The following is a 72,089-nucleotide window of genomic DNA, read 5'->3' on the forward strand; positions in this document are numbered from 1 at the left end:
CCACAAATGCCCCCTTCCCATCAGACCCCCTCCTCTGTCGTACCAAGCCCCTCCTCCTCTGCCCTCGATTCCCACCCTACCGCTTCCGCCTCACCCCCACCACCCCCTCCTCCCCCACCTCCCTCTCCTCGGCCTACTCATGCTTTGTCCACCCGTGCAATGAACGGGATTTTTAAACCCAAAGCTCTTACCATTTCTGCCAGCCTATCCCCACTTCCCAAAACTCCCAAACAAGCCCTTGATGACCCAAACTGACGTCGTGCTATGATCGACGAATTTACCGCCTTAAAAGACAATCACACTTGGGATTTGGTTCCGAGACCTCATGATGCATCTATTATTCGTTGTCTATGGTTGTTTCGACACAAATTCCATGCATATGGCACGCTTCAACGATATAAAGCACGGCTCGTTGTTAATGGTAAAACTCAACAGGTTGGTATTGACTGTGATGAAACTTTTAGTCCTGTAGTGAAACCAACGACTATTCGTACCGTTCTCAGCTTAGCCGTCTCCAAATCATGGCCACTTCACTAATTGGATGTCAAAAATGCATTTTTACACGGTGATTTAGAGGAAACTATCTATATGGATCAACCTCCTGGGTTCGTTGATCCATCCGCCCCGACTCATGTGTGCAAATTACGTAAGTCTTTATATGGTCTCAAACAGGCACCTCGGGCATGGTATCATCGTTTTGCGACCTTCATCTTATCTAAAGGGTTTGTCAGTAGTGTTTGTGATCCGTCTTTATTTATTTTTAAGACACCTACTGCAACCGCATATTTATTGCTTTATGTCGACGATATTGTGCTCACCGCGTCCACTCCTGCCTTGCTCACGTCTATTATTGGTCTCTTATCTTGTGAATTTGCTATGACTGATCTTGGTAGTCTCCATCATTTTCTCGGCATTAAAGTCACCCGGTCCAACGATGGTTTATTTCTCTCCCAGGAAGGTTATGCCCTTGACATTCTTAAACGGGCCAATATGAGCTCCTGCAAACCGAGTACTACTCCCGTGGACCCAGGCGCGAAATTGAGTACGGCCTCCGGCCCACCTGTTGATGATCCGTCTTTGTACCGTAGCTTAGCAGGTGCTCTTCAGTATCTTACATTTACTCGACCCGATATATCTTATGCTGTTCAACAGGTTTGCCTTTTTATGCATGATCCCCGAGCCCCGCATTTGCATTTTTTGAAGCGTATTTTACGTTACATACAAGGCACGGCTGCTCATGGCATTACCATTCGTCCCTCTCGGTCCTTAAATTTAACATCCTACTCTGATGCCGACTGGGGCGGGTGCCCTGATTCGCGGAGGTCTACCTCAGGATATTGTGTGTTTCTAGGTGACAATCTTGTATCCTGGTCCTCCAAAAGGCAGGCCACTATCTCCCGCTCAAGTGCTGAAGCCGAATACCGAGGCGTTGCCAACACTGTTGCCGAGACTTGCTGGATTCGTAATTTGCTCCTTGAACTCGGTGTCACACTCCAACGATCCACTATTGTTTTCTGTGATAACATTTCTGCAGTGTACTTGTCTGGCAACTCGGTTCAGCATCAACGAACTTGATATTCATTTTGTTCGGGAGAAAGTCAAGATAGGGGAAGTCCGTGTGTTATATGTCCCATCTGAATACCAATACGCTGATATTTTTACCAAGGGTCTTCCCCGACATCTTTTCACTCGGTTCCGTACCAGTTTGAGCGTTCGCTCTCCTACCGCTCCAACTGCGGGGGCGTGTTAGTCAATATTGTATATTGTAAATATTATAGTAGATAATATCTCTATATTCCTTTGTAATCTTGTAACCATAATTAGGTAGACATATCCTACTTCTTAGGAATGTAATTAGCTAAGTTAGGTTGGATACTAACTACTCCCTCCTATTCACAATAAACCTCCCATTTCATTTTGGCACAAAAATTAAGGAAACACACTACCCCCACCATATAATTAAATTTGTACCATACAAATACACTACCCCACCATACAATTAAATTTGCACCATACAAACACTTACCAAAAAAGGAAATAGGGAGGTTATTGTGAATAACCGAAAAAGAAAATAGGGAGGTTTATTGTGAATTGGAGGGAGTATATATTTCTAATGGAATGCAAACCCTAGCAAGGGATTTACATCGAGACTAACATAATTTGTATTACACAAGTACATCGTGCCCCTTTTCCACAAATATAAATCATGTTTTCTTTTTAAGTTGATTAGTTTTAGAATATATTTATGTAAAATCATTTTATAAAAGACTAACTATTTATATGATTTTTAACATTACTACTAAAGTGATTTTTCTTGACGTAAAATTCCAATCATTGATTGAGTTTTTCATAATTTATGCATTTTTTCTAAAAGGAAAACCCCAACTAATAAATAGTCATATTTCTTTGCACTTTAAAAATTTGTCGCAGAATTACATCAGCGCATAATTATATTACTTTACATGTGAACTCCCTACCTATTGCACTTATTTTCAAAACACAAATTTTGTCACAATAATTTTAAAAATTAACAGATGAATTCTCACCTTCAAAATCATTGAGATATGGGAAGACATGATGGCTTTATGACTTATGAATACGAGTCCATTTCCTCTCCATTTCCTAAAAAGAAATGGAGAGGTCATTTTCTTTCAACGGCCAAGATCGTATTCCAGTGTAATCTAATGGCACTATATTTATGCATAAAAATAAAAGAATAAAGAAGGGTAAAGTACATTGCATTATTTTATGATCGTTAGAGAGGTAATGACCTCTCCATTTCCTAAAAGAAAGGGAGAGGATCCTATCTCTATGAATACATGTATCAAAGATGGGAGCCATAAGTGAAAACATGACATGAGACATAGGCATAAATATATTATTACAAGACATGGGTATATTTAGAGCATCTACAATGGTAAGCTAGTTGCTACTAACTTACCTTTGCCACATCAACTTTTTAAGCCACAACAATTTCAAGCTACAATTTGCTCCAATGGTTAAGCTAATTTACTAGTAGCTTAATTGAACCCACTTAACACACCCACTATTTTTCTATAGGTTACATTCTTCTTGTAGGACCATTTGAGCTACTAGCTCAATTTAAGCTAGTTTATGTAGAGTGCTCCAATGGGTAAGCAAGTAGCTTGAAATTTTTTTTATTTGCAAGCAAGTCATTTTAGGTAACCATTGGAGATGCTCTTATATGTCCGTGCAACTTAGTACGAGTTTAAACTATTAATTAACATTGCACGTCAGATTATATCTGAAACTTCTTACTAGAAGAAATAAAATTGCATGCAATTGTACTTATTTTTGTTTAAATTAAGAGATTTGTTGGTCGTATCCCCTAATCTAGTAGACACATCTAACGTATGATTGAACGAGTACGTCTGATTATCGAATAATTTAATCCAAAAATCTCAATTACTCTATTATTATAGGAAAATGAGATGGCGTCACCCGGTGACGCTCAATTTGAGCGCCACCGAAGGTATTATCGTAAATTTGTTACTTATTTGGTTTTCCCACCATCTAAATTTGAAATTTAAATTAAATAATAAAGGGTAATATAGGAAATTAACATTATTATTTAGTTGTAACAATAATGATAATTATAAATATTAAAAAAAAATCTGCAAAATCACGTTTTTTTGAGGAATCAGTTTAGCACCGTTTGTTGTACCAAAGAGTAGCGACAATTAATAAATAATACCGAATCCACTATAGAAATCATTAAAAGGCTTTGGCAGAATGGTTTGTTAGTGCAACAGGGGTAAGGACCAGGGGCGGATCGAGGGGTGCGCACAGCACGACATGTGCGCGCACCCTTAGCTGACGGAATTTTTTTGTTGAAAAAAAAAAATAGTGAAGTCAAGAATATATATAATACGCGTTCTATAATAATCACTATCAGTCAGATAGCTCAGTGGAAAATATTTTGGTTTTGAACTTGGAGGTCGTGTGTTCGAATCCCATTATACATGTAACACCCCGTATTTTATTAAGTTGGATAAAATTCTTTTAATTGCTATTTTGAATTTAATTACATCATTTAACGATTTAAATATATATGCTTAGCTAATTAATTAATTTCATCATAATTCGATACGTTAATTTTAATAATCATTAATAAGTTTATTTAAAATTAGTCCGAGTTTATTTATTTAATAATTTCCGTTTCTTTACGATTCCTTATGAAAGTTGTTTTAAGTAAACCCGAGATGGATTTTGGGAACAAAACCGTCCAATTAGCTATTTTGAGCTTATTTCACTAAATTAGCAATTTTTATTAATATCCGTTAGTTTTGTAAAAATCGCTAATAATTCCGATTCAAGCTGATATCGTATTATTTCCGTTAACTAGCTGAGTTTATTTTATTTTCACTCATTAAATTTATTTATTATTAATTTCGTTTTATTACTGAAACTTTTACTAAAAACCGATTTTATTAACTCGAAACGGTTTTAATAACGATCGAAGTTTTTTAACGACGAAGAAACGTACGTATAATTAGTAGCTAGCAAGCTAGCTGGTGAATCATTATTATTATTATTATTATTAATTATTATTATTACTCCCTCACCCGTTTCCCCTGACTCTTTCTTTTCCCCTTTCATTTTTTTTCCTTTCTTTTTCGTTCTATCAGCAAACAACAGACAACAACAACAATTTTACAACAGCTCCTCCGTATGCCATTTCCCATCGTTCAAACCTCAGATCCCGGCCCATTTCTCAACCAAATTCCGTAATTTTTGTACCATTCTCTTCCCCTTTCCTTCCTCCTCCTTTTAAGGTAAGAAAGTCTCCTTTTTGTAGTGGTTTCGTCTTTCGCCGTCTTATAAAAGTGTCGTCTTTTAGCTTCTTTATTCCGTTTTCTTGCCCTTTTATGAAGGATTCGAAGACCCGGGGTGAGGCTCGTGCCTTGTGGTACCGTTTTTGTCTCGAAATTCGTTGGTTATTGAATTATTTCGGGTTTTGAGGAGTATTGCTAGGATTTCGAAGGTGTGCAGCTGTAGGACGCTTGGTCGCCATTTTCGAGCACAAAGGTAAATGATTAATTCAAGACCTAAATCCCACTTGGGCCCATGTATGATGGGAATTGCTTTTGGTCAGAAACGAAAAGGAAGGAGCTCCACATTCTTTTGTTGTTGTTTTTTGCGAGAGTAGTAATAAAGAGGCACACACACACATTAAAAAGCCTTCATTTTGGGGGCACAAGTGGGAGTCTTGGGAGAGAGCCACGCATTTGGTTTTAGTATTTGGGTGTAAGTTTTTGGACTGTTTTTGGGGCGTAAGAGTGATCGGTATAACACGATTTTACGGGTGGGAAATTCGATTGTTTTGAACTCGGCTTTTTGGAGCCGTTAAAGGACCGAATCGGTCTCTGTTTTGATGGGTCCGATAAGTATTAACAATTATTTAAGTGTCGACGTCTCACGCTCCCAACTCTTCCAGGTTTGAGAATAGTGAACAAATTACTCCATGTCGCATTTAATATTAGAAATTCTTGAATTACTACTATCGCTCGGAAAGATATCGCTTTGTATTATTGAATTTGGCTTAAACAGCTATCCCTTTGTATACGATTGATCTTTCCCATTTGTTTACATGTTTTCTTTTCAATGGGTGAGTTGTGTTTGAAGTTATAAACCCGTCCTATGGATTTGGTTGGTCTGGTGATTTTGGGTTATAATGGTGGTTGTTTGGGATCGGGCAAAGGTGCTGGCCTAGGCGTGGCTTGGGTGAGTGCGACCTTAGCCATAGGTGGTGTTGAGGCGGAAATAGGGCTGCCCAAACGGTCCTTGAGTCGTGGTTATGGATTTCTTTAGGCGCCTAGTTTAGTTCACTTGAAATAATTATATTTCCAATTCATATTTTATATAATGATAATTCGTTAATATCGTCCTTTCACATAATTATTTTAGGTGACTCATATGTGGTTGAAGATGAAGAGTAATTTTGGGTTTTAGAAGCTTTCTCAAGTTTTTACTTGTCTCTTTGCTAGCGTAAGGTAACTATTCCGAGTTACTCGACGAATTAATGTCACATTAGTAGTTAATGTGTGCCTGTTGTTTGATAAGTGTTTAGGTGAATGAATAATGTTAGTAGTAAAGATAATAAGGATGGTAAAATTGTGCTCATATTAATAGTTATCACATGTTAGGATAGTTTACAAAATGAAATTGTAATTAATAGGCTCAAATGAATTTTATGGTGATAATTGTAATGTTTTGTTGATTGTGCGAAAATCGAGCCTTAGTCCCTTTGATCGATGCGATGTCGATTAATTGAGTGATTGGTCACCGCAATTTGACCCGTACCTGTCGCAGGGCTGGGGTTGCGGGTAAAAATTCAGTTGAATGAATTAGATAATCGGCCTTTTTCTTGTTTTAGGCCATTTATTATATCTCTGTTTCACATGTGTAGTTAATTGAATTTAAATAGCTTCTTATTTAGTTAGTTGAATTTAAATAGCTTCTTATTTTGTAGAAATGGCCCTAGTTTCCCCTAAAGCCTTAAATATTGTTAGAATTGCTAGGATTGGAAATTAGTATTGAGTACTTATTGAGGAACTGTTGGTTTATCTCTTTGAATAGACAATATTATATAGCCTTTCACATGATAGAATGTTAGAATTCATGTTGGTAAGTGGGACTTTTTGCCCTCTTATGGTTAAGTGGATGACTTAATTGACTTGTGTGGTGAGTCGTGTGTGGTGTGGGCTAAAGAATTCAAGTTGGGACTAGCTGGGACTAGGTCCTGGGTGAGTATTTCGGCCTTCATCATAGATAGGTCTTTATAGTCTCTGACGAGTATATGTTCACTGCTTGATAGCCTTTGTGTTCCTGACTAGTGGATGTTTATCCAAGTTGGGGCATGACCTCAGGTACTTATTTTGATAGTATGGGGTCAGCTTAAGTACTAGCCAACCCTTCGGTGGTGTCCTTAGGGTACTCACTTCACTTTGTTTTAAAAAAAGTTGTGAGTCTTGGGTGCGGTGGTGTGTATCCGCATGTCTAGGTCTGCGCAGATTTTAGGCTAGGGTTGTGTTGTCTCTTGGCCATGTTTTCTTAATAGTAACATTTGAGCCAAGATACCGGTTCGATTACCTTCCCTACCTCGTGGTATAGACTCGAGTTACAAAGTGACTATTGACCGTACTAAGAACTTATGCCTGTCTTTGATATATTGCCCTTTCTTGTTTGATGATTCTATGAATCATAGAAGGTGAGATGCAAGCCGGCTATGGTTGATAGAGTTTGGATTCCTAGATGTTATGTGACTCACATGATAGTGTAGCTTGAGTCGGTCTAGTATTCACATGATAGGACTATGTGTTGTTATATTGTTGTTCACATGATAAGCACGATTGTCTAGCATCTATATGCTAAGGCTATGTGTCATTCATATTCATATTCTTATGTTTACATGTTATATTAATTATGACATTTCGTGGTTGGGAGAACTCGGAGTTACTCCCCCACCGATCGTGGCTTTCGTATTTGTATAAAATGCGAATGACAGGTAGGTGATGCATATATGGGGTACATGGACGAGCTAGCGAGCAAAGTAACCTTGGGACCTAGACTGGTTGTATTTTATTGTGACCCTTAAACCCTTTTTATGTCACATACATTTTAGGGACATATGTCTTCCTTTCTCATATTTGGTTTGTATAACTTTGTTTCGCGACTTTAGCGATGTTTCATTCATGAGATTTATTTTGGACCTTGCATGTTTGACACCTTCCCTTTTGGATATCTTTATAACAGGTTCAGGTTTTAAAAATTACAGGTTTTTACCCAATTGAACCTATTACAAACATATCCATGCAGTTTTATTCTAGAATTACGTGTTTACTTTTCCGCAATAGATGAGGGTGTCACAGTTGGTATCAGAGCATATTTGCTCCCGACGCACGTTTGTGCACCCCACTACAAATAACTTGACCTTAAAATAATAAACTTGAGAGACGGGTAAGATGGGTAGATTTAGGATCTTATGTTGTAGTCTCTTTGTGTTTGCTCTTTGTTAGGTACTAACATGTTTGTTGATTGTCATTTAATAATTGTTGCGTTCTTAGATCAATGACCGTGAACTTATTTATAGTTAATGGAGTTATTACCCTTATTATAAAAATTTTTGAACTAAAGGTTTTGAAAATATTTTAATGTTTTTCACTGGTTTTAACGTCAATTAGTGTTAAAGCTTGTTATTGGAGACGGCTGATAATTAGTTTTATCATTTGTTGGTGTAAAAATGTATTTTTATGTCTTTGAATTGGAATATTGATGTTCTTGAGTGATCGCCAAGAGTATCTCCGTTCCATTGAAAGGACACTTATATTTTAAGAAGATCAAGATTTAGTGCCTATTGCTGAGGATTGAAGATTTGTTCAACCTTTGAAGAATGCTTCTACTTCCTTGAAGATGTTTCTCGTTCTTTTTGTATCTCGCCTTATTCTTAATCTCTTGGTGCCTATCCTTCTTTTAAACTCTCTATTCTTCTTCCTAGGAAGTTACATTTGTATCCTCCCAACTTGTCCTTTCACCCTTGCTAATTCTCCCTTAACGCCTTTTAGATAGTTCTCTTTCTTTTGTGGGGTGTTAACCTTGGTTGGATAATTTGGCTTGTGGAGTTGTTTCTGGTTGACCTATAACCCCGGTTTTGAGAAGTTGTGATATTGGAAGGACTTAGGTTGAGTGTTGATACCTTAGGAGTAAACACGGAGTAAGGTTTATGATGTGATTTTGGAAAGAGATACCTTTAGGATGTTGATAGCCATACATAAATTGATGTTACCTTATGACATTGTTGTTTGAGATTTGAGTATCTGACATTTCCTTGTTGTCTAAATTCCCTTTCTCCTCGATCATAAGCGTTACCGTTCATACCTCCTTTCCTCGCTTCATCTTGCTCCTCCTTTAAGTATGACACCCGTATCTTGTGAAACTCTATCTTTGACATCCTTGTAATTTTGACTTCAATTTTTACCCTATGAAAGTCATTATAGCTCTCTTGTGGCTTAAGTTTGAGCTCTCTTAACATACTTTGTTTTTATGCTATCTAAGTTACGTTCCTTTTTGTACAACTTCTAAACTTTCAAGCTACCAGTTTCGATTCATTCTTAAAAGTTTATGTCACTTCTGCAAACCTAACCTATTTTTGAAGACTTGAAAATGAAAATTTGATTTAGTTCCCTATTCCTTCCTTGAATATAAACTCATTTATCGTAATTTTAATTACTAGACCCGAAATTTCTTTAAATTTTATCCAATTTCTATTAACCTTGATCTATTTATGACTTCTTTGTCAAAGTTTAATATTATATTTCCTAATTTAACTCCCTTTTAGTTTAAAGGTGAAACCTTTATTTCTACTTTGGCTTTTTGCAAAAGAACATTTGAGAAGATTACCTTTCTCTTATTTTGATTTTAACGTTGATTGGATGTTAGAACTAGTTATTGGAAACGTTTGATAACTTGTTCTACGATTGTCGGCGAATAGTTTTTGTTTTAAATTTGTCTCTGACTTGGAAAGTTAGCGTTCTTGTGTGCACGACAAGAGCAATTCTGTTCCATGAATGAGACTTATATTTTTGAAAACTCTTCATTAATGTTTTTGAAGGTATTTTGATTTTTGACTTATACAAATAATTTGCCTTTTGACCTTATCTTTGATTTGGAATGTGATGTTCTTGAATACGTAACGAGAACACTTTCGTTCCCTTGATGAGAATCTGGTTCTGTCGGAAAATTTTATTTGAAACTTTTGAAAGAATTTTGATTCTTACGATAAATAACCTTTAAAATGTTTTGGTTACCGATTCCAATTTCAGTTTTATTTTCATAACCTTCCATTTATACGTTCAAGTTTCGAGGACGAAACTTTTTAAAAGATGGGGTGATTGTAACACCCCGTATTTTATTAAGTTGGATAAAATTCTTTTAATTGCTATTTTGAATTTAATTACATCATTTAACGATTTAAATATATATGCTTAGCTAATTAATTAATTTCATCATAATTCGATACGTTAATTTTAATAATCATTAATAAGTTTATTTAAAATTAGTCCGAGTTTATTTATTTAATAATTTCCGTTTCTTTACGATTCCTTATGAAAGTTGTTTTAAGTAAACCCGAGATGGATTTTGGGAACAAAACCGTCCAATTAGCTATTTTGAGCTTATTTCACTAAATTAGCAATTTTTATTAATATCCGTTAGTTTTGTAAAAATCGCTAATAATTCCGATTCAAGCTGATATCGTATTATTTCCGTTAACTAGCTGAGTTTATTTTATTTTCACTCATTAAATTTATTTATTATTAATTTCGTTTTATTACTGAAACGTTTACTAAAAACCGATTTTATTAACTCGAAACGGTTTTAATAACGATCGAAGTTTTTTAACGACGAAGAAACGTACGTATAATTAGTAGCTAGCAAGCTAGCTGGTGAATCATTATTATTATTATTATTATTATTATTATTATTATTAATTATTATTATTACTCCCTCACCCGTTTCCCCTGACTCTTTCTTTTCCCCTTTCATTTTTTTTCCTTTCTTTTTCGTTCTATCAGCAAACAACAGACAACAACAACAATTTTACAACAGCTCCTCCGTATGCCATTTCCCATCGTTCAAACCTCAGATCCCGGCCCATTTCTCAACCAAATTCCGTAATTTTTGTACCATTCTCTTCCCCTTTCCTTCCTCCTCCTTTTAAGGTAAGAAAGTCTCCTTTTTGTAGTGGTTTCGTCTTTCGCCGTCTTATAAAAGTGTCGTCTTTTAGCTTCTTTATTCCGTTTTCTTGCCCTTTTATGAAGGATTCGAAGACCCGGGGTGAGGCTCGTGCCTTGTGGTACCGTTTTTGTCTCGAAATCCGTTGGTTATTGAATTATTTCGGGATTTGAGGAGTATTGCTAGGATTTCGAAGGTGTGCAGCTGTAGGACGCTTGGTCGCCATTTTCGAGCACAAAGGTAAATGATTAATTCAAGACCTAAATCCCACTTGGGCCCATGTATGATGGGAATTGCTTTTGGCTGTAAACGAAAAGGAAGGAGCTCCACATTCTTTTGTTGTTGGTTTTTGCGGAGAGTAGTAACAGTAGGCACACACACACATTAAAAAGCCTTCATTTTGGGGGCACAAGTGGGAGTCTTGGGAGAGAGCCACGCATTTGGTTTTAGTATTTGGGTGTAAGTTTCGGGACTATTTTTGGGGCGTAAGAGTGACTGGTATAACACGATTTTCTGGGTGGGAAATTCGACTGTTTTGAACTCGGCTTTGGAGCCGTTAAAGGGACTGAACTGGTCTCTGTTTTGATGGGTCTGATAAGTATTAACAATTATTTAAGTGTCGACGTCTCACGCTCCCAACTCTTCCAGGTTTGAGAATAGTGAACAAATTACTCCATGTCGCATTTAATATTTGAAATTACTGAATTACTACTATCGCTCGGAAAGATATCGCTTTGTATTATTGAATTTGGCTTAAACAGCTATCCCTTTGTATACGATTGATCTTTCCCATTGTTTACATGTTTTCTTTTCAATGGGTGAGTTGTGTTTGAAGTTATAAACCCGTCCTATGGATTTGGTTGGTCTGGTGATTTTGGGTTATAATGGTGGTGTTTTGGGATCAGGGTGGCTGCATTTTGGCCTAGGCAGTGGCTTGGGTGAGTGCAGCCTTAGCCATAGGTGGCTGTTGAGGCGGAAATAGGGCTGCCCAAACGGTCCTTGAGTCGTGGTTATGGATTTCTTTAGGCGCCTAGTTTAGTTCATTTGAAATAATTATATTTCCAATTCATATTTTATATAATGATAATTCGTTAATATCGTCCTTTCACATAATTATTTTAGGTGACTCATATGTGGTTGAAGATGAAGAGTAATTTTGGGTTTTAGAAGCTTTCTCAAGTTTTTACTTGTCTCTTTGCTAGCGTAAGGTAACTATTCCGAGTTACTCGACGAATTAATGTCACATTAGTAGTTAATGTGTGCCTGTTGTTTGATAAGTGTTTAGGTGAATGAATAATGTTAGTAGTAAAGATAATAAGGATGGTAAAATTGTGCTCATATTAATAGTTATCACATGTTAGGATAGTTTACAAAATGAAATTGTAATTAATAGGCTCAAATGAATTTTATGGTGATAATTGTAATGTTTTGTTGATTGTCTTAAAATCGAGCCTTAGTCCCTTTGACCGATGCGATGTCGATTAATTGAGTGATTGGTCAGCCGCAATTTGACCCGTGCACTGCCGCAGGCTGGGGTTGCGGGTAAAAATTCAGATTGAATGAATTAGATAATCGGCCGTTTTTCTTGTTTTAGGCCATTTATTATATCTCTGTTTCACATGTGTAGTTAATTGAATTTAAATAGCTTCTTATTTAGTTAGTTGAATTTAAATAGCTTCTTATTTTGTAGAAATGGCCCTAGTTTCCCCTAAAGCCTTAAATATTGTTAGAATTGCTAGGATTGGAAATTAGTATTGAGTACTTATTGAGGAACTGTTGGTTTATCTCATTTGAATAGACAATATTATATAGCCTTTCACATGATAGAATGTTAGAATTCATGTTGGTAAGTGGGACTTTTTGCCCTCTTATGGTTAAGTGGATGACTTAATTGACTTGTGTGGTGAGTCGTGTGTGGTGTGGGCTAAAGTATTCAAGCTGGGACTAGCTGGGACTAGGTCCTGGGTGAGTATTTCGGCCTTCATCATAGATAGGTCTTTATAGTCTCTGATGAGTATATGTTCACTGCTTGATAGCCTTTGTGTTCCTGACTAGTGGATGTTTATCCAAGTTGGGGCATGACCTCAGGTACTTATTTTGATAGTATGGGGTCAGCTTAAGTACTAGCCAACCCTTCGGTGGTGTCCTTAGGGTACTCACTTCACTTTGTTTTAAAAAAAGTTGTGAGTCTTGGGTGCGGTGGTGTGTATCCGCATGTCTAGGTCTGCGCAGATTTTAGGCTAGGGTTGTGTTGTCTCTTGGCCATGTTTTCTTAATAGTAACCGCTGAGCCAAGATACCGGTTCGATTACCTTCCCTACCTCGTGGTATAGACTCGAGTTACAAAGTGACTATTGACCGTACTAAGAACTTATGCCTGTCTTTGATATATTGCCCTTTCTTGTTTGATGATTCTATGAATCATAAGGTGGTGAGATGCAAGCCGGCTATGGTTGATAGAGTTTGGATTCCTGGATGTTATGTGACTCACATGATAGTGTAGCTTGAGTCGGTCTAGTATTCACATGATAGGACTATGTGTTGTTATATTGTTGTTCACATGATAAGCACGATTGTCTAGCATCTATATGCTAAGGCTATGTGTCATTCATATTCATATTCTTATGTTTACATGTTATATTAATTATGACATTTCGTGGCTGGGAGAACTCGGAGTTACTCCCCACTGACTGTGGCTTTCGTATTTGTATAAAATGCGAATGACAGGTAGGTGATGCATATATGGGGTACATGGACGAGCTAGCGAGCAAAGTAACCTTGGGACCTAGACTGGTTGTATTTTATTGTGACCCTTAAACCCTTTTTATGTCACATACATTTTAGGGACATATGTCTCCCTTTCTCATATTTGGTTTGTATAACTTTGTTTCGCGACTTTAGCGATGTTTCATTCATGAGATTTATTTTGGACCTTGCATGTTTGACACCTTCCCTTTTGGATATCTTTATAACAGGTTCAGGTTTTAAAAATTACAGGTTTTTACCCAATTGAACCTATTACAAACATATCCATGCAGTTTTATTCTAGAATTACGTGTTTACTTTTCCGCAATAGATGAGGGTGTCACAATACACATGTTTTTTTTGCTTCCTTTTGTTATTTCTTTTTTTCATTAGACTATCACTACCACGCCTAGTCGCGCACCCCGACCCTCCCCTGATCCACCGCCTGATTCCCAGCCGCTGGCCACCATGCCCTGCCGCCGCCATAACCCTAAATTAGTGTAAGTTATTCAACCTTCCATACTTTAGTACTTCAAACCCTAATTTTCTTTTCCTAATTTTGTTATTTAGGTTTTTAGTTTGAAATTGTCTTTGATAAATTACTTATATGAATGTCTTGTACTTTTATTTTGATTGTTGGTTATCTATTTGTGACTTTTTTTATTGTGAATTTTGATTTTTGATTACTTTACTCGTTGCTATTTCAATTAACTTAATTACATTGAAACAATGAAAGCGTAATTTAAAATTCCAATTAAAATTATAAACTCCCAATTTGAGATTTCTTTTTCGTTTTAGATAAATGAAGAAATACAAAAGTTTAGATTGTTGTAAAAATCCACATATGTGTAAGATGAAGTTTAATACTATGTAAGACGAAGAATCCACAAAGAAATACTATGTAAGAGGAAGCGTAATATTTAAGCATTTTGTTATATTGTTAAGTTTTTTTTTTTTTTTTTGTCAATAGTGCACTCCCATTCTAAAAGCTCTGGGTCCGCCACTGGTAAGGACTATACAGGTTCGAGACTCTTATGTAATGTTTTTGTTATTTTTTTTTTATATTTTTTTTAGTTAGAATTTGAATATTAAATGTCATTTTGCGAATTAAAGGTTGAATCAGATATTTCTATTGGACCGTCATGTTATATTATAAATTAAGACGATAAACATGGTAAAATATACTCATCTTGTTTTCTAGTGCTCCATTTATGTAGGTGATTTGCTTACGTTTTTTTTTAATTATTCGTGAGCGGTATTTAAATCAAAGGTAAACAAATTACCGACGGAGGGATTATATAATATGTTAAAATTGTATCGCAACAATTTAATATTTCATACTCCCTCTTATTCATTCATTTTCTCCCTCTTTCCTTTTTCATATTAGTCGAATTTTCCTCCCTCTTTCTTTTTTTGGTAATTTTTGTGTGGTCTAAATTTAATTGCTTGTGGAGTCAAGTGTTTTGTGTAGTCCAAAATCATTTCCTTATTTTTTGTACAAAATGAAAGGGGAGAAAATGAGTGAATAGGAGGGAGTAATTTTTATTGATGACAAAATTATATGTTGGAATATATTTATAAAATATTATATTGTCAAAATAAAGTTATATCTAAAATACACAAGTGTTAATTAATTGAATCGAACTGAACTTAGCCAGTCAAAATAGCGGTACTGAACTAAATTGAGCTAAGTTAAGTTAAACAGAATGATTTCGAAGGATGGTGAACTAAGTTAAACTTAACTAAATTAAATAACCGAGCTAAATTGAGCTTAACTAAATTAAACTAAGTTGCACATAACTCGAGTACGTACGTAAAGCTTAGTTCGAAACCCGTCTAGTCATTATTATTATTTTTTTTTTTTACTATTGGTCCAATACTTTATTATTTGCATTTTATTTATTCTTTAGTTTGAATATTTAGTTACTTGTCACCAAAGTTACAATCTTTAGGCTTGACTTCATCTCTATTAATGTTTAATTAGTGGATAATTAACATATTAGTCACCTATTACATTTTTAGTTCTAAAATTCAATCTTACATGATGTTAAATGTTCACGTGTCAATTTTTACCACTAGCTTAAGCCTAATCAACATGACTGGTGAGTAGTCCTTTAACTAGAAGTTGATTAACCCTGATATGAGTATGTTATTTAATTGATTCCCATTTTGTTTAGTTGTTGGGGGAGATTAGTAAGGGTTGACTAGAGGATTGACTTTTTGTAAGGGTTTATTTGTGGGTAATTTTGAGTCTTGGCCCTTGACCATAGGCGAGAGCCGATTAGGTCGGAAATCGGGTACCCTATTTAGGCTTAGTTGTCAACCTTGGTTGAACCAAGAAAGGGAACCTTTAGTCTTGAATTTGAAATCGACCTTCGAGAGAAGGAGTGGGATGACTCGGAATTTAACGTGGGCTTAATGACCTTAATTAGTTAATGCTGGGCTACTTGGGAATAACATGTGTTTTTAGGATGATTTGGCATTGAACTAGAGATACCGACTTCGAACCTGAGAGGAGGGTTGGTAAGGATAGCTAGTGTCCAAGTGTGAACCCGAGAGAAAGGTGCTTGGCGAATTAGAGCCGTCCACACTCCACTCCTTACATATCACCCTAATGACTAATTAGCGGGAATCATGAATATAAATACAATTATTGGTGGGGAAATCGGGTCCTAAGCTTTACATTCCTTGAATTACAACTCTTTCACATTATTTGTTTACATTTAGTTTAATTTCCATTCCATATTAGTTAGCTTAGTTTTTTAGATAAAAACAAAAGTCAACTTTAATTGATTTAACTAAAAACTACAATTAGAGCGGACTAGTACTCATTGCTCCTTGTGGAGTTCGAGTGTCGGCTCGGTTTCAGGTCGGGTCATTCGGGTCCTGTCAATTTTGTCAAGTCTAGTAACAAACTTGGTTATTCGGGAACGTTAAAGAGACTATTTTAGGACCTAAGTAAAATAACAAACTGTTAACTGATAAGTTACGGTATTCTGTGTGCCTCTTTAATCCTTTGATATTTTTAGATAGTTACACAGAGCCGGTGGAGGCAAGTTGAATCATACTTAGTCGGTGGAGCAACTTGAATCATACTGATCCTATGGTACAGACTAATCTCGTACACCTTTCTCTATTTTTGGGGTTATTACATAGCACTAGGCCGTTGACAATGATTTGAGTTCATTATTAACTAGTTTAAAGCTCGTGTTAAAATTTTGTCAAAACTATTATCAAGCTGAGCTAGACCAAATTCGAGTTGGTTGTGAAATTAAGAGAGATCAGATTGAAAGCTCGTTTAGGTTTGTCGTATTATTTTTAATTTATTTTAATTTTAGTATTATATTTATATTTGTCCTAATTTTTTCGGCAATGTGGGTCAGGTTTCGCATCATTCGACTCGTATTTTTTTTTTTGAAATATCATCTTTCATCTACGTTATTAATGTTAGTGAGATCTCTCTCTCACATAAGAGGTAGTTATTTTTCGAGAAAAGATCATTATCATTAATAAAAAGTCATACGACATCTACAACATATGCCAAGCTCAATCGGATACAAATCAATTACAACCATAGGAAATAAATTCTTGTTCAAAGAATGAAACACTGCAACAGAGTCTCTATCATCGATTCGCCACAAAAGGCTTTCATCCATAAGAGGGTCTCCGAATCTTCCTTGACGAGTATCCATTTCTTCTGACGTGATTGATTGTAGTCATGAATCGGGCAAAATATGTAAAACCATATAACGATCTATAACAACGATGATCTTCTGCTGACTTATTAAAAAACTGCAAATGAACCAGAAAACGAAAGCTCTCAAACTGAGAGAATGACACCACCGATAGACGGGGACAGAGCCCTCAGAAAGAGAGACGAAACAAAAACGAAAGCGGAAATTAAACAAAAACATAAAGGAAACAAAACGGAACACGGGAGAAAAAAAACGGAAGCCACCGCCTCCCTACCAACCTACAACACCGCCAGATCCACGCACCACCCTGCCACACCACCTCAACAAACTCGTCCGATAAGACCCGAACAGCCCACATACACCACGCAGACCGAGATGAACGGGCAGACCCGTACGATCCAGAACCGGTTGTGGGTAAGAAAGGGGAGGAGAGTTAATCGGAAGAGAGGAGACGGGTCGCCGGAGAAAGGTCTTGAGAGACCCCATCCCCGGCGACATGGTAGGAGGTTGATGGGTGGCGTTGGGAGGAAGGAGGAAACGGCGGCAGCAAAGGGGGAAGGATTTAGGGTTTTGTTTCTTAGAGAGAAGAGGGAGTTTTACAATGGGTAAACTTCATAAGAGGTAGTTATTAGTTTTATTTTATTTTTTTTCTTTTTCTTTTTCTTTTTAGTTAGTTTTAATGTATTTATTTGTTGTCTCTCATTAATGTAGTGAGAGTCGGTCTCTCAGAAAACTTTGTTCTTTCTTTAACTTAATCTAAGTCGAAACCCAGCCAAACGAACCCGTGACCAGATGATGAGTCGGCACGATGAACGACCTATATTGACATTTTCCGCAATTGTTGACATTTTAAAACTTTTATATATCCACCTAAAAAAAAATATAACATTAAAACATTGGTCTAAACTTGAAAATTTGAAGGTAAAAAATAATACAAATTATTGATACCATAACTCAATAATATGTTAATAAATGTGAAATAAATGTGAAATCGGTATAGTATTACATATTAATTAACCCCGAATTTAATGGACCGACTCAAATTTCATCAAAGGAAATACCCGTTGAGATAAGCTCAATCAAATATAGGATTACTCATAGCAATATATGACTACTACAAGTAGATATTTTTGGCGCCAAAATCATTTGATTCGTATGGATTTCCAATCATCTAAAGTTAAAAAGAATGAAAAAGAGAAAGACAGAGTCGTCATCGCTTTGAACTCCCTTGATATCTATTTAATTTATTTAATTAATTGAGTTGATAACAGCCAAAGAAGCATTAACAGCTTTTACATCTTCAGAGAAAGATCTAATTCATTAGCTGAACTACCTAAATTTGTTATTGTGTTAGTAATTATGTCCCTCATACTCGGATCAAGATTATTACTTACGGAGTAGAACAACTGTAACCTTTGGTCTGAATGGGAAGGAGTAGTTTATTTTGTTTCACGAGAGGATTGAGTGGACTTATACTCGAAAGAAGACCCGTTATTTTCAAGCTTATAAAGACTATATCAGAAGCAGGAGCTATAAGGTTGGTTGTTGATTTTTCATGTCACTTTGTTGGCCACAGACCAAACAACAGTCACAACTAGAATGCAATATTTGACATTAACCTTCAATTTATGATAAACTTAAGAACGAACAATGACCTGTTACTAGTCTAACCTGAATATCTAAAGTTCTAGCTCACTATTTTGAGTGATTCCTGTTGGAGGAGATAGCTAACATATTTAGCTTTCAAATGAGATATCATTGGCCTTAAAATTCAAAGGGATCAGGAAGATACACGATCTGCAAGTCGTCGCTGAATTTAGACTTACCATTCAATCAAGCCTGCTGAGTCGTCACTGAATTCGATCTCACAAGTTTGCATACGACGGATAGATACAATCTTCAAAATTACTACTGCAATCACAATCGGAAATTAGATCTCCCAAGTTTGCATATATATGAGGGATAATGCCAGGAAATGAATATACAAATTGTTATGTTCAAAAAGTAAGTAATCAATCATCATTCACTATAACTTTATTGAGTCCTACTGTCCGAGTTTTTCAATTCCAAAGTTCAGGGGAGAACATCCTGAACATCTAAAGTACATGCATATCTAAAGCAACTACACCAACTACGTTGTTTGATACTGAATAAAATAGTATTTCAACAAATGAGCTAGCTGACTTGATCGTTCCAAGACAGTCTTTCAAACTATGACGGCATTCCAGTACGAAGATCTTGAGGATTGGTATATGGTGAATGCGAGATCGTGAATTGGATTTTCAACACGATCGAACCTAGTCTTGGTTCATCGATCACCTATGTCGAAGAAGCAAAGGAACTTTGGGATGATATAGTGCAGCGTTTCAGTGTTGGAAACGGTCCAAAATTGCATCGCATAAAGGGTTCTGTTGCTAGTTGTAAGCAAAATGACAACGAGTCCATCGCTGAATATTATGGTAGATTGAAGCGGCTTTGGGATGAACTCGATAAATACGATAAGAACCCGATTTGTTGTGGAGGATGCAAGTGTGGAATTAACAAGCAACTAGAAGAAAAACGTGATCAAGGTAAATTACACGATTTTCTTTTGGGGCTTGGTTCTGATTATTCCACCGTTTCTTCGAATTTATTGCTGCAAGAACCTCTACCTTCTCTCAATAAAGCCTATTCCACCCTAATTCAAGAAGAGGGAGTTCATGGAAAGGCGAAGGGGCGTGTCGTAGGTGCTAGAGATGGGGAGAATAGAGCAGAACCAGTAGGTTTCACTGCTCAATATAATTCCGTACCAGCTACTGTCACTCGCATGGAGGAAGGAAAAGAGAAAGAAGGAGAAGCTGCTCGACCCCATTGCGATAATTGCAATAAATTTGGGCACACTCGTGCTAGATGTTTCGATCTTGTAGGTTATCCAAAGGGATGGAGAGACAGAACTCGCGGTGAAGGACGGGGAGGTCGTGGCAACAGCAGGGATGGTGGCAGAGGCGCGGGCAACAACGCCCGTGTGAGACAGTACCGAGAGCCAAGAAGAATATGTCACTGTTCCGAAAGAGAAATGGGAAGCATTCGTTAATCACTCAAAAGGATCGACTTCCAACACTCGAATGAATGGTAAGACGGAATGTGAAATTTTTTGGTTACTCGATTCTGGTGCCACACATCACATGACAGGTTGCTACGGTTTATTGGAGAATTTGCAAGAAATTGAGCCTTGCATGATAACACTTCCTAATGGGAAGCATGCTAAGGCAACTAAGAAAGGAAATGCAAAATTGTATAATGATTTGATTTTAACCAATGTCTTATTTGTTCCCGACTTCCATTGCAACCTTATCTCGACTTTTCAGCTTATGTCGGAACTTAATTGTACGCTGAATTTCACTAATAATAATTGTGTTTTGCAGGACCGCGTATCGATGAAGACGATTGATAAGGGTGAACAAAGAGGGAGGCTATACTTACTTCGGGGAGCTTCCAAACCGTGTGTGATAGCTGGCCGAAAGGAAGCTGGTGATTGGAATTTGTGGCATCTCCGTTTTTGGGACATCCTTTGAAGAGAGTAGTTAGTCTTTAACCTTTTGATAATAATAAGCATGTTTTGGATATTTGTGATGTTTGCTTGCGTGCTAAACAGACAAAAGAACAATTCAGTAGTAGTACGAATAAAGCAAAAACTATTTTTGAATTAATCCATTGTGATTTGTGAGGTGATTATCGTACTTCGTCGTCTTGTGGAAGTCGAGATTTTTTGACTATTGTGGATGATTTTTCTCGGGCTGTTTGAGTTTATTTAATTAAGACAAAAGATGAAGTAAATCAATTGTTGCAAAATTTTGTTGTCATGGTCAAACGACAATTTAATATGGATGTTAAAGTGGTTCGATCGGATAATGGGAGTGAGTTTAAAAGTCTTAAAAATTATTTTGACACTCATGGCATTATTTATCAAACCACATGTGCGGGTACTTCACAGCAGAATGGGAGAGTGGAGAGAAAACATCGTCACATTCTTAATGTGGTGAGAGCACTACGTTTCCAAGCTAACCTTCCTATTGATTTTTGGGGGGAATGCATATTGAGTGCGGCTTATTTAATCAATCGAACTCCTTCGGTACTGTGACACCCCCATACTCCAAGTGCCTTACCAGGACCACTTAAGGTATGAGAACGTCACCATCTCGGTTACCCGAGGAAATGATAATCAAATGACAATGAAGAAACATATTTAAATAGCAATATAGTTTAAAGTGATTACATGTCCAAAAGCCAAAACTGATAAAAGTGAAATACAATGTTCTCAAATCCAAATGTACAAAACAACTAGTCCAAAACAGCGGAAGACTCTAAGACTGCTTCGTGTGACTCATCCCACCTGACCCAAGCGTATCTCCTCATACCTGCTCAACAACTGCTCACCACCCCCCAATTGATCACCACAGATTTTAAAACAATTAACGGGGTTAGTACTAATTACACGAAAACAATGCCACAATGAAACAAATACACAAACAGCTCAACACAACCCAAGTCTCCATCTCCAATCTCCACATAACTGACTACACACTAAAGTGTGTAGCCCTGCCAGAGTACCCATTGCAACAGGTACTCCTCGCCGCCAGTGGGGGACCGCAGTCGTTCCCACCTAAGCCCCGCTCATCTCCATCGAGCGATAAACCCATGTTCATTAAAGTGCACATTCCTTCTGTGGCGGGTTCCATAGAAGGCGAATCAAGGGCATGAAGCCACTCCCGTAAGTGACTCCACTCAGCCAGGGAGGCACGCCGAAGATCACAGACAGTTATACAATAATCACAATACTTTTATCAACAACCACCAAATTAGAATCCAATACGATAATTACTCAACAACAACAACACTAACAACATCAATATCAACCATGCCATGTAATTAATACCGAGTAGGGAAACCCTACCTGGAATGCAAACAACAATAATGATCAAGCAGCTAACTCAGAATCTCTCCTCAACGAATCCTCCTCTTATACATACATACATGGATACAATCACATAAATCGCCAAAACCCCCTAATCACCCAATTAGGGTGTAACCAACTTAAACAAAACGATATAAAAATCATATGTAAAGCTTACCCTCGACGCAAGGATCACAAAGATGTAAAGAACGACCAAAACCGACACTCCTAACTCCGGGATTTGCTAATAATGCGATGAGGATGATGTAACGTAACTTGAATCTTCTCTTTTATGATTTTAGGTTATACAAAGTGTTTAAGGAAAAAGGTGACGGATATTATATATCAATCCGCATTATTAACAAACCCGTCGCAAACCACCCGTTAACCAACTTACTCGATCGACTAAGTCACTTACTCGATCAAGTACCAAGCATACTCGATCGAGTACCTATCAGACAGACTACTGTTTTGCGAAAAATCATACTTACTCGACAGAGTAAGCCCCACTCGATAGAGTACCCTAAGACCCATAAAACCGTAGTATTGCAGTCTTTCCTCCTTAAAAAGAACTTCGTCCCCGAAGTTCAAACCACAAACAAAACAAAACACACTAACATCACCCCGACACAACAAAAACATCAAAACTCAAAACAAAACTCAAAAATAAAACTCCCAAAACAAAACTCAACCCGACTCAAAACAACTACTAGCTGTACTAAAACCAACACAAAACATATGAAAACTCTATGCGACCATCTCCTACCCCCCTAAAAGAAACAAGGTTATGTCCCCGTAACGACACATACCTGATCAAACAGAGACGGGTACCGCTCCCTCATAGCCTCTTCCGCCTCCCATATAGCCTCCTCAACCTCATGGTTAGACCAAAGAACCTTAAGCAACACTGTCTCACCATGTCTAGTTTTCCTAACCTTTCGATCAAGAATCTGTTTAGGCACCTCAAGATAAGACAAAGACAAAGACTCATCCATCTCGATATTCTCTACCTCTAACACATGTGATGGATCACTAACATACTTCCGCAGCTAAGATACATGAAACACATTATGCACTCTGTCCAAAGCAGACGGTAAAGCTAACCGATAAGCAACCTCATCCACACGATCCAAGATCTCATATGGTCCTATGAACTTCTGGCTCAGCTTACCTTTCTTACCAAATCTCATGACCCCACACATAGGAGACACTTTCAAGAGAACCTTGTCCTCGACCTGAAACTCTATGTCCCAACGGTGTAGATCTGCATAACTCTTTTGTCGATCCTGGGCCGCTTTCATCCTTTGCCTAATCAGCTTAACCTGTTCAACCATCTCCTGTACCATCTGTGTTCCCAAAACAACTGCCTCAGCACTATCATCCCAACAGATCAGACTCCTACATCTCCTCCAATATAAAGCCTCAAATGGTGCCATGCGAATACTGGTGTGATAGCTGTTGTTGTAAGAAAACTCAATCAAATCCAACCTTTGCTCCTAGCTACCACCAAAATCCATAACACAAGCTCGCAATATGTCCTCTAAAGTCTTGATGGTCCTCTCCGTCTGGCCATCTATTGCAAGATGAAATGCGGTACTCATCTTTAAGGTAGCTCCCATCATCTCCTGCAACTCTTTCCAAAACCGTGATATGAACTTCGCATCTCTATCAGACACTATATCCTTAGGCACCCCATGCAAACGAACCACATACTTCCTATAAGCCAAAGCCAACTACATCTTGGTCCAATTATCTTTCATCGGTACAAAGTGAGCTTATTTCGTCAGTCGGTCTACTATAACCCATATCATGTTATTACCCTGCTAACTTTTCGGCAAACCAACTATAAAATCCATAGAAATGGACTTCCACCTCCACTCAGGTACCTCAAGAGACTGAATCTTACCTTGTGGTCATCGCTACTCCCCTTTCACTCTCTGACATGTCAAACAACGAGCCACGAACTCAGCTGTTTTCTTTTTCATCCCAGGCCACCAAAATTTTTTCTTCAAATCCTTGTATAACTTGTCACCGCCTGGATGTAACGAGTATGGTGTGCAATGAGCCTCTGTCATGATTATCTTTTTCAACTCCTCATCACTAGGAACACACCATCTCCCATCGCATCTCACACTACCATCTGTATGAATAGAGAATCTCGACACTGTCCCTTTCTCTATTCCAGATCTCCACTCCTCAATCTTGGGATCCAAAGCCTGTTTCCTGCGAATATCATCATAAAGGTCCGGCTCCACTATCAAATCCCCTCTAACATTCCCTCTCTGGATCATATGTATCCCCATCTTCCCCACCTCATCTCTCAGCCTCATCAAAGGCATAGCTGTGCATAAAGAATGATGCAGGAGCACTTGAAGAAAATGAAAATGAAGTCTTAATTAGTCGAAATGTAACTCACATTTCTGAAGGTTTCAAAATGGGCTCAAGTATCGTGAATATGATAGCATGGAGAAGTCAAGGTGACGGGTTGGAGTCCGTCTAAGTCAACACGCCAACCAAGGAGGGTCAAGGTCGGTGCTGATGAAGGTGTTTAAGATTATTAGTTTCCTTATTTTTGCTTTCCTAATTCTAGTCAATAAATTTAAGGTAGTGTTGTTATTTCCTTATAGTTTCTTTCCTAATCTTAGTAAGATTGTAATAAGGCAATTTGCCATAATATGGGTCGGATTTCCTAATCAGTTTAGGACAAGTTAAGGAAGTCTAGGGAAGGGAGGTCGGTTTCCTTATAGTATAAATAGGGACTTTTGTATTCAGTTTTATTCATTCAAGTTTAGAGATTAATACAAGTTTTCTTGTTGCTTATTGCTTGCGAGCTTTGAGAGTCTTATTTCTTTCTTGCGAGGGAGAGATTAGAGTGTGGTTGATCCTTGCGAGGTGAGAGTCACAAAACCCCAGTCGTGTGTGAGTTCGAGTTCCTTGCGAGGGAGGAGAGTTTATTCACGTCATATCCTTTTAATTTCCGTTCAAAAACATACAAAAATCAAATAAAAAGTATAATATTCCGCTGCGTGATTTACAACAAAATCGAACAGTCCAACGTACTGTTTAAATCCACAAAATCGACTAGATTTTACATCAATTTGGTATCAGAGCAAGGTTATTAATTTGTTTCCTAACAAGTTAATCTTGGGAAGTAAAGATGCCGGGAGAAGCCGATTCCAGCAAGGGCACCGGTGACGGTTCAGGCACGATTCAAGAACAACTAGATGAGATGAAACAAGCTATGGCCGAGCTAAAGTATATGATGAAGAACCTTCCAATTGGACGAGGTAGAGAACGAAGTCCAAGTCGTAGTAGGTCTCGTGGATCATATTCTGATGATGCGGATTCCAAGTCCAAAAAGGAGAACAAGAACAATGATGATCGAGGTCTAAAACTTGACATACCTGATTTTAATGGAGATTTAGATCCCGAAAAGTTTTTGGATTGGATTAGGCAAGCAGAACGAGTTTTCGAATACAAGGAATACGATGAGCATAAGCAATTCAAGGTAGCTATTCTAAAACTTACTAAATATGCATCATTGTGGTATGAAAACTTGAAAAAACAGAGAAAGCGTGATAAGAAGAGCAAGATTGATACTTGGGAGAAACTTAAGAAGCACCTTATGAGGAGATTCTTACCAAGAGATTATGAGCAAGAAAATTACCTAAAATTGCAATCTTTATCACAAGAAAATCTGTCCGTGGCCGAGTACATTAAAGAATTCGAAAGGATGATGATTGTTTGTGATCTTGAAGAAAAGGAAGAGCTTAGAGTTGCAAGATTCATCAAGGGTCTAATACCATCACTTGCGTCCAAAGTTGAAGTTCAGATTTACAATGGATTTGACGATGTGTGTCGCTTGGCTCTAAAATTCGAAAAGCAAGACAAAACAAAGAAGTCCTATACCTATTCGAAAGGAGCAAGTTCTGGCTCGAGTTCTTATTCTAAACCAACAACGAGCAAGCAAAAGGAAGTTGTGACAGAAGAAGTAAAGGACAAGGGTAAGGGTGTCGTGGAACCTAAGGGTAACTCATTAAGACGCTGTTTTAAATGCCAAGGCTATGGTCACATAGCTAATGAATGTCCACAAAAGAGAGCACTCACCGCTCAAGAATTGCGCAACATAGTTCCAGATTCGTTCAGATGAACAGTCCCACGAATGTCTCGATATTGAGGAGGACGAAGAAGAAGGTGTCGCCTATGATGTTGATCCGTTGAGTGAAGAAGAGTGTTTGGTAATTCGTAATCTTCATGTAGAAACAACTCCGGTTGAAGCTGAACAAAGGGAGCAAATATTTCACACTCGTTGCAAGGTACATTCTAAAATTTGCAATCTAATCATTGATAGTGGATCATGTACCAATGTTGTGTCAAAGGAGTTAGTTGATGAGCTGAAATTACAAACCAAGAATCATAATAAGCCATATAAATTGCATTGGTTGAATGGGGATAATGGAATTCAAGTAAGGAAGCAAGCATTAGTTTCTTTGAGTTTGGGACCTTATAATGATGATATTTGGTGCGACGTGATTCCTATGAGTGCGTGCCATATTCTATTGGGACGACCATGGCAGTTTGATCGATAGGTTGAACATGATGGAAGAACTAACATATATAGCGTGACCAAGGGCAGAACTACATTCAATTTGAAGCCTTTATCACCTAGTAAAATCAAGGGGCTGAAATCAAAGAAGGGGAGCTTATTTATGGAAGCTCGTGAGGTTGAAGAGGTTCTAGCTCGTGGAGAACCAGCCTATGTTCTTATGGTTCGTGAATTAGAAGCCAATGGTGAAGGAAGCAGCCGTGAAGTTCAAGGGCTATTAAAAGAGTTTTGCGATGTATTTCCCGAAGAATTACCGGTTGGATTACCTCCTTTAAGAGGTATTGAACATCAAATTGACTTAATTCCAGGAGCTCAGTTGCCAAATAAACCAGCCTATCGTTGTAATCCCGAAGAAGCAAAAGAATTACAAAGACAAGTGCAAGAGTTAATTGATAGGGGTTATGTTCAAGAAAGTTTAAGTCCTTGTGCCGTACCAGCTCTATTGGTTCCAAAGAAAGATGGGACTTGGAGGATGTGTATTGATAGTAGGGCCGTTAACAATATCACAATAAAATATCGATTTCCTATGCCGAGGTTGGATGATATGTTAGACGAGTTGAGTGGGTCACGAGTATTTTCGAAGCTTGATTTACGAAGTGGCTATCATCAAATGAGAATTCGTGAAGGTGACGAATGGAAGACAGCGTTCAAGACTAAGCAAGGGTTGTATGAGTGGCTCGTTATGCCATTTGGTCTTTGCAATGCTCCTAGTTCGTTTATGAGGTTGATGAATGAAGTATTGAGGCCGTTCTTAAACAAGTTTGTTGTGGTGTATCTCGATGACATTCTTATTTATAGCAAGAGCAAAGAGGAACATATTGAACATCTCCGTGAAGTGTTTAAAATGCTACGAAAACAGAAACTATATGGCAAAATGGAGAAGTGTACATTCATGATGCCAAGCGTGGTGTTCCTAGGATATATTGTTGGTGAGAATGGTGTAAGCATGGATCCGTCCAAAGTGGAGGCAATCAAGGCATGGCCGGTTCCTAAATCAACAACTGAGGTTCGTAGTTTCCATGGTTTGGCTTCGTTTTATCGAAGATTTATTCAAAATTTCAGTACAATCATGGCGCCTATAACCGAGTTGACGAAGAAGGGTGAATTTGTATGGACTCCTAGTGCAGAGAAGGCATTCGAAGAGGTAAAGTCTAAACTAAGCTCCGCACCTGTTTTAACACTTCCTAATTTTGACAAATTGTTCGAAGTTGAGTGTGATGCGAGTGGAGTTGGGATTGGGGCTGTTTTGGTGCAAGATAAACGACCAGTAGCTTACTTTAGTGAGAAGTTGAGTGGTGCGCGATTGAATTACTCGACTTATGATAAGGAGTTCTATGCAATTGTGAGAGCATTGGATCATTGGGGTCATTATTTGCGACCTAAACCATTTGTGTTACATTCGGATCATGAAGCATTGAAGCATATTCATGGACAACAGAAGTTAAATCAAAGACATGCCAAATGGGTTGAGTTTCTACAATCTTTTACTTTCTCATCAAAGTATAAGACGGGAGCTTCTAATGTTGTTCTTTGATGCATTGTCTCGAAGACATACTTTATTGATCGAGTTAGATGCGAGAATGCTTGGGTTTGAACATATCAAAGAGCTGTACAAAACTGATCCAGATTTTGCTAAGGAGATTATTAAGCCAACGGGGTTATATACTGTTCAAGACGGTTATCTGTTCAAAGGCAATCGATTATGTATTCCCAACGGTTCAATTCGAGAGCTTTTGATTCGTGAAGCTCATGGTGGTGCAATAGCTGGACACTTTGGAGTAAACAAGACTAATGATGTTTTGAGTGAGCATTTTTATTGGCCAAAGATGAGCAAAGATGTGCAAGAGATCGTGGCTAAGTGTGTGGTGTGTCAAAAGGCAAAGAGTACGTTCAATAAGGGACTTTATACGCCCCTGCCCGTACCTACACAACCGTGGAATGAGGTAAGTATGGACTTTATACTTGGTTTACCTAGAACTCAAAGAGGAAAGGATTCAATTATGGTTGTTGTGGATCGATTTTCAAAGATGGCGCATTTCATCCCATGTCATAAAACCGATGACGCTACTAATATTGCTGAACTTTATTACAAAGAGATTGTTCGATTACATGGTATTCCGCTTACTATTGTGTCGGATCGAGATGTTAAGTTCTTAAGCTACTTTTGGAAGACATTGTGGAGATTGGTTGGAACGAAGTTGTTATTTAGTACTTCTCATCATCCACAAACGGATGGACAAACCGAGGTGACTAATAGAACTTTGGGAAGCTTGTTACGAGGTTTGGTTAGCAAGAGTACGAAAGATTGGGATGTTAAGTTAGCTCATGCTGAGTTTGCATATAACCGAACGCCGTCAATGACTACGGGAAGATCACCATTCGAGATTGTTTATGGGGTGAATCCGTATCTTCCTATTGATTTGGTTCCTATACCAAAGAAAGATGTGTTGAGTTTCGAAGCAAAGGAAAGACAAGCTGCATTTTTTCGAGTTTGTGAGCAAGTTAAAGCACAAATCGAGAAAGCCAATACTAGATACAAGGAGAAAGCAAATAGACATCGAAAGCAACCTGTTTTCAAAGTTGGGGATTTAGTATCGTTACACTTAAGGAAGGAACGTTTTCCATCCAAGAGGAAGAATAAGTTGATGCCAAGAGCCGATGGACCATTCAAGATACTTGAAAGCTATGGGACTAATGCCTACAAGTTAGAATTGCCAAGTGAGTATGGAGGTGTAAGTGCGACATTCAATGTTGGAGATTTGTCACCATACTTAGATGACGAAAATTTGAGGTCAAATTCTCAAAAAGAAGGGGAGAATGATGCAGGAGCACTTGAAGAAAATGAAAATGAAGTCTTAATTAGTCGAAATGTAACTCACATTTCTGAAGGTTTCAAAATGGGCTCAAGTATCGTGAATATGATAGCATGGAGAAGTCAAGGTGACGGGTTGGAGTCCGTCTAAGTCAACACGCCAACCAAGGAGGGTCAAGGTCGGTGTTGATGAAGGTGTTTAAGATTATTAGTTTCCTTATTTTTGCTTTCCTAATTCTAGTCAATAAATTTAAGGTAGTGTTGTTATTTCCTTATAGTTTCTTTCCTAATCTTAGTAAGATTGTAATAAGGCAATTTGCTATAATATGGGTCGGATTTCCTAATCAGTTTAGGACAAGTTAAGGAAGTCTAGGGAAGGGAGGTCGGTTTCCTTATAGTATAAATAGGGACTTTTGTATTCAGTTTTACTCATTCAAGTTTAGAGATTAATACAAGTTTTCTTGTTGCTTATTGCTTGCGAGCTTTGAGAGTCTTATTTCTTTCTTGCGAGGGAGAGATTAGAGTGTGGTTGATCCTTGCGAGGTGAGAGTCACAAAACCCCAGTCGTGTGTGAGTTCGAGTTCCTTGCGAGGGAGGAGAGTTTATTCACGTCATATCCTTTTAATTTCCGTTCAAAAACATACAAAAATCAAATAAAAAGTATAATATTCCGCTGCGTGATTTACAACAAAATCGAACAGTCCAACGTACTGTTTAAATCCACAAAATCGACTAGATTTTACATCAAAGAATGCATACTCTTCCTGCTCAGGGCATCTGCAACCACATTAGCTTTCCCTTCATGGTAAATGATATCCATGTAGTAATCACCAATCAGCTCCATCCACCTCCCCTGTCTCATGTTCAACTCCTTTTGAGTGAAGATGTACTTGAGACTCTTATGATCTGAAAACACCTTAATGGTCGTCCCATAAAGGTAGTGCCTCCAAATCTTGAGAGCAAACAATCCTGCACCCAATTCCAGATCATGTGTAGGATAGTTCTCCTCATAAAGCTTCAATTTCCTAGAAGCATAGGTGATACGTGCAATTTATATAGACTTTTTAGCCTTTTATTGCACATATTTCTATGCCTTTTTTTATCGTTATATATTGCAAAATGCCCCGAATTGGCTACTTTGGTTCATTTTGCCTTTATTACAGATATGGACCAGAAAGTAGCGGAATCGACCATTATTCGCCCCATTTAGCATGCATTGTAAGGAGACGCTGTCATTCGAGCAAGAGTCGTACCTCGAGATGCGTGAAGGAAGGTCTATGAAGCTGCCAAGGACGTATTTGAGGCTGATGCATGGGATATCCACTCGATCACGTGGAAATATTTGTCGATCGAGTGGTTTGGCTGGAACAGATGGTCGATCGAGCAGTTCTTAGAGCTCGATCGAAATGGAGTTTATAGGAGTTACTCGATCGAGAACCTTGACTGTTCGATCGAGTACAATAGCTGGAGAAGACCTCGATCGAGTAGTCTGAAAGTACTCAATCGAGGGGTTTATTAGTTTATACGGGCTTTAGTAACCCGTGATGAATTATTTTGTTAAGTATTACGCTTCCCTATATAAGGAAGTCGTAATTAGGTTAATAAACAGACTTTTCATACTTTACACACTGCTTTTACTTCTCTTAATCTCTGAAACTTTTGCCCTAATTACTCTTGCTTTGGTGGATTGATCTCTACGCCGGATTCTTGTTGATTGTAATAATTCTTTCTCCTTTAATCTTAATCCTTTGTTCTATTTTAATTTTGTGTTCTCTTATTATTATTTTTCTTATTCCGGGTTAATTAATGCTTGATTATTATTCCGTTATGTCTCTCATTAGCACATCTTTTGTTGTTATTGTTAATTACATTAAGAGCATGAGTAGCTAATTCTCTTTATGTTAGGACTAGGGAATCCATGGTAGGATTGTGACGATGTAGCGAATAGACTAGATGATTTATATGTGAGAATCTGTCCCCATAACAATATAACTGTAACACCAATTTAGTTGAGTGCACGCTTCTAAATTACATTAATTTGGTTAACTTTGTTCCTGGATCGGAAGATTGGAATAAACAGACCTGCTATGAATAGTACACTACCCTAATGAGGATGGAAGTTAATTTAGTGGAATTCTAGGGTGGATAGCAGACCGGAAGGACCTTTCCCATGCCCTTCTCACAGTAGATTGTCTAGGCTATTTGTAACTGAGTCGATAGACTACCACGGTGAACCGAAATCCTGTCATACTTTCTCTTATTTGATCACTCTTATCATATTTTCTTGCTTTTACTGCTCTTACCTTATTTCTCTTGCCTTTAAACCTTCAGTAGTTTAGAAATAAAACTAAAACCCCCCATTTGTGACCTAGATAGACGGACTAAAGATAGATATCTTGCCTCTCTGTGGAGATCGACCCTACTTATCACTAGCTTCTGTTAGTTTTATTTAGGTTTTATTTTTGGTATAGAAACGACAGTATCAAGTTTTGGAGCCATTGTCGGGGAGGCAATAGCCCTATCTGTCTTATTTGTTTCATTTGTCTCTTTTTGTCTCAGGGAATTTTTATTCCTTGAGACAGTTCTCACTTATTTCTTTCAGTATTGTGTATGCCCAGGTCTAACAGGTCAGAATTAGTTCCTGCTGATCCTGAACCGGAGCGATCTTTTCGGCATAGACTCAGACTGCAAAGAAAGATTCAAAAGGAAGACTTAAGTACTTTTGAACCCGAGCTACAACATTTTCTTTTTGCAGAAAACCAGTCTTGTGAAGAAGACAAATCTATTTCTGCTACCAAGCCAGTAAATATGCCTAATATTGCGAGTTACTCAGAGCCCACAGTTGCCTCGATTCCAAAGGGTTTCAAGCTTGCGACAGAGGATGGTAATACTTTCGACAATAGACCGTACTACATTAATTTGGTCGAAAGGAATCTATATCGGGGTGTAGCGGGTGAAGATCCGCAAAAACACATGGAGGTCTTTACTGAATATTGCTCTACCATTCCCGCCACTAAGGGAGTGACCCAGGATAAAATAAATGAAGTCCTGTTTCCTTTTTCACTGACCGATGGAGCAAGGGAGTGGCTCACTGATCTTGATCGCACTGCAGCCAGTATCACCAACTGGGAGACTCTTGCTCTTACCTTTTATAAAAGGTACTTTCCTCCACAACGTACCAATCAGCTGAGAGGGAAGATTACGAGTTTCAAACAGGCACCTGATGAGAATTTTTATGAGGCTTGGTGTCGGTTCAAGAAGTTAGTGAGGTCTCTTCCTCACCATGGTTTTGATCAGTGTTTTTTGTGCAACCAATTTTACAATGGGTTGTATGATGACCACCGTGCTATACTTGATGCCTCATCTAATCGGAGATTCCAAAAGAATAACGATGATGATAAGAGATGGGGTATTATTGAGGAGATGACGACCCATTGTGCTGAGTATAGAAACCCGAGGGATGGCATTCAGACAGTGCATTCGGTTGATAATGCAGTTGTGGCTCAGCTGGAAGCCATGAATGCCCGTTTTGACAAGTTATAATTGCAAGCTGCTGGTGATCAACAGACGGTTCACTTGTTGACTAGACAGAAAACCGTTACTTGTGAAAGATGTGGGAGTAATGACGGTCACACTGCTATTGACTGTCTAACAGAGAAGGAACAAGTCCTTGCCTTTCAGCAATATAGGCAAGGAGGAGGTTCCTATTACAATAATCAAAGTGCAGTCCATCCCAATTTGAGGTGGAGCAGTCAGAATGTTCTCAATCCTACTCCTCTGCAGTAGCAAGCCTATGTCCCTCCTCATAAGGCTCAACAAGGCTTTCAAAAGCCTCCATCCTTTCCACCGCCGCATCTAGGAGCTTCGTCTAGTGGAGTTAGTGAGTTAGATGAGTTGAAGTCGATGATTCAATCATTGACTAAGCAGATACAAATGAGTGACCAACAAAGAGAAGCATCAATTAAGTCACTCAAGACTCAAGTAGCTCAGTTGGCCGCGAGCCAATCCACGAGGAAACCGAGTCATTTGCCGTCTCAATCCGAGAAGAATCCACATGAGACGATAAATTTGATTAACTTGCGCAGTGGTCTTTCTTATGAAGGACCCAAATTGTCGACTATTGAGGACATATCAGACCCGAGGAGTGATGTTGCGGATGATGAACAGGCGTCAATTGCTGAAAACATGCTTAATCCGAAGAATATACTCGATCAACTGATTTCTGGTGGTCGATCGAGTAGAAATGCTGATGATAATACTGGATCGAGTGGTTCTGAGGTTCGATCGAGTAAGGTGGATAATCAAGGATTCGATCGAGAGGCTAAATGTCCTCGATCGAGTGAAAATTCTGGGGAAAGTGTTCGATCGAGTGATGTTTTACCTCGATCGAACAATGTTGATATTGAGGAAATAGATCGAGAAGCTGAGAATGCTCGATCGAGTGAGAAGGATGCTGAAAGACCTCGATCGAGAGGTAAAAAGAATCGATCGAGTAAAAATGAATTTGAAGCAGCTGAGACATTGGAAAAGAGGAATAAAGGGCTCGAAATTCCTATTACAGTGCCCTTTCCAAGGCGATTGCAAACCAACAAAGCTAATCAACAGTTCGGGAAATTTGCCGAGCTCCTAAAAAGCCTTCAAGTTAATGTTCCATTCGCCGAGCTGCTTACTCAGGTACCCTCTTATATAAAATTCATGAAAGAAACTTTATCGCGTAAGAGGCACATATATGACCATGAAACGGTGGCTTTAACTGAAGTAGGTACTGCCTTAGTTCAGAATAAGACATCGCCTAAAGAGTCAGACCCGGGTAGCTTCTCAATTCCGTGTCATATAGGAACCCATTTGATTGATAATGCGCTATGCGATCTAGGTGCTAGCGTGAGCGTCTTACCTTTATCTCTTGCTAAGAGACTCGGTCTGACTAAATTTAACCGCACTAATATGACCGTTCAGATGGCCGACCGTAGTGTATCACGGCCACTAGGAGTTATAGAGGATATACCTGTCAATATCAGGAGATTCTTTATTCCCATAGACTTTGTAGTTCTTGACATCCCCGAGGACACTCACACCCCTATCATTTTAGGGAGACCATTTTTATTCACTGCTCGTGCAGTGATCGACGTCGGGGGGAAGACACTCACATTTCAAGTAGGAGATGAAGAATTGATTTTTCATCAGTCTAAATCTTGTAGGGCTCCCATGCAAGCTCAACCTTGCAATGCCCTATCCTCTATTGACTCAGATATAGACACTCCAACTGAGGATATTGAATATTGTGCTGCAATTGTAACCCCTCCGCCTCAGACTGAGAGCGAAAAGGAGGACCATTTTTCTGTTTTCCTTGCTGCAGGTACAGATAAAGTGGATGCTGGAGTTGACCATGGTCAAAGTGCGGTTATTGTCGATGAAAGTGATGGGGATGCCAATGTCTATGGGAAAGAAGAGAGGAAGAAGAAAGTTCGTGCATACGTGGATGTCAACTACTCTCCTTCCGTTAGTTCAAATTCAAACACGTGGCGATAAAAAAGGACGGTCCGAGATGTTGAAGGGATCTCCTCCAGTCAGAAGCCCTCTTGTGGGCTACTAAAATATTTTGGAAGATGAGCGGGGAATGCCCCGTTGTAATAACTTGTAATTTTGAATTTCCGTTAAAACTTTTTAATTGCGTTTTTAGACTGTTAGACATTAGTTTAGCGAAAACAGACTATAGAATGTTTATTCTGTGATTTTTTATTGTCGGGATATGTTTTTTTGCGTGTTTTTATGGAGGTTTGGGGAAATTATTTCGCATTAGGATATGTTCCATGAGAAAACAACTCGATCGAGTACTTTAGTACTCGATCGAGAGGAATGCTCAAGAAAAGTGATCGATCGAGTAGATTCAGTTACTCGATCGAAATGGCAAAAAAGAGGAATACTCCATCAAGAAGAAAGCTGTTCGATCGAGCAGAATGAAGGCCATAGTTCTCTATCGAGTGGTTTTAAATCACTCGATCGAGTGAAATTGTCTATAACACGCAGGGAGTTTCTTTTTCATCCTCTATTTTCATTCTAACCTCTTTGTCTTCTTATTTGCGCGATACTTTGAGCGAAAAAACCCCAACCTCTCCATTAATCCTTTCCTAATACCAAATCTAACACCCACTTTATTTTCCTGGTGTCTAAATCGACAAAAACCCTCAATCTTCCCTTTATAATTCCTCTTTGTTGCATTTAATTTGGGCAATTAGGGTTTTGCGGGTTTTCTATTCGAAATCCGTCTTTTGCATCGATTTTTGTCAATTTTCTTGCTTAATTTCGTGGGTCAATCATCAAGTAAGTACTTCCCTACATTCCTTTGTTGTTTAATTGATTGTTTTTCGACAAATTGAAGGATTAGGGTTTGATTTTTTGAATTATTTTCGAAAATCCGGTTTCAATTAGGGGATTTCGTGTTTTTATTGTTTAATTGATTGAATTTCTCTCCATTACTTGCTCGATTAGGATGGAAAGTAGTACATTTCCTTCAACTAGCTCGACCATTGTTCCATCCTCGAGTGAGACGGTGGTCCCTGCTGTTACCACCGTCACTCCGACTGTTAGTACCGCTGTTTTCCCTACTGTTTTTCCTGCTGCCATTGCTGGTACTACTACTGCTGTTGCTAGCTCCGTTTCTGTTGCTGCTAGCTCTATTTCAGCCACCACGGCATCAGTTTTTACTGCTGCCTCTACCGTTTTCGCTGCTGCCACAGTCTCTGCTAGCACTGCTGCTAGTTCTATTTCTGCTGCTTCAGCTAGTACAGCTGCTGCTTCCACTTCTGGTACCGCGTCTAGTACGGTGACAACCCCTGCGGCGTCGTCACCAGCTGCCTACCGGGCTGCTTTAGTACCTCGCCCCGCTACTGGACGGGCTTCTTCTTCAGGTAATAGAGGACGGGGTCGCGGATGAGCCACACTCGCTGCTGTCCGAGTCACTTTCAGGGCCGATGAGTCTCTTGAACCGCATCCCGATTACCCCGAGGTACATTTTGTTAATGTTATGCATCATACTCGTTTTTATAATTTATAAAGCTGTGATTTTGCTTCAACAAATTTTCTGTGTCGTAAGTCGCTTGAGAGGTTAGGTATTTACGAGCCCGTAGTTGAGATATTGAACGGGACGGGGATGGCTGGACTGATTACCATGAGTGCCACGACCTATAAGGAGCTGACCCTCAAGTTTTTCAGCTCCTTCACTTTCTCTACTGGCGCCTACGCCACTGACCAGGGTAGTCCTTATGTTTCCTTCCGGTTGTTTAACCGGACCACGACCTGGACCCTAGCTGAGTTTGGCAGTAGGTTAGGTTTGTCTTCTACCGGTGACTCGGACCCTCCTAGGAAGGTCCAACGCATCTTGTGGCGGACCTTGGCACAGAGCAGTTTTGAGGAGCGCAAGCTCGCGCATGTCCACCTTCCCCTGGCCCGTTACTTCTTGCGTCTCATTGGTGGGACCATCTTTGGCCGTAAAGAACTGAACAATGTGAATAACATTGAGCTGTCTATTATCGGGGGCTATCTGAACATCGATAGCGAGAGCCCCTTTGTCCTGAACATTGCTTATTTGACTGCTCAATATTTTCATAATGTGGGGCAGAAGATGTCGGTCGCCATTGTCGGTGGTGGCATAGCCACCTTTCTGGCCCGTTCTATCTTCCCCGCCTTTCCTCGTGACTTAGAGCACCCAGACATTGATAGGTACCTAGACCTTGCCGCTATGCTGTCTATGACTTGGCCTGCTTCTGACCAGCGGACTTCGAAGATTTATGGTTCCTTGTCCGAGACCTTACCTTACACCACCCTACCCCGTCTTGTCCCCTTGCCTACTGTTAGGGGTAGGATACCTCCACCTCTTCCCTTTTTCCACCTCACGGTTGCTCTACCTCCTACTATGTCCGCTTCTAAGAAGCGGAAGAGACCTGAGACCTGAGACCGGAGAGGGATCCACACCGTGTACGGGTAGCCAGACTCCCACTGCCACCCTCACATCGATCCCTATTCCCACTCCCACTACCGAGACTACACAGTCGGTCTATCCGGCTAATTTTGTTCCACCTCCACCTTTTGAGGCGCCCGCGGTCCTAGACCAAGGACGTCGTGATGGTCTGCTTCTTGAGCCTCTTACCAGGCAGGCTCGTATGGAGCGGGACATTGCACTTTTTTTTGTTCCCTTTATACGAGCATCACATGAGGAGAGGACATCCTATTGCTGAGGGCTGGCCACACCCGTCTTTCTACCGGTACCCGGCAGAGGGGTACCACAGCCAGCCAGCGAGGCAGACACCACTGAGGAGGAGGAGAGAGTACGAGCTGAGGAGGGAGCAGGAGCGTGATCCCGACTACACGGTGGTAGAGAAGGAGGAGGAGGAGGGCGATAAGTAGCTAGTGGTCTACTCACTTCCCAGTTCTCTGGCTGGTTTGGGGAAGTTCGTCATTTTGTATGTACATTCTTGCTCTTTTATTTATTTTCGTCTCCTTTTTATTTATTTATTTTCATTCCTTTATTGGTTATATATATCCCATTCCCGTATATATCTGCTTGTGTATGCTAGAGGACAACGAGGGCGTTGTCCGTTTTGGTTTAGGGAGGGTATTGCATCCTTTGAGTCTGCATTTGCATTGTTTTTGCATTCACGTTTATTTTTCCGTTTGCATTGTATTTATTTATTTATTTCAATAAATTCATGAAAAATCCAAAAAAATCAAAAAAAATATTCACGTTTCATTTTGCATATAGGTCGAGTCGGAACGGTAGATTTCCGTGATGATATTGCACTTTAACTTGTCACTTTTACTTGAGCCTTGCATCTAATTGACAGTTAATAGTTTAGTCTTGCGCATATCTACGAGTTAATGTCAAAAATATAGCTGACTGTGTAGACTTGACTTGATAAATTGGCAACCTATTTTACAATTTCTGAGTTTTAGAGCCATATAACTGGTGACATTCATGACCGGTTCATGTAGGAATTGAGAGTAGTACTCCTTGCATAACATGTTTATCACTTTTTGCACATTTATGAAATTCGATTTCTTGTCAAATGCATACATTCGGGTTTGTGGTCGGTGTCACATGCAGGGAGGTGCTTTCAAATTTCCCTTTCTTTCATTTTCACCCATTTAGCTCCACTTTAGCCAAATATAACCTTTTTGATCATTAGCTACACCAAAAATTTAGCCTGCCTTTTCAAGCTAGTTCAGTGTGACTTTTGCGGTATATTCATCCTTGTTGCGAGTTTGGCCTATTTTCATTTGTTTGGAGTTGGTGGAAATGAGAAGGAATGAGGAAAAAAAAGAAAAGAAAAAAAAGACGTGAAAATGAGAAAACAGAAACGTGTGAAATGAAAAAAAAGAAAAAATAGGAAAAAGGAAAAAATTGAAAAAACGTGATGCAGAAGAAGAAAAAGAAAGAAAAGAAAAAAAATGAAAATTAGACCGTGTTAAAAAAGGGAAGTTTGTGACGGTCTCGGCCCTCCGTTTTATTCATATCTTTTTGAGGAGATAGTGTATTTGGTTAGTGAGATGTGTGCCAATGAAGGGCACTTGTGCTTTATTTTCTAGTCAGCTTAGATTCAGATGGTTTTATTTGGTCCTGTTAGGTGCTAGCTTGACGCTTTACCTCCATATTTCCATAATTCATTTTGCCTTTTCTCACCTGTAGCCTCACTTTCCTATATCATTTGTAAGCCCTCGGCTGTGACGGACATTGTTGGTTGTAATGTATGTATAGTGCTTGAATCGTCTATCATTTTTTTGTATGCATGTTATGTAGGTCGCAGTTTAGGTGAGTGACTGTATTCTCTTTCTCTCTTACATATACATTTTCACCCTTTCTTTCATGAGAGAAGAGTGACCCCGTGAGAGTCCGATTTTGTTGGTCTTGTAAGGTCGATAGGTCAGCTTTATTTATGGACATCCTACAACTCGTTTGCGTATCGACTGTTGTAGCTGTAACTGTTAATTTTTGATTGCATTAAATTGGTTCAAGCAGACAATTTATAGCTAGCTCTGAGTTTTCTTTTCCGTTCCATTAGTTTGCATTTAGTATACTCGAGGACGAGTAAAGGTTCGGTTTTGGGAGATTTGATATGTGCAATTTATATAGACTTTTTAGCCTTTATCGCACGCATTTCTATGCCTTTTTGTATTGTTATGTATTGCAAAATGCCCCGAATTGGCTACTTTGGTTCGTTTTGCCTTTATTGCAGATATGGACCTGAAAGTAGCGGAATCGACCATTATTCGCCCCATTTAGCATGCATTGTAAGGATAAGGAGTCATTCGAGCAAGAGTCGTACCTCGAGATGCGTGAAGGAAAGTCTATGAAGCTGCCAAGGACGTATTTGAGGCTGATGCATGGGATATCCACTCGATCGAGTGGAAATATGTGTCGATCGAGTGGTTTGGCTGGAACAGATGGTCGATCAAGCAGTTCTTAGAGCTCGATCGAAATGGAGTTTATAGGAGTTACTCGATCGAGAACCTTGACTGTTCGATCGAGTACAATTGCTGAAGAAGACCTCGATCGAGTAGTCTGAAAGTACTCGATCGATGGGTTTATTAGTTTATACGGGCTTTACTAACCCGTTATGGATTATTTTGTTAAGTATTACGCTTCCCTATATAAGGAAGTCGTAATTAGGTTAATAAACAGACTTTTCATACTTTACACACTACTTTTACTTCTCTTAATCTCTGAAACTTTTGCCCTAATTACTCTTGCTTTGGTGGATTGATCTCTACGTCGGATTCTTGTTGATTGTAATCATTCTTTCTCCTTTGATCTTAATCCTTTGTTCTACTTTAAATTTGTGTTCTCTTATTATTATTTCTCTTATTTCGTGTTAATTAATGCTTGATTATTATTCTGTTATGTCTCTCATTAGCACATCTTTTGTTGTTATTGTTAATTACATTAAGAGCATGAGTAGCTACTTCTCTTTATGTTAGGACTAGGGAATCCATGGTAGGATTGTGACGATGTAGCGAATAGGCTAGATGATTTATATGTGAGAATATGTCCCCATAGCAATATAACTGTAACACCAATTTAGTTGATTGCACGCTTCTAAATTACATTAATCTGGTTAACTTTGTTCCTGGATCGGAAGATTGGAATAAACAGACCTACTATGAACAGTATACTACCCTAATGAGGATGGAAGGTAAGTTAGTGGAATTCTAGGGTGGATAGCGGACCGAAAGGACCTTTCCCATGCCCTTCTCACAGTAGATTGTCTAGGCTATTTGCAACTGAGTCGATAGACTACCATGGTAAACTGAAATCCTGGCATACTTTCTCTTATTTGATTACTCTTATCATATTTTCTTAATTTTACTGCTCTTACCTTATTTCTCTTGCCTTTGAACCTTCAGTAGTTTAGAAATCAAACTAAAACCCCCTATTTGTGACCTAGATAGACGGACTAAAGATAGATATCTTGCCTCCCTGTGGAGATCGACCCTACTTATCACTAGCTTCTGTTAGTTTTATTTAGGTTTATTTTGGGTACAGAAACGACAATATCAATAGGCAATCACTTTCCCATTTTGCATCAACACACAACCCAACCCATTCTTCGAAGCATCTGTATACACCTCAAAGTTCTCACTCCCTTCAGGTAATGCTAATATTGGAGCTGTGGTCAGACGCTCCTTTAAGGTCTGGAACGCCGTCTCACAACCTTCATCCCAACGAAATCTGTTCTCTTTCTTCATCAAAGCTGTCATAGGTCTCCCTATCTTGGAGAAATCTTTTACGAACCGCCTATAGTACCCCGCTAAACCCAAGAAACTCCTGATCTCTGCCACATTCTTTGGTGCTTCCCACTTGGTAACCGCCTCAATCTTTGCAGGATCCACAACTACCCCATTCTTTGAAATCACATGCCCTAGAAAGGCAACCTCCTCTAAACAGAACTCACACTTAGACAACTTTGCATACAGCTGATGTTCTCGCAAAGTCTGCAACAATATCCTCAAATGCTCCTCATGATCCTCTTCAGTCTTAGAAAAGACTAAGATATTGTCTATAAAAACCACCACAAACCGATCCAAGAACTGACTGAAGACCCGGTTCATCAAATCCATAAACACTGCAGGTGCATTAGACAACCCAAACGGCATCACCACATACTCATAATGACCATACCTCGATGTAAAAGCTGTCTTTGGTATGTCTTCCTCTCTAATCTTCACCTGATGGTAACCCGACCTCAAATCAATCTTGGAAAAGACTGCTGCACCGCTCAACTGATCAAACAAATCATCTATTCTTGGTAAAGGATACTTGTTCTTTACTGTCACATTGTTCAACTCCCTATAGTCAATGCACAACCTCAAGCTCCCATCTTTCTTCTTTACAAACAACACTCGTGCTCCCCACGGTGATACACTAGGTCTAATGTATCCCTTCTCAATCAGATCATCTAGCTGCTTCCTTAACTCCTACAACTCCTTAGGACCCATACGGTACGGTGCCTTAAAGATTGGCCCCGTTCTCGGTTTCAGCTCGACACTGAAATCTATCTCCCTCTTTGGCGGCAACCCTGGAATCTCATCTGGAAAGACATCTGGAAACTCTCCCACCACTGGTATCTGCTCAACTGACAGACTCTCCACTCTATGATCTCTCACATGGCATAAGATCAATGGGCATCCCTTCCTCAGATTGGACTTCAAGGTCACTGCTGCAATCAACTTGACTTTGGGTTTGACAACAAACCCCTGATAAGACACACTAATCCCCTTAGGACCTCTCAAAGAAACCCTTATTTGATGACAATCTATCTTAGCCATATACTTACCCAACCAGTCCATACCAACTGTCATCTCAAAACCCTCCAAAGGAAACTCTAACAGATCCACTGGTAGGTCAACCTGCCCAACTATCATAGACACACCTCTATACAACCGCCCACAAGATACATACTCACCCGAAGGTATAAAAAATTCCTCTCTCACAGACTCATACTCACTCAAACCCAACCATTTAGCATGACTCGACAATACAAACGACTGTGACACTCCCGAATCAAACAAAACAAAGGTAAAAACTCCATTAACAAGAAAAGTACAGGTGATAACGTGAGCATCATCCTCAGCTGCTTTCTTCTCCATCATAAACAAGTTGCCACTAGTCTTCTGTCCACCTCCTTGGACAGTACTAACTGAGGTATCCGGCTTAGCTGCCAACCCCTGGTTAGTGTTGTTGTTGTTCGCCACCTGTCTCTGGTATGAATTATTGCCATTGCGATTAGCCCCACCGTTGTTGTTACTCTGACCACCCATGTTGTTCCACGACCCAGCCGGCCTGTTACTAGCATAACTCTGCGAAGGACCCTGAGAGAAACTCCCTTGTGACGGTCTCTGGAAACCCCCACTCACAGCACTGGTGCACTCATGCCTCTTGTGGCCTACACTGCCACAGTTAAAATAAGTCATACCCCAACTGCTACTATCATTCCCACGACCACGCCCAAAGGAAGCCCCAGCACTAAACCCCGAACCCGATGAATATGCCCTTGCCTGGTTATGGCCACCCTTCTTGTATCTGCATTGACCACCTCCCTCACTCTCAGCTTTCCTCTTCTCAGAGCCTCTCTCCTTGGTCATCTCAACTAACATCTCAGCCCTCCCAGCACGCTCATAAACCTCCTTCACATCCGTAAGAGCTCCCACCGGTAATTTTTCCATAATCTTGGGGGTCAACCCCTTCTCAAACCTCAATGCCAAGTTCTCTTGGCCCAGTCTTATGTCCTCAGTATACATCGATTTCTCATTAAAATTATGGTATTACTCAGCAACGCTCATCTCAGAGGTCATCTTAAAATCATCAAACTCTTTCCTCAGCTTACTACGCACATGTTCAGGCACAAACTTACACCTCATCGCTTTCTTGAACTCATCCCAAGGTATTGCAGGTAACCCCTGTTTATGATATATATCCAAAGCACTCACCTTTACCTTGTCCCACCACTCACTAGCTGCCTCTCTCAAGTAGAACGCAGCCTGTTCCACTCGAAGCTCATCTGGGCAATGAACCAGATTGAGTATATTCTCTAACTCTTTGTGCCAATTATTCAGTAATATTGGCGCCCCTATCCCCTTATACTCCTTAGGGTTGAACCTCGATATGTGAATGCTGATCTTGGAAGGATCAACATCTCTATCCTTTCCCACCCTTTTCAAAGTCTCTGTGAGAGCATCCTGGTGCTCCAACATCTTTACTATGTCGTCAACGGTCATACTCTCAGCTCTAGCATTCAACGCGGTTCTCTTTGGCGACATCTCGTAACTATATAAGAGAAAAGCAAACATAAACACACATCCCACATTTCAAACACGCATACGACCTGTATGGAACCTACTCGATCGAGCCCCTTAACCCACTCGATCGAGTTGAGGTCACTCGATCGAGTTGCCCTCTCCACTCGATCGAGTGACTCGACTCCATAACCTGACCAGAAGTTGCTAAAAACATACTCGATCGAGCTGACTATCCACTCGATCGAGCTGACCCTACTCGATTGAGTGCCACCACCTACTCGATCGAGCGCCCAAAAACCTGCTTCTTCCTAGAAAACGTAAAACTACCTACTCGATCGAGTCACACCCACTCGATCGAGTGCCCCCCACTCGATCGAGTCATGCAGACTCGTATACTGTAATTCCCCGTAATTTAATGGAATTCATATAACATAGTTACGTAATTCGAATGATTAATTAAAGGCTTTATAGTTAATAATTGTATACAAGACGGTAATCAAATAATAAAATAATAAAGTAAGATAGGAATTGGATTGGTTGCAACCTGGGCCGTGTGTACTCGTGATTTTATTAATAATAATAATAATAATAATAATAATAATAATAATAATAATAATAATAATAATAATAATAATAATAATAATAATAATAATAATAAAAGTAATTGTATAATAATAATATGGCAAATTACATAGTTTCCTAATTGCTTTCTTATACCTTATGACCTACCTATATAAATAGACCTTATTCATCATAAAACACAAATCATTCACAAAAGAGAAAAGAGAAGGAATAACTAGCTAGAAGATCGTCACAAGGTAAGTTCCTACGTCGCATAACATACTCACCTTAAGACTAATATAACTCGTTAAATAGACAATCGTTGACTGGCCCGAGACCATGACCTTAGCCGTGGACTACCAGGGTATGACTGAACCAACGTTGGACCACCAGTGACCGCCGGGAAGAGGGTATTTGCAGGGGTTGTTTTGGGGTGGTTGTGATACGAGTAACTCGGATTTTTAAGCCCATCTCGACTCGTTGTTGGAGCTTGTGTCCTCCACAAATTAGTGTGATAACATTTGTAAATCTCTTAAAGGTTCGCAAGGGTATACTTCGTATTTTATCAGTTGATTAACGATTACCTAATAACGGTTGGCTTGCTAGAAAGTTTGACGCTATTATCATTGTGGACAAGGCCCTCGGGAACTACGTCCGCGGGATCCACACTAGGCATAATCGACTCGAGGTTCTTTCGAATCGAATTAAGACAAATTAGAGTCGCCACCAAGTTTTTTGGGAACTTGGAACCGTTCAAGTCAACTTTACACCTTTCATCGAAAAGCATAAAGCCAATCGACTACGAGTGATTAAAGATAAAGACTTGTACCCTATATCACTCGATTTGAATGACTCTCGTAATCCAATGGTATTTAGACGGATCCACAAACCATAGATCTTGAGTAAGGGGTGAGGGTACGTGTTAGGAAGCCCATAAGGACACCTAACCCCGCCCGTCAATAACGGCCTCTACTAAGTCAAGTGTCGGATTTCAAACAAGGTCATAGCTACTACGATATATGATATGCAAACATCGTTTTAAACCCTAACATGTGACAACAATTTCTATGTCGTTTTAGATGCAACTAAACTAACTTTGTCAAAGTTGTAATTTAGCATGTGGGTTGATTGATCTAACAACATACAAAACAAAGCAAACAAGGCTTAAGGGGTAATGGGGGAGCCGTTGGGATCTACCTATTACATACCAGGCATTTCATGCCGACACAACGAGAAATAAATTACAACTCGATCTAATTACAACAACTATCGAAATTATTTTGACTCAATTAAAATAAAACCTATATACATGATACAAAATTACAATACAAACTAACAAAAAACAACTTAAACTATTATGACTTAACAAATAAAATAAATGTAAACACAAAGGCTAAAACTAAGTTAGATTGATTAATGATGTTAGCCGATTTATTAATTAGTAAACAAATTAGACTAGAATTAAACTAATTAAATTAAATTAAACAAATACAAAGGTTTGAAATAAATTAGGTACAACTTATTGATTAAATTGAACCCAACTCATTAAAATTATTCACCAATCCATATTTATTAAAATAGGATTAGTAAACAATTAAAGAAACAAAAGAAGAAAAGAAATCAAAACTGGCAGACCCGTGCAGTGCACGGATCAGAAGTCAGAACAGACCCGTGCAGTGCACGGTTTTTGTAGAAAACAAAGTTAATTGCATTTTAATTTCGAGATCAGCAAAATAAATTACGGAAAAAATTACTAAATTAAATTTACATATTTTGAACCTTAAAAAATAATAAAAACAAAATTTACAATATTAGAAACAAGTAAAACAAATTAAAGGTTAATTAATTATAAATTAAATTAAATAATTACGAACTAGGTTAAAAACAATTCTAACTTGTCAACGAGTGCAAATGGCAAGGTGTTAAGCACGCACTTCCATGCTAGCGAGAAAATTAGTGAAAAGAGAGATGCGTTCAATTAAGTTATAGAATTGTTAGTCGATTGATTTTAAAAGCTATGTCGAAACACCCTAACATGTCTAATTAGGTTATTTAAATGATCGAATGTCGTCTAAATAAGTCATATGTTAACAATCAGAAGTCATACTAACATGCAACGGGTCCTAAGGTGGGTCGAATTGGCCGAAACAAACAAAGGGTCAAAAACGAGGAGCGAAGTTAGAAATTCGTTTTATTTATGCCCTACCTTGAACACGAGGATATGTAAATGAGACGGGGGTGTACGACCGACTGATGTAGCGGTTTCTTTTCCCATCTTAAGTCAACGCGGGTGTTCATGGTGGTACTTTAACTCATACTCGGACTAAACTAGTTTCATAGTTAATTTAAACGATAAATAAAAAGCGATAAACAAACAAAAACAAACTATAAAAGAACAAACATAAAAACGAAATAAAAAAGGAGAAAGAGGAGGATTTGATGCACCCTCAACCTACATGTATCGTTGACACCGTCTTGGGTCGTAATCGATGGTAGATTTTATCTCGAGAGGCCGTCGTCGTCGAAGAAACAAAGCAAACACGCGTTTTTTGACAAATCTGGACAGCAACTTTCAAACGATGATTTCTCCCTCGTTTCACGACGAAAATTCGATTTAAAAGATGTTTTGAAAACTAGAAAGAGAGGAGAACAGGAATCTTAAAGCAATCCCTGCTCGTTTTGGGTTATTGGGCACGAAAAACGAGCACAAACAGAACTGGACAGACAAGAATAAACCGCGAAAACAGAGTGTATAACACTCTGTTTTTCGAGGGATTTCGTGTACTCTCAAGGGCAATTTGGCTCGTAAATCTTTGTCTAATGTGTAGATGGATGTTATATGGTTAATTAGGAACAAGAAACTCGAGTTTTGATGGAGGTTTGAGGGAGGAACGAATTGTTTTTCGAGGAGGACACACAAACAGTTTCAGTTTGTATGTCGGTTTTGTGGAGGGTTTTTGAGAGGCAATTAGGGTTTGTTTCTGAGGTTTAAAGCTTGTGAGTGAAGGTAGGATGTATGGAGAACTTAGAGGAATGAATGTATGGTGAAGGGGTGGTATTTATAAGGAGTTAAAATAGGTTAAAAGAGAGGGAGGGGCAATCGGGCTTCATCCCGTATGGCTGCTGTCCAGCCGTTTTTGTGAGGGTTTGAGGGGGGTTTTCTTGGTGATTAAGCTAGGATAATATGGGTAGGATACTAGAGTATGGGTTAGGGTTAATGGGTACGGGTCTTGGTAGTGTTTGGAGCGGGTTTGGGCTCGGGAATGAGCTGCCAAAACAGGGGGCTGCTCGGTTTATGCGCGGGCTGGTTGGGGGGGTGTTTGGGGATGGAATTTGGGCCGTGGGTAGGGAGTTCGAACAAGGGTGGATGGGTATTGGTCTAGGTTGGTTAATGTACTCGAGATTCGTGCCAATTCGTAAAGGAAACGGGCTCAAAAACCGAGCTAAAATCGAGCTCAAAACATGCCTTTAAAACGAGTTTTCTTCGCTTTTCAAATCGATTTTTCAAATCAATTAACCCATTAAAATAAATGACTTTTCAAATCAAATATACTCATAAAATGATTTTTCAAATCAATTATTTATTTTATTTTCAATAAAATAAACTTGGGAAAATAAATTCAAAATAAAATAAAATAAATTGAATTTACCTAAAAAACCATAATTTAAATATTATTTAAATTAACAAAATGAACTCACTAAAAAAACATTAATTTAAATATCATTTAAATTAATAAAATGAATTCACTTAAAAAAACATTAATTTAAATATCATTTAAATTAATAAAATACTTCATCGACGACGCCCATTCTACCTCGTAAACGAGCTCCAAAAAATGACAGTGACAACTAAAGAATACATGTGTCCTATCATCATCGGGTGTTTGTCGGGTTCTCTATAAATTCCAATATCGACGGATACGGGTATCTACAGAGCCCCCACTTTGACTGAGGCTTGGACAAGGCGAAAGTCAAAGTATACCCCAGGTCCCTCTCGACCGAGGATTCTCACGGGTCGTTTATAGTCCATTAGACTTGCGTATATAAGCTCTTCAGCCATAAGAAGAGATCATACCGAAACTTCGTTGGGATTGACTCTTGCTTCGTTGTGTCAAATTATCGTCATTGGTCGTCGACCCATAAATTGCATATATGGTGGATTGAGCCTTATCCTTAGGCGCCTACGTATCCGTTTCTGACGGAATCAAACCCGCGTCGTAGTTCGGCCACTGCTGACACATGCCCAAAGTTTATCATCGGCTGGCACTTGTCCGAAGTTCATCATCTGCTGACATTTGCCCAAAATTTATCATCTGCTGGCAGGTGTCCAAATGGGACGGGACTTTCTAAGGAGGTTACCGCGGCTTTCATCATTTGCTTTCAGCTACGGAATTCTTCCATTTTATACTCTTGTATTGAATTGAATTCTTGGTGGATGTCATCCTTTACATCTTGATAATGGTCTCGAAGCCACCGGCCGAGCCCTGATTTCTAATGGCTCTAAAGTCGAAGACTTTAGAGCCCTGATTGAAGCATATCCCGCTATATTTGAAACACAAAACGTACAAGCAATAATCATCACATAAGCACATTTGGATCATCGATCTTGAAATTGGATCATTTGAAAGATTGGGTCATCGACCTAAAAATTGAATTTGAAAATTTTGAATAATTGGGCCATCGACCCGAAGTTTGAATTTGAAAATTTTGAATGATTGGGTCATCGACCCGAAAATTGAATTTGAAAATTTTGAATGATTTGGTCATCGACCCGAAAATTGAATTTGAAAATTTTGAATAATTGGGCCATCGACCCGATGTTTAAATTTGACATCACTTGGTATGTTGGGCCATCGGCCCTTCAAAAATTGAATCTTGAATTTTGAATTTCGAAGGATTGGATCATCGACCCACAAAGATTCCACTACTTGGATCATCTATCCACAATTCGCAAAAAGTTTTTGGAATTTTGAAATTTTGAAATTGAAATTGAAATCGAACCTTGATGGGTGAGCATGAAATACGACTCAGACACTCCGTATGACTCGTAAACAACGTGGGCGTAGCCCGCTACCGTAAAACAAAAAAGGAAAATAAAACCGCAAGTGTGCACGGGTTTTAATTCAATTATCGACTTGTTGGGGGTAGAAATGTAAATTGGCCATTCCGGCGCCAAAGATGGCAAATGGGAATCACAAGGTCGTCGACTTGGGACGAAGATATCGTATGGCATGGGCGTGCTCCCAAGGGCACATGGGAATCAAGATCCCTTGGTATTGACAAGGTGGATTAAACTCAGAGAGCAACAACGTTGGCTTCGCCCAGACACTAAACACAGACTGATTTTATGAGAACAGTTGGACATCACACATGACTTTTGTTGGGAACATTCTGTCACTCTTCTCCTCGCCTCCTTTCTTTTCAGCGAGTTTCATCATTTCTTGCCACCGCCTTCTTTCTTTTCAGCGGGCTTTTACTATTTTTCTTCCACGCCTTCTTTCTTTTCAGCGGGTTTTTCATATTTTATGTTCCCAACACAAACTCACATCTATATGACTCAGCATCTTTGCCTACACCGTTAGATAAAGCTCATTCCGAGACTTGACATTACTCATCTGAACCTATATCCTTATCCTAGCCTACATCGAGTGCTAAGACCGACTCAAACAAAGGTGGCTTCATTTGGACTTGGTTAAGACCCGTAAGAAACCGACAAGATGACAACTTGGTTGATGACTGGATTGAATCCCTTATTCTGAAGGACTGCCTACGTATTCGCGTGGAGCGAAATCAAATCCGACGTAGTTCGATCAAGGTGCATAAAACTGGCATTTTGATTGTGTTTACACACTCAGAGGTTTCACCTAAGGTATCATGTCGTATCCCATTCTAGCCTGTAAGGTACCGTTGTATCCCGTGTTTGGGGTTAGGTGTAATAGGCTTGGATCTTTTGGGATGTGGAGCTTGGTAATAACAAGTTGGAATGGTTAACCATCATTCTGAAGGTTTGTTTTGTGGTGCTAAGGCCAAGGGCTATGGCTGCTGATGGGGTTGGAATGGGTGTCTCGGTTTTGATGAACCACGAGTGCAAATGGGTTGAAAAAAGATGTGGGTTCAAATTTCCATGTCTGGACCCTAAAGGCTGGGTGTAACAACACAAGCGGAATAATTCTCAAAATTCCCGACTATCCCTTTGTAACTGTCTTAGGAAGGACTTAGAGGGTAAAGAGGTCACTACTTACGCTTTTGGGCTTCGCCCATTGAACTTCAACTATGGGTACTTGACTTGACTTCTGGCCTCTGTAACTTCGACATTCAACCAAAAGCATTCTGCAATAACTTCAACATCTTTTTTTTTTTCTTTCATCTTTTTTCATTTTTCATTTTTCATTTTTTTTCATTTGTCCAATTTTTCTCTTTTTCTCATTTTTTCATTCTTTTTCATCTTTTTTTCCTTTCTTTGAAAATGATCTTCTATTCATTCTCTTAGTCATAAATGGATACACCTTGAAAACTGGGCTTCGCCAACTAATTTGGGTAGGAACTAACAATTCCTTGTTAGAACGAGTTGATATCTTCTCTCTTCGAGATGGGATGATTTTGTTGGGGAAAAGGTTTGCCTTCCATCATCGATAGGGGAAACAAGAAGCTAGTCCGGGTTCGTCATAGAATCATCTAAAAGCTTATCATAAACATTGGTTCTGATGGAGGTTTTCTACCGCCAGACATGGAATAGGTAAAGGAATCAAACACGGAATCCTATTGTACCTTACGTTTTGAAACGGGACATATTTCTATCCCAGGGATGCCTTTGAGTGTGTTGTGCATTTTATCATACTTTCAGAATGATTGAGGATTGGAAACAAGATATATTTGGAAACGAAACTGCAACTTTTATTGGGATGACAAATGCTTAAAAGACTCGAAGGAACGATTCCTAGGACACACCCTAGGTCATCGCGGAACAAACGACTCAACTTCAGGAAAAGAAAGTCCTAGACTCGACTTAACTAAGATAAGAAAATAGATCCCGACTCATAATTTCAAATCTGGTCATGAGCTTTCCCTTGTTCTGCTGTCAGCTTAGATGCTCGGCTCTTCTCCTTGATCCCTTTGATGGTCAACCTCCATCCCAAGGTAGTCCTCTGAGGATCTACGCCAGTGATGAAGGTTGGTGAATCGAATTATCTTTTATTAACTTCGTTAATAAGAGGAGTACATTCTAGAGCAAGACTCCCGACTTGAATTTCATTCTTCGGGTTTGGCAAGAATTCAGAGCAATCCACAAATATTTTCCCGATAAACACTCCTTTCCAGTGACATGGGCGGATAAGATGGGAATAGTCGATATTGTCTTCGACAGAAACAAAGTTGGCGTGATCGCCAAATGGATTGGTGATGTTATTGGGTTTAACAGTTGGGATCGGGAGTGTTCCATTCTCGATCATGTCTTGAATTTCGTGCTTCAGTCGATAGCACCTTTCAGTATCATGGCCTTTACCTTGATGAAAGGCACAGTAGGCATTTGGTTTATACCATGTACCTTGTTGATCAGCGGGAGGGTCCGGAGTTGGACCAATAGGCTTCAGCTTTCCTTGGGCTATGAGCCTTTGGAGAGCATATGTATAAGTGCATCCGATATCGGTGAATGCCCTAGGTGTTTGGCGCTGCGACTTCTTCGATTGCCCTTCTAAGAGATTGATGGCTTCATCAATATGGGCAGTTGCTGGGGCCTTTGCTTTAGATGACGAGGCCCCTTGGTATCCTTTTGGCTTCTCAGCTTCAGCCATTCGGACATCGTCCTCTACCTTTATCCCGATTCTTATCAATTCTTTGAAAGAACCAAAATTCTGGTATTTCAGAGCATTACGGTAAACAGGTCGTAAATTCTTCACGAACTTATCTACCATTTCAACTTCATCAGGCTTCTTAGCTAGTTTCACGCTTTCAGCGCGCCATCTTGCGAGGAATTCAGTAAAGCCCTCTTTTTCCTTTTGTGTCATAACCTCCAAAGTTCTTATGTTGGTTTGAATCTCGACGTTGTCAGCATAGTGCTTACAGAACTCCACCGTAATATCTTCGAAAGTGGGGAAGTTCTTAAGGTCCAGATTATAGAACCACGCCTTCGGGTGTTCCTCCAGAGATTGAGCGAAAATTTCAGAGAGCATTTTAGCAGGTACTCCTTTCAGTGCTAAGTACCCCTTATAGGCCTTAACATGGTGGACTGGATCTTCTGTGCCCTTAAACTTTGGGATGTCAGTGAGTACCATGTTCGTGGGCAACTTATCCTGCACCGGGGCATAGGCCCTAGCATTCTCATAGTGAATGTTCTTCCCCTGGGAGAGTTTCAAACGGTCTTCGATGAACTTGAACCGTTTTTCCGATCGATCAGTGGTGGAGGGGAATCTTCACCGGCTTAGATTCGATTGCATCCATTCGGGTCATCATGAGGTTCATGGCCTCGGTAAGCTTGTTAACAAACATCTTCCATTGCTTGACGTCGGGTTTTGGCGGCCTTTCTACAAGAAAACCCCGTCTTCGAGTCAATATTTAAAGTAAGAGCCCCTGCACACTTAAGGACACGACCCCAACTTGACTCAAACAAAGACTCGACTTGAGATTGACTAACCAGAGGTTCGACTCACGGTTGGATCTAGACCTTGGTTCATTTTAGACTCGACATGACTCAAACTGTCATAGCACGATTCTAAACCGGACTCGGTATGACTAAACCCGTGATTGGACTAACATAGCCCATAGGTTCGGGTGAAACGCCCTAAATGGCCTAGCTTGGGCGTTTTTGTGGACATTCCTAGACCAAAAGGTCGACCAACATGACTCAAGGCCCAAGAGGTGAGCTTGGGTGACCCAACAAGGTCGTGTTCTAGACTCTTAGAACGAAACACACCCGGCCTAACACGGCCATGACCTGGACACGACTTGACGCATTTCATGCTTGGTTGAGGTTCGAGAGGAATTTTGGATTGGTTTTGAAAAAAAAAACGAAAGATTGATTCGAAAATGAGATTTGAAATGGGCAAAGCATCCGGCAATAAAAAGCTCATTTTGGGCGAAAATTCTAGTCCTATTTAGGCAAAGATTCGCGTTTTAAAACCATGCTATTTTGAAAGTAAGTTGTTCAAAAGTTTGGTTTTGAAAAGGACATGGGAAATTTCGAAAAGACTCGGGAAAACAATTTGCACATTGTCATTCTCATGTTACAAGGATGTATGCTCCTAAACATTAATTTAAATATCATTTAAATTAATAAAATACTTCATCGACGACGCCCATTCTACCTCGTAAACGAGCTCCAAAAAATGACAGTGACAACTAAAGAATACATGTGTCCTATCATCATCGGGTGTTTGTCGGGTTCTCTATAAATTCCAATATCGACGGATACGGGTATCTACAATCATACAGATGGCGGTGATCAACTGGTCCCAAAAAGTCACACCTAAAGGATGTGTTTGAGAGATGTGGTTATGGAAATGTAATCACATTGATGCCTTATATGACTAAATAGTTAGTCAATGTGTTGATGAGACGATTATTTAATGCCGATTAAATAATATTAGCTGAGACGAATTAACTGTCAAATTCGTAAAATTGAATATAATATGTTATATTTAATTAATGTATATAATGTTAGCTTGGACGAATTAATATGTTAATTCGTAATTAAATGTAATCGGTTATATTTAATCAGCGAATGATAATTATACGATATTGTCATTATTGACCCGTATTAATAAAACGGAATAATATTAATAACAATTTATATTTAACACATTTTATACATTTTTGGAATAACCGAAAATACGGATTTTTATCCTCATTTTCGGTAGTTGCCAAAACCGAAAATAATGAAATAATATTCCTTATTAATTTGGTATATGGGCGGAAAATAGGAAGAAAAAAATAACCCTATTGCTCTTCCTCTTTCACGGTTTAAGAGGGAGGGGAGGGAGTAATTTTCTAACCTAATTCTAACCTATTCTTGCCTCTCATCTAAAAACACAAAAACGAAAAACCCTAAGCAATTTTACAGAAATTGAGGGATCGATTCTAGCAACAAGTTAAGGGCATATCTTATATCATCTTGGGTGAAACTGATAGGCGAATATTCTTGCGATATTGTTCTTAGGCCGATTTTGCTAGGACCGAAGGTTATTCCTTAATTCTCTACCTTTTGTTTATGTAATTCATTTTATGACTCGCATTCGTCATTATAATTCGTTATAATCCTTAAAATTAAAGGGATGCATACAGATAAATCCCACAAGTGGTATCAGGGCCAAGGCCACGAATTTTATTTTGATGATTTTCATAAAATTGGATGTAAACAAAAATTGGTCTCGAAAATTAGGGTTTCGGCTGTAATTTTTTTTGAAGCCGTAGCTCATTTCGTTTCACGGTTTGGTCGATCGACCAGTACCCTTGGTCGACCGACTGCCTCGACTGATCGACCGAATTTTTTTTTTTCGTTTTTGATATTTTGATTTCCATTTGATTCATACATATTGATGTTTTCATCAGTTAAGATAATAATAAAATGAATTTGTAGATGCTTTGATTTAATTCGGATTAAATTAAATTGTAAATGGAATAGTCATGTTGATGATATTAAATTCGTTTTTGCTATATAGTTTTTGGCATATACGGTTAATCACGCTTCATTAATTCATATGCTAATCGTGTTCTAAGAGCAACTATAAACGATTTTCTTCATCTTAATTTTTTTGTTTTAGGGCATTTTTGCCGCAAGAAAAAAATTGACGGCTGTTTTTTTGGTTTGCCGAATGCAAAAGAAAAAAAAGGGTTTCTGTTTTTTTTTTCCTTCTTCGTTTTTTGCTAAAAAAAATTGGTTTTTTTTTGTTTCGGTTTTTTACAGAATTGCCGAAAGAAAGAAATTTTTTTTTTATTTCTGTTTCATTCAGCCGAGCTGAAAAATAAAAAAAATAAAAAAAAATTCGGGTGTTTTTTAGTTTTGCCGAGACCAAAAGAGGAAAAAAAAAGGATTTTTTTTGGCCAATTAATTATTGTGAAGCGGTTCATAATTCATTGATACCTAATTATTTTAAAGCAGTTTAAAATATTGATGGATTAAATTCATATTACAAGTTTAATATGAATTAAGATTAAATTTATAGTGAGTAATTGAGGAATTGTCACTTAATTTGATCAATTAAATAGGTGGTTTGGATAAAATTAATCTACATAATTAAAGAATTATGTCTTGCATGTTTAATCGTTTTTAGTTGATGCGTTTTTTGTTGTTGAATGAATCGTTTGAATGGTTTAATTTACGTATTTTTGCAATCGGTTGTAATTTGTAATACCTAGTGTGACCTTAGTCAAATTATGTTTTCGTAATGATGGGAACATAATTTTTAATGTAATTTAAGATCTCGTATCTCCGTTTGGTTTTCTTTATTTATTACGGTTTTGAAATTAGAATGTAAATAGGTTTATTATGTAATTTTAAATTGTAATTTTTGAGAAGACTAAAGATGGAGATTGGAGCTCACTCCCGCTACATGGATCAAGATGGAACATCAAGACAAGCTTCTCGGGTCCAAGGACGGATTCCAAATTTGTACTTATGTTCATTTTGATAGGATAGGCCACACTAGGACTTTATTTTTTTACGTTTTACCGTTCTTATTGCTTTTCATTCACATGCTAGTTAATGCATCATATTCCGCCTAAAACCAAACCACCTACTAAAATGCATGAAAATTGACACATATAGGTTGTATGTTAGTTTTCATAGACATATAGATGTCACATGTTTATTAAGCCATCACCTTAGTTTATTCATTCACGCATGCTAGATATTAGTTCACTTAAAATGAATTAAAATAAAGTTGATGGGATCTTCCTCTAAAACGGAAATTGAGATTAGTCTTTATAAGGACAAACAACTATGAATCTCTTCTTCGTCGGTAGGCATAATATGACCCCTTATACGTTAGGTAAGTAGTTTGTGTTGACTTAGTTTATCTCAACATCATAGTCCGAAGAGTTTCTCGTGATTATGATGGACTAAAGATAGAATTTACAGAAATTTACGACCAAGAATTCTAACAGTAGAATTAGCCAAAAGGTTAACTTATCAATTTACAGATAATTGAGTCTTGGGATCATTTATATAATTCTTGAGGAAGGTCAATTGTATAAATGCATGAGTCTTCGCGTTAGAACAGTATTGCATTAGACTTAAATTAAAATTGATGCACATGCTTATTATTTATTCTTCTTTTCGCAGTGTAGAACACGTTTATATTACTGTTACAACAAATGGCTGGAAATAACGAAATACCAATGCCAAGTGCCACACTTGGACGCGAGTCCTGGCTGAAAGTTTTTATGGATAACATGAATCAGTACACGCGACTGAAGAATGATGGGTCCAACTTTGCGGACTGGGAGGCAGCCACTACGGAATGCTGCCATTGCTGACGGTAAGCTCAAGTACTTAACTGAGCCAATACCGGTAAACCCAGGCCCCAATGCGGGAGTTAACGAGTCACTTGCTTATAGTGATTTCGTTATGGAAGTGGGTGCGATAAAGAACGTACTCATCTTTGTAATGGAAACCAATTTGCAAAGACGCTTCATTGCCCAAGGTGCGAACAAGATTTTCACCACGCTCACTAACGAGTTCTCAAAAGCACCGAGAATCGTTACTTATGCCCTGTCGCTTCTTTGATGCGAAACTCCAAAAGGGCCAACCGGTTAGCCCACACATTCTTAACATGATTGATAATGTCGAGAAATTGGAGGCACTTGATTGTAAAATCAGTGAGAGCATAGTCATTGATCGTATGCTTCATTCTCTTCACGATGGTTTTGCCCTTTTCAGGACGAACTACTACATGAATGACTTGAAAAAGAGTCCTCATGAGCTACACTCCCTTCTCGTATAGACCGAGAAGGACATGAAATTGAGTGGGAGCATGAAGCAGGATATTCTCATGATTTCCAACAAGGGTAAAGGTAAGGGAAAAGCTCCAGACGACCTAACTTTAAGTAAGCCAAAATTCAAGAAGCCAGGAAACGGTAAGAGTGGGCCCGGTGAGACTAGTGGCTCACAGGGCAAGGCAAAGAGCAAGGGCGGTGACATTGAGTGCCACCATTGTCACAAGACTGGACATTGGAGGAGGAACTGTCCCGTGTACCGTGAGGACATTAAAGCAGGCCGCGTCGTTCCTGTTGGTATGTCATCTTATATTCATATGATTGAGATTAACCATGCAAGTTTCGGAACTTGGGTACTTGATACTGGTTGTGGTTCTCATCTGTGTAATCATTTGCAGGGCCTAAGAAACATCACACCTCTCGGAAAGGGTGATGTGGACCTGCGAGTCGGGAATGAAGCTAGAGTTGCTGCTGTCTCGAAGGGAACATATGTAATCCAACTCCCTAGTGGTTTTCAGTTATTTTTTAATAACTGTTACTATGTACCCAGTTTGTCTAAGAACATTATTTCAGTTTTCGTACTTGATAAAGACGAATTTTCATTTTTAATAAAGGATAATAGCTGTATTTTCTCTTTAAATGAAATGATTTATGGCAAAGCAGTTTCCATGAATGTAATTTATATCTTAGATCAAACCACGGAAGTTTTACACGTGAATAATAAGAAATTAAATGTTGGTGACAAAGATCAAACTTATCTATGGCATTGTCGAATGGGACACATAAATGAGAAACGTGTAAAGAAACTCCTCGATAATGGGACTATTCCCGCATTCGATTTTTCTACATATGGCACCTGTGAATCATGTCTCATTGGCAAAATGACTAGAATTTCCTTCAAAGGTGTTGGAATGCGCACTAGTGACCTATTAGGACTCATACATACTGATGTTTGTGGACCTATGTCAATTACCGCTAGAGATGGCTATAGATATTTTATCACTTTCACGGACGATTTGAGTAGATACGGATATGTCTACTTAATGAAGCATAAAAGTGAGTCCTTTGAGAAATTCAAGGAATACCAGAATAGGGTTGAAAACCAACTGGGTAGAAAGGTTAAAGCACTCCGTTCAGATCGAGGTGGCGAATATATTTCAAATGAGTTTGATCAACACCTTAAAGACTGTGGAATCGTTCTACAGTTAACTCCACCTGGAACGCCTCAATTAAATGGTGTATACGAACGGAGAAATCGAACCTTACTTGATATGGTTCGATCCATGATGAGTCACACGGTAGTGCCTGATTCATTATGGGGTTTTGCTCTTTGTCATTTTGCTCTTATACTTAACCGAAGTCCGACTAAAGCTGTTGACAAGACTCCATATGAAATGTGGAAGGGAACGGTCCCTAACTTGTCCTTTATTCGGGTTTGGGGCTGCGAGGCTTATGTCAAGTGGAGACACGAGGATAAGCTCGGCCCGCGATCGGTCAAGACATACTTTCTAGGTTATCCAAAAGGAACGTTTGGTCATTACTTCTATTCGCCTACCGAAAATTGAGTTTTTGTTGCGGCTAGTGCGACGTTCTTAGAGAAAGAATTTCTCGAGAACAAGACAAGTAATAGAACCTTCGAGCTGTCAGAGATTCCAGAACCAACAACCGAGGAACAGATGGAGGAAGTTGTTCCTCCAACTGATGATACGGTTAATATTCCTGAGGAACCTAGGAGGTCGGGAGAGTCTCTAATCCTCTGGACAGATAAATTGGTATGGTTGAGGAGAATGACGTTTTACTCCTAGAGAGTAATGAACCCGCTACCTATAAAGGTGCTATGGCCTGTTCCGACTCAAAGCTATGGCTGAAGCCATGCAATCCGAGATGGACTCCATGTATGAGAATGACGTATGGGATCTTGTTAATTTACCTAATAAGGTAAAACCTCTATAGTGCAAATGGCTTTACAAAATAAAGCGTTTTGTAGACGCGCAACCAGATACCTATAAGGCACGACTAGTGGGAAAAGGTTTTACTCAAGTGCACGGATTGCATTATGATGAAATTTTTGCACCTGTAGTCATGCTACGTTCTATTCGGATAATCTTAGCGATTGCCGCATTTCCTGACTATAAAATTTGGCAAATGGATGTGAAAACCGCCTTCTTAAACGGTTATTTGGAGGAAGAGTTGTACATGGTGCAACCCGAAGGTTTCATAGATCCTGAACATCCTAAGAAAGTATGCAAGCTTAAATGCTCCAATTATGGACTTAAGCAAGCTTCTCAGAGTTGGAATCATCGTTTCGACCAAGTGATAAACGAATATGGTTTCACTCGATCGGTCGAGAAACCATGCTTATATATCAAGTCGAGTGGGAGCAAGATTATATTCTTGATATTTTATGTCGATGACATACTCTTGATTAGGAATGACATTCCTCTCCTATCTTCGATTAAAGAATAGTTGAAGAACCATTTCCAGATGAAAGATCTGGGTGAGGCACAACGTATTTTGGGAATCCGTATCTACCGAGATAGATCACGACGGACGTTATCACTTAGTCAGGAGTCTTATATGGATAAGATTCTTGAGAAGTTCAGCATGACCAACTCCAAGAAGGGGAACATTCCAATGACGTCTGGGATGCAGTTGAGCAAGTCTCAGTCACCCACGACGTCTGAAGGGATTGAGCGCATGAGTCGTGTTCCTTATGCATTTGCAATAGGATCAATCATGTATGCCATGATATGCACACGTCCAGACGTGGCATATGCATTAAGTATGACGAGTCGGTACCAAAAGACTCCAGGTGAAACACACTGGATAGCTGTTAAAAACATCCTCAAGTACCTACGGAGGACTAAGGATTGGGTATTGACTTATGGAGGAGATACTAAGCTAAGCGCAATCGGTTACGCAGATGCTAGCTTCCAAACGGATCGAGATGACTCAAAATCTCAGTCCGGGTTCGTCTTTACTCTTAATGGTGCTGCGGTCAGCTGTAAGAGTTCCAAACAGAGTGTTGTAGCAGATTCTACCACTGAATCCGAGTACTATGCCGCTTCGGAGGCAGCAAAGGAAGCGATATGGATGCGTCAATTCTTACAAGGACTTACGATAGTTCCTAGTTCGAATGACCCAATCACCATCTATTGTGACAATAGAGGTGCCATCTTCCAGGCTAAGGAGCCAAAGTCTAGCAACAAATCCAGACATGTACATCCGAAGGCTCACCTGATCCGTGATTACGTGGAGCAAGAGGAGATAGTGATTGACAAGATTGCGACGGATGATAACATCGCGGATCCTCTCACTAAACCGTTGAATTATGATAAGCATGTAGGGCATGTTATTTTCATGGGAATTAAACGTGTTCCTGAGTTGTAGTAATTGATTATGGATTTGATACATTATTTTTTTCATATACTATTTATAACTTCATCGTTTTTTATAATATTTTGTTTTTCATGTGGATTGTACTGACAACTTTGAACGCCACAAAGTGAACTGAATTACATTATATTTTGTTTGGTCCGTAATCGCCTTAATGAGCTGATAACTCTGGCTATAATATTGTGCAGTCGATTGATGGTGGGTTCAACGAGCCATAAGTCAAACGGTTGACTGATTGATCACAGATGCGAGATTATAACGATACCTCGTAGGACAAATTTTTGTGACAACGTAATGGAGTCCTAAATGTTTAAAAATATTCGGTGCCAGGTCATGGATAGGACATCCATTGTGTCCCTAGAGTCGATTCTTTTGACTATCGACTGTCTCTTGAGATTAAGGCAGTTTTTGGGTGACTTTGGTTTCTTTCTCACGGTCTGCCGTAACTGGAGGCTAAGTAGATTTTTTCTGGGTCATTTCATACTATGCTTACATCTGCAGGATTCGAGTTGAGGAAAATATCCAACCTTTATCAGGTATAGTTATTTCTCAGGGCCACTCGAGGAGTAGTAACTGAAATGCATGGCCATGCTCGAATGATGATTCGTTTATCTGTTAAGTTACTCTCTAGTTGGGGAAACCACCCTTGATAGAGATCACTTGTAAAATACGACCTTTGTGAATACAGATTTTGCAAATTGTTTTACATTGAGTGGGAGAAATTTTAGGATATGAGAATCTGTTATCGCACATACACTTGTGAGGACAAGTGGGAGTTTGTTGGAGCTTGTGTCCTCCACAAATTAGTGTGATAACATTTGTAAATCTCTTAAAGGTTCACAAGGGTATACTTCGTATTTTATCAGTTGATTAACGATTACCTAATAACGGTTGGCTTGCAAGAAAGTTTGACGTTATTATCATACAGATGACGGTGATCAACTGGTCCCTAAAAGTCACACCTAAAGGATGTGTTTGAGAGATGTGGTTATGGAAATGTAATCACATTGATGCCTTATATGACTAAACAGTTAGTCAATGTGTTGATGAGACGATTATTTAATGCCGATTAAATAATATTAGTTGAGACGAATTAACTACCAAATTCGTAAAATTGAATATAATATGTTATATTTAATTAATGTATATAATGTTAGCTTAGACGAATTAATATGTTAATTCGTAATTAAATTTAATCGGTTATATTTAATCAGCGAATGATAATTATACGATATTGTCATTATTGACCCGTATTAATAAAACGGAATAATATTAATGACAATTTATATTTAACACATTTTATACATTTTTGGAATAACCGAAAATAAGGATTTTTATCCTCATTTTCGGTAATTGCCAAAACCGAAAATAAGGAAATAATACTCCTTATTAATTCGGTATATGGGCGGAAAATTGGAAGAAAAAAATAACCCTATTGCTCTTCCTCTTTCACGGTTTAAGAGGGAGGAGAGGGAGTAATTTTCTAACCTAATTCTAACGTATTCTTGCCTCTCATCTAAAAAAAACGAAAAACCCTAAGCAATTTTACAGAAATTGAGGGATCGATTCTAGCAACAAGTTAAGGGCATATCTTATATCATCTTGGGTGCAACTGATAGGCGAATATCATTGCGATATTGTTCTTAGGCCGATTTTTCTAGGACCGAAGGTTATTCCTTAATTCTCTCCCTTTTGTTTATGTAATTCATTTTATGAGTCGCATTCGTCATTATAATTCGTTATAATCCTTAAAATTAAAGGGACGCATACAGATAAATCCCACACTCGTTTTGTTTTGGATTCGGGTTGGGTTGACTCCTGGTGATAGGTCGACTATGGTGGGTGGTTATGGGTGGACAAGGGTGGTGTTTCGTTGGTGGTTTGCCAGAGTTCGTAAGAATGGTCATTGTTGGTTTTTATACTGAACCGATAATTAGAACCCTCGTTTCCTAGGCTGCATCGTGATCTTATTGACCTTGGGTTTGGGTGGTGTTGGTGGTGGTTGTCTGGGTTTTCCTTTGGTGGTCGTCGATGGCGGTTTGGGTGGTGTTAATGTGTATAAAACGGGTTGAGTGTATAGGACAAGCGAGTTGGTTGCTGCTTCTGTTTGTCGTTGTTGTTGTTGGTGTAGGGCTGTCCTTGGGGGTAGAGTATGGTGGTGGTATTGGGCAGTGGCCACCGTGGCTAGGTGGGGTAGTGGTGGTGGATTTGGTTGAGTACTAAGAGTGAAAACCGTGTATGTATGCGTGTGTATGGGGTGTCGGACTGGTTGCTGTGGGTGTGTAGGATGCGGCCGTGAGGCCTGTTCTGGTCGTGATGTCGGTGAGGGTATGGGCTGTTGCTGCACCGTGGTAGGGTGTTGGTGGTGGTGGCTCACGGAGGGCATGAGGAGGTGTGTGACTATGGGTTATTGGGGTGTAATATGGAGTAGTTAGCATTTGTAGCACATGACTTTTTTTTGTCATGTATTGTGGGGTATGTAGTTGTTGCGTATCACGAGTTGTGTATGGGTCGTGTATTTGGTTTATTTAATTGTTAAGACGGGTTTTTACGTTATTTTACACGGGAAATAATTAATGTAAATAAATTATAATCGATTAAATTATAATAATGTACTGAATAATTATAATTAAATTATAGATAATTAATGTTCGATAAATAATTTGTTATTGTTTAGGTGACGGTTTTGAAGTGGAATTTTTATAAGTATCTTATTGGATTGCTATTGGGAGTATTTGCTGAAGAGGTAGGATAATGATTCTACTCGACCTATTAATTGTGTACCTTCTCATTTAATTGGATGTTGTGTTAATTGAATTGACTATTTGGATAATTGGATTATACATATTCGTATATTGTGATTGGAAGGGGTTTTATTGGATGTTCTTGAGACGGTGTGGTAGGTAGCCATTATTGTTGCTACAGTTGTTTTGATAATGAGTTGGATATCAGGTTTAGCCTGGCTGAGGTAGACATCATGGTAAGAGCCTTCGGGTGATGTTATATAAACTTACTGGCTGAGGTAGATATCATGGTAAGAGCCTTCGGGTGATGTATTATAAACTTACTGGCAGACACCGTTTAATACCTTCGTGGTGGTGTATTGGGAGAAAAGTTGATTTGGCGTTGGTGTTCGAATCTTTGTACTATTTATATTATCTGTCTTGAGATTGTTATCCTACTCAACCTCGTGGTTGACAGTGTATTCGTGAACACCTGTGATGAACCATAATGGGGAGCAGATTTGACATGTACTAAAGATTAGCTGACTTGGGAGCATTGGGACGTGAGCTCGACTTGAACCATAGTTGCTGTCTAGATCACTTAGTGACTTATACAATTTTATTTTAGTAATTTCCGCTGCATAGTAAATTGTAATGTAAGGTTTAAATTTAATCGGTTGGCAATGTAATAAAACCATTATTTCAGTTAAAGTACGTTGGTTTGTTTTAAATTGTATCATTTACCTCGGGCAACCGAGATGGTAACATTACTATTTATTGGGAATGTCTTGCTAAAGGCTTCTAAATAAATGGGAGTGTTACAAAGTGGAATCAGAGCAAAACGATCCTCAGGCATAACCAATGAATATAAAAATGAATTTAGGATGTGTCAAATAAAATGAACCCGGATGGAAACTGTTAGGAGCCCTTTTGGCTTAGGATGAGAAGGTACCCTCACTCCAAACCCCGGCCCTTCCAGTTTTGAACCGGTTACCTTGAGAGATATTGAAGAGTGGGGTAAATTAATATGAATTTTGTCTATTTTATTAGGAGTAATTGTTGCCTTGGATATATATCGATTTTGATGATGAGCAAGGTTACGGAACGTAACCTTGATTTTAAGGAGGGTGGAATGGATGAAACGAGAATTTGATGATTGAACTGTTTGTATTATAAGCATGGAGTAATTGTGAATTGATATTGATTATTTGATTGGATGATTATAGTAGTATCATGTCTAGCGATATTTGGTTATGTGAATCCCGAAACCATGCTATTTACAATATTATGAAATGATTAAAATGATGATATGAATGCTTTAGAGTAAATACTAGTCGTGTGTGAGAGTTTGATGACCAAGATGAGTGATACAAGTATAGGAGGGTGCTAATGAGGGCTTGTGTCCTAGTTAAAAGGAATGTAGAAGTTGAACCTTAGCTGTCAGATTTTACCCCTATTTGATTTAGTTACCGTTTAACCTCTGTTTATCATCTAAGGTTGACATTTTTATGAGTAATAACTCAGTGAGTTATCTTTCCAATGTCGTTGGTTTCATGTTTAAAAGTTTTACGGTTTGGGAGAAATAAATATTTTAGTGGACAGTGGTCAGAATGTTCCTGTACAGTTATGTTTTCGACAAGCGATTTTGTAAAATTTCTTATTTAACTTGTAATTAAGATTTTTACCTAATTCCAACTCCACTGTTTAATAGATTCAAATATGTTTTTAAATTGATAAGCCATGTTGCAAGGTAAATGTTTGACAATTAATAGTGATTTTTACAAGATGACCCAAGTTTTTGACAAATTGCTGATCAGTTTCTGTTTCGACCCAATGAATTGTAAAAATTTTTATAAAATGATTATTCGATATTTGAGCTTAATCCTTTCTTCTCATGTTTTTAAAATTCTAGATATTTTCTGGAAAGTATAAAAACTCAATGTAGAATGTAACGGTTATTTAATGGGGATTTTTGAAATTTACAGCTTGCCTTTGATTTTTGAAAATGAGGGTTTTACCAAAAGTTCATTATATATGCTCTATCTATTCTTAACATATGACAGTTGAGAGATGGGAATAATGATTGGAGGACCTATGGAGGGGGTAAAAAACGATAGAATTGATCAAACCTTATATTTGTAAGTATAGAATATTTAAAATGTTAAGTCATCTTTACTCGGGTAGAAACTTATGTTGTATTGTTTTACTTTTATAGAACCATGCCTCCAAAGAGATCTACACCTACACCCTCTACCATGTCCCAAGAGGAGATTGACCGTTTGATATCTATGAATGAGGCTTTGACCGGCTTTGAAGGCTAAGGGGTCGGTTCGGGATCCAAAGAAAGATGAGTGCTAATATTGCAAGACATAACCCGACGAAGTATGACGGATTAGGTGAACCATCCTTACTAGGAGATTGGCATAGGGAGTTCGATAACCTTTTTGAGTTACTGAGTTGTCATGCGGAGCTACAGGTAGACCAAGCTGGTTACTATTTGAGGGGAAAAGCGGGTTTGTGGTGGAATCGTAATAAGAAGGTCTTAAGGGAAGCTTGGAGGGAGAGTGATAAACCTTTTATCACTTGGAAGGGTTTTAAGGAGACTATGAGAGCTGTATTTGTGCCAGAACATATTAGGAGTAAGATGAGAGCTGAATTTAATTCTTTTAGGATGACTGATGAGATGTTAGTAGAGACTTATTATAACAGGTTTATTGAATTATCAGAATATGTAGTTGACTTGAATTTTAGTGATGAGATGTTGGCACTCAGATTTGAAAAGGGATTTAACAACTACTATTAAGAAGAGACTTGCAGCTGGTCAGCCAAGTACCATGGATGATGTTTATCAACGAGCTGGGCACGCAGAGAGGATTGCCGATATGTTAAAGGAAGAGAAAAGGGAGAAGGAGGAAAACAAGGGGAAGGGCGAGAAGAGGAAGGTAGAAATTACAACTGAGAGTGCAGGAGGCAGTAAGAGACAGAGTGTGGGTCAAACTCAATCATATTTTTCGAGTGGAGGATTTTCTAGTGGAGCTAGTAATGTGAATTGTTTCAGGTGTGGGAAGCCAGGACATAGGAGGTTTGAGTGTAGGGTAAATTTTGAGAGGCAAGGGAGTGGTGTTGGAAATGGGAATCAGAATGGGAGTTACTATACTCCTATGTCAGGTTATGGGAATAATCAGAAGACTGGGTGTCGGAGCAATCAAGTGAATTTTAATAATAGCTACAATCAGAGCTACAATAATAGGCATGGCAAAGGAGTTGATCAGAGTAACGGTGGAAAGACATTTGGAACAGCTAGCACCGTACAAGGGAGTGGGGAGAAGAGTAACTAGGGTTTATTAGGAGGAATGAAGTCTTATCATTTAAAACTATTTAAGTTGTTAGTGATTAATAAGGTAGTAGTAGTTCCGAAACTTCGGGACGAAGTTTATTTTTAGGAGGGTAGAATGTGACACCTCATGTTTTAAGTTTATTTTGTGATACATTTTCGCATTTTAAGTTAATTTGGTCATACATTTTGATAAGAATGATATAGTTTGATAATGATTAAGAAAGTTAATTGTGTTGCAATGGTAGTGAGTTGAAATTGCATTCAGATATGTTGATGATTTAATGAGCTTTTTGTAGCATTTTTTTTGATGAACTTCGGGACGATGTTCATTTTAAGGGGGGAAGATTGTAATACCCCGTAATTTAATGGAATTCATATAACATAGTTAAGTAATTCGAATGATTAATTAAAGGCGTTATAGTTAATAATTGTATACAAGACGGTAATCAAATAATAAAATAATAAAGTAAGACGGGAATTGGATTGGGTTGCAACTTGGGCCGTGTGTACTCGTGATAATAATAATAATAATAATAATAATAATAATAATAATAATAATAATAATAATAATAATAATAATAATAATAATAATAATAATAATAATAACAATAATAATAATAATAATAATAATAATAATAATAATAATAATAATAATAATAATAATAATAAAAGTAATTGTATAATAATAATAAAAGAAATTGTATAATAATAATAATATGGCAAATTACATAGTTTCCTAATTGCTTTCTTATACCCTATGACCTACCTATATAAATAGACCTTATTCATCATAAAACACAAATAATTCACAAAAGAGAAAAGAGAAGGAAGAACTAGCTAGAAGATCGTCACAAGGTAAGTTTCTAATCGTCGCATAACATACTCACCTTAAGACTAATATAACTCGTTAAATAGACAACCGTTGACTAACCCGAGACCATGACCTTAGCCGTGGACTACCAAGGTATGACTGAACCAACGTTGGACCACCAGTGACCGCCGGGAAGAGGGTGTTTGCAGGGATTGTTTTGGGGTGGTTGTGATACGAGTAACTCGGATTTTTAAGCCCATATCGACTCGTTTTGTTCTGGATTCGGGTTGGGTTGACTCCTGGTGATAGGTCGACTATGGTGGGTGGTTATGGGTGGACAAGGGTGGTGTTTCGTTGGTGGTTGGCCGGAGTTCGTAAGAATGGTCGTTGTTGGTGTTTGTTCTGAACCGATAATTAGAACCCTCGTTTCCTAGGCTACATCGTGACCTTATTGACCTCGGGTTTGGGTGGTGTTGGTGGTGGTTGTCTGCGTTTTCCTTTGGTGGTCGTCGGTGGCGGTTTGGGTGGTGTTAATGTGTATAAAACGGGTTGAGTGTATAGGACATGCGAGTTGGTTGCTGCTTCTGTTTGTCGTTGTTGCTGTTGGTGTAGGGCTGTCCTTGGGGGTAGAGTATGGTGGTGGTATTGGGCGGTGACCACCATGGCTAGGTGGGGTAGTGGTGGTGGATTTGGTTGAGTACTAAGAGTGAAAACCGTGTATGTATGCGTGTGTATGGGGTGTCGGGCTGGTTGCTGTGGGTGTGTAGGATGCAGTCGGGAGGCCTGTTCTGGTCGTGATGTCGGTGAGGGTATGGGCTGCTGCAACACCGTGGCAGGGTGTTGGTGGTGGTGGCTCACGGAGGGCATGAGGAGGTGTGTTTCTATGGGTTATTGGGGTGTAATATGAAGTAGTTTGCATTTGTAGCACTTGACTTTTTTTTGTCATGTATTGTGGGGTATGTGGTTATTGCGTATCACGAGTTGTGTATGGGTCGTGTATTTGGTTTATTTAATTGTTAAGACGGGTTTTTACGTATTATTTTACACAGGAAATAATTAATGTAAATAAATTGTAATCGATTAAATTATAAAAATGTACTGAATAATTATTAATTAAATTATAGATAATTAATGTTCGATAAATAATTTGTTATTGTTTAGGTGACGGTTTTGAAGTGGAATTTTTATAAATATCTTATTGGATTGCTATTGGGAGTACTTGTTGAAGAGGTAGGATAACGATTCTACTCGACCTATTAATTGTGTGCCTTCTCATTTAATTGGATGTTGTGTTAATTGAATTGACTGTTTGGATAATTGGATTATACATATCTCGTATATTGTGATTGGAAGGGGTTTTATTGGATGTTCTTGAGACTGTGTGGTAGGTAGCCATTATTGTTGCTACAGTTGGTTTGATAATGAGTTGGATATCAGGTTTAGCCTGGCTGAGGTAGACATCATGGTAAGAGCCTTCGGGTGATGTTATATAAACTTTCTGGCTGAGGTAGACATCGTGGTAAGAGCCTTTGGGTGATGTATTATAAACTTACTGGCATACACCGTTTAATACCTTCGTGGTGGTGTATTGGGAGAAAAGTTGATTTGGCGATGGTGTTCGAATCTTTGTACTTTTTATATTATATGTCCGAGATTGTTATCGTACTCAACCTCGTGGTTGACAGTGTATTCGTGAACACCTGTGATGAACCATAATGGGGAGCAGATTTGACAGGTACTAAAGATTAGCTGACTTGGGAGCATTGGGACGTGAGCTCGACTTGGACCATAGTTGCTGTCTAGATTACTTAGTGACTTATACAATTTTATTTTAGTAATTTCTGCTGCATAGTAAATTGTAATGTAAGGTTTAAATTTAATCGGTTGGCAATGTAATAAAACCATTATTTAAGTTAAAGTACTTTGGTTTGTTTTAATTTGTATCATTTACCTAGGGCAACCGAGATGGTAACAGTACTATTTATAGGGAATGTCTTGTTAAAGGCTTCTAAATAAATTGGGGTGTTACATATACACTACCCGCATGTTCAACTCACACCTCCAACATTCTATACTTTTAGCAAAACGGCAACATCAACATATGTAGTGTAAAATACACTATCTTTTTTAGGATTGAGGATTTCGTTACAATATCACAGGTTGTTAAATACAATATCACAGGTTGTTCGAAACAATATCACACGAAAAAAAATAGCTGCGCAAAAAAAAAAAATTTTTTTTTTTTTTATAAAACTTTTTTTTTTTTTTTGGACAAGTCTGATTTTTTTCGTGATATTCAATACAATATCACAGGTTGTTCGAAACAATATCACACGAAAATAATAGCTGCGCAAAAAAAAAAAAAAAAAAAAAAAATTTATAAAAATATTTTTTTTTTGGACAAGTATATCACACGAGAAAAATAGCTGCAAAAAAAAAAAATTTATAAAAATTGTTTTTGTTTTTGAACAAGTCTGATTTTTTCGTGATATTGTATTGAAGAACCCGTGATATTGTATTGCAATCCTCAATCCTCAAATATTTAGCCGTCCTCAAAGCACAAGAATAACACATAACGATCCCGACATGTATCCCATGTGACCGGTTCAAAATTGTAGGGCGAGTTCGCGACTTTAGGACGTATCCCAAGCCTTTGCATTAGCTCCTACAACTTCGACCCCGAGTTCATTTTAATTTGACTCCCTATGTTCATTAGGTTCATTGCTTACAGGTTTCATGACTGTCACTCTGATACCACATTGTGACACCTCCATACTCCAAGTGCCTTACCAGGACCACTTAAGGTATGAGACACTACTACATTTAGATTCTATAGCAACACTTTGCTATTATTGCATAATGTCATATAAATGTTGCAATAGAGTTTATGCAACACTTAATCAAGTGCTACATCCGGTCTTGTTGCATTAGGTCATTGCAACGCTTAATGCAACACTTTTTAATCTGAAGCAACACTTTTGAAAAGTGTTGCATTGGTCATGTTTATGCAACGCTTTTTCAATTGCAAAGGCAACATTTTTTATCTTCTAATGCAACATTTCTTATGTAAAAAAAGCAACAATTCCTGAACTAATGCAATACTTTTCATGTTGATAAGCAACACTTATATGAAATTAATGCAACATTTTTATTTTGGAAACGAAACACTGGTTACGTCCCAAAACAACACTTATAATAAACAAATGCAACACTAATTTATTCAAAAACAACACTTAATAAAGTGCAACGACATAAGGAATTGTAAGGCACGCAACAATTATAATTCTCTCTAATTGTGCATTCAATTGATTCAGTCTCAAAAATATATGTCAATTACATTTCAAAAAAGGATCAAAAGTAGAACTTCGATCGCAAATGTTCAATTATTTAACTAAAACAAATATAACAAATGTTTAAATAGAACAAATAATAATTCTTAACGACTATTTGTAAGCTACTAATTATAAGTCTTCATTCTTGTATTGTGAGCATATATATGTTGCCAACCGGACAAAAAATCAACCCGTCATCATTGTTAATACCTCAAATGCAACCTGTAACATAAAAAATAGAACATTATTAGATTTGAGGATTCAAAGGCTCAATAGGCATAGATGATACGTCACACTTAATTATCACGAAATAATAAATAATGCATTAAAGAACAACTAATTAACAAGGACGTGCAGAAAATAGAGTACGTGATTGTACACAAGGTGTAGCCTATGTGAAACGTTTGAGTTTGATCTGCAAAGGTAGGCCTGTCCATCCATAATAATCACACCAAAGACTCAGAGACCCTCTGTTCTCGAGATGACTTAAGAAGCACTGGTCTTGTTGTTCCCTTGTAACACCAAATCGCTTGCAATTTCCTGAATTACATATAATCTAAAACAATAAAGTAAATAATGAATTACACAACTACTTTCATTGATATTGTTACTCTTCCGAGAGGAGTATCTATATCTACACCATTGCTTTTGACATAATTTTATTTTATTTTACTGATTGAATGACAATGAAGCATCAAGAGTGTTATCTTGAGTAAATACTTAGCAAAGCAGATTTGAAACATTTTAGCAAAGTGTTCATCATTAAATTTAGGGTTTACCACTAATAGTAAAGTGTTTTAAATCAAGATAACCATGCCATCATTGTTCAACAAATTAATAATAAACCATGTACCAAAAGGTCCAGAAAAGCATAAAAAAGAACGGCTTATGATTCAAATGCATAGCATAAATATATGATAGACAAAGACGCTCATAGCTTCCATGCGTAACTTGTTACCAGGCCCATTGTGAATCTTTGTTTAACTCTAATAACCTCCGCATCATAAGTTCCAATCATAGCAGCCCTATTGACTACTCTATCTACCTACAGAATTTACTCTAACTACCTACTCTGCCTCATGCTACTAATAAGGTTTATCAATGGTCTGAATGGTTGAGAGTTACACAAGCATGCACCAAAGATAGGTGACTGGTACAACAACGATTGCCT

At 38.5% G+C, this 72,089-nt stretch overlaps 2 long non-coding RNA genes and 1 other non-coding gene across 3 annotated transcripts; 2 read left to right on the top strand and 1 right to left on the bottom strand.

Annotated features, from left to right (window-relative positions):
- Positions 1 to 4,933: 4,933 nt before the first annotated feature.
- LOC141627276 (uncharacterized) lies at positions 4,934 to 7,778 on the top strand. The gene is made up of 3 exons (XR_012536842.1): positions 4,934 to 5,049; positions 5,929 to 6,014; positions 7,529 to 7,778. It is a non-coding gene; the product is annotated as an uncharacterized LOC141627276 (long non-coding RNA).
- Positions 7,779 to 10,876: 3,098 nt separating this feature from the next.
- LOC141627074 (uncharacterized) lies at positions 10,877 to 13,651 on the top strand. Its single transcript, XR_012536634.1, has 3 exons — positions 10,877 to 10,992; positions 11,875 to 11,960; positions 13,479 to 13,651. It is a non-coding gene; the product is annotated as an uncharacterized LOC141627074 (long non-coding RNA).
- Positions 13,652 to 32,726: 19,075 nt separating this feature from the next.
- LOC141636523 (small nucleolar RNA R71) lies at positions 32,727 to 32,832 on the bottom strand. Its single transcript, XR_012541129.1, has one exon. It is a non-coding gene; the product is annotated as a small nucleolar RNA R71 (small nucleolar RNA).
- Between the last annotated feature and the right edge of the window lie 39,257 nt (positions 32,833 to 72,089).

Source organism: Silene latifolia, chromosome Y (genome assembly GCF_048544455.1).
Source record: "Silene latifolia isolate original U9 population chromosome Y, ASM4854445v1, whole genome shotgun sequence".
Taxonomy (NCBI): Eukaryota; Viridiplantae; Streptophyta; class Magnoliopsida; order Caryophyllales; family Caryophyllaceae; genus Silene; species Silene latifolia.